The sequence below is a fragment of the Cupressus sempervirens genome, chromosome 9 (genome assembly GCF_028749045.1).
Source record: "Cupressus sempervirens isolate cs-2001-9-10 chromosome 9, ASM2874904v1, whole genome shotgun sequence".
NCBI lineage: Eukaryota > Viridiplantae > Streptophyta > Pinopsida > Cupressales > Cupressaceae > Cupressus > Cupressus sempervirens.
This window is the reverse complement of record NC_143126.1, coordinates 34,446,720-34,518,808: the sequence shown is the minus strand read 5'-3', so window position 1 is coordinate 34,518,808 and position 72,089 is coordinate 34,446,720. Positions and strand designations below refer to the sequence as shown.

Sequence of the window (72,089 nt, the reverse complement as noted above, 5' to 3'; positions counted from 1 at the left end):
GGAATTAAATAAAAGAAAATTAGAAATTAAAATTAATAATAATTATAAAATAATAATAAAGTAATAAATAAATTAATAATAATAAAAGTTATAAAAATTAAAATGAAAGTTATAAAATTTAAATAGAAATTATTTTAAAAGTAAATTGGAGTTACAAGCTTGCATGGGAATTAACATATGTCAACAACATGGGGGTTAGTGCATCAATTAAGCACAAGGTGTCTACAAATCTATGACTCATCAAAAAGGTTAGAAAAGACCCATGCTTAGTTGGTGACACCTTCCAGCTGTTTCAAGAAGCATTCCAAAGGTTTCTTGAGAGCTCTTTATATTCAGGCATTCATAGAAGCTTTTAAAAAAAAAAAGTGGAGAGCAATTGGAGGATTGGAGGACTCAAGAACTTTGAAGAAGGGAGCTTGCTCAACGGGTTTTCTGAGGAAGAGTGAATTAGCATCAAAATCCGAGCAGATTCTTGTGATTTTTCTTATGCTATTTCCGCATCATGCATTCATGTCTTCTTCGTGTCTTCCATATGTCTTCTGAGGAATTTCATATTTTTATTGTATGCATTTTCAATTTGGGCAATTAAATTTATTTGAGAATTTTATAAGCATGGATTTAAAAAAAAGAGAAAATGGGGCTAGGGTTAATTCGTAGCCAAACCCATTAGATTATTCATTGGATAAATTTGAGATCGAAGTTTATAGGAAATTTCTGAAAATTAGAATTTCTAAATAAACCGTGTATATACATGTTTATATTTTTTTCAATCTGCATACACACATACATACATACATACATACATACATACATACATATATATATATATGCAATTATATATATAAACTTGTATACATGATTATATGTTGTAATGTTTTTTTTTTATTCTGCAAGTATATATATATATATATATATATATATATATACAAAAATATATATACATATATATATACATACATATGTATATATAATATATATATTTAATTAAAAAAAAATGAATATCATTAATCGAAAATATTTTTTGAAAAAAACATTGAGTTTTATTTAAAAATCGAATCACATACTCGTGAATGGAAATTGCATAAGCAATTTTTTTTTTTTTTAAAAAGAAATTTAATGTAAATTGAGGCGGGCGGGGAGGATCGAGCCCGTACCCCCACCCCACTATGTATATGTGGTAGAGGCCGGTGGAACTATTGCCGCAGGCTCTGTGACACTATCGCAGGCCTGCACGATACCTCCTCTGTGCAGTGATATAGATATATATGAATTGACTTCCAAGGTTGTGACACAATTTTGCGATTTGCGATTTGCGATTTGTGGTTTGATTATTATATTTTGTTTTATAAAATGTTTTTTTTTTTATATGTATAGATGTGTCTATATATATATATATATATATATATATATAATTATATATGTATATATTATTAATTATAAATGATTATTATAAAGTTCTCAATTAATGGATCCCTTTTTTAATGAGTAAAATATTGCTATTAAGCTTGTCAATTATGAAGAGATATTAACAATTATTTTAATTAAACTTAGTTTTTAATTAAGATTAATTATTATAATATATAATCGAAGTTTTTGATTCATTGATAATGTCAATCTTCAAACAATGTCATATAAATCAATTAGAAAATTGAGTCTGATGGAGAAACTTTTATCTATCAAATGAATACTTGGTTTAGATAAAACGTGAAAATTCTCCACTTGATGCTAATTTGGGAATACGTAAGCTGAGACTTTTGAATTCAAATTTGAAAACTTAGCAAAACCAAAACATGTGTTTACATTGTGTATTCTTTATGCTATTGTTTTGGGTTTTGGGTTGACTAGTGTTGACCAGTATAGGACATCTACCAGAGGTTTGGAAGTTATGTGATTGTCCTGCCATGATGATTTAATCTCGATCTTTATAACCTAACCATGGTTATGTGATGGAATGCACTTTGTATTAGTTGTGAATACTGATTGTTGTGGTTGAGATTCTTATTCATGAGACACTTGACTTAACCATTATTTTTGGTCATTGATCAGTTATCCTTGGTTATTTTCTAATCGCCATGATGGGACTGAAATGTGGATTTATTCTTGATGATGTCATGTTGTGACATGTTTGACTCGACCATTTTTGGAGTCTTCGATCAATGTGTTTGAGATATATTTTGGTTATTGAGAACCATTTGATACTTTTGATTATCAGTGATGCTTCAGTTGCCAATAAAGAGCTGTTGTGGTCATGATTTTCTATGGATGTTTTCTCATGGAGATTTGATGCTTTTATGCATATTTGATGATTTTATTATGGGTTATTTTTGTGATTTTGAGATTTATTATTCCATGAGCATTAGGGTACGATATCTACATGTAGTGACGGGAAGTGGCTTACAATGGGGGCCGGGGCCCTAAGAGTCTACCAGGGTAACTCATTGTAAGTTGGATTAATAAGTGATAACATTCACACCTAATACTAACTGAATGAACCTAAAAAGATAAGATTTTTGGTTCTCACCCATGCCTTGAGTTCTTGTATAGGCTAGGATGGGAGTAGTGAGAATGCATGGGTGCGACCTTGCATTCCATAGTATGCCTTGTCAGTATGAGAGGATACTAGTGGCTGCATGAGATCAATATGGACCCATGGAGTTTAGCTAACTGCTAGGGTAACTTGTACATGATAAATGCGATGACACTTTCCCGCTTGCATAGTAGGTTCCTACATGTCATTGTGTGCCTCTGGGAAGTAGATGTCAGTTTCGTGATTGGAACCTTTGAGTTAGTATACTTTTAGGATTCCTGGACTATAGAGATTTGTGCTATGTGTTATGGATAGCCTGTTTGGGACTTGAGATTATCTCCTCAGCACGGTGGGAGTGGACCACTTAGGTACCACACAGTTAGGTGGTAGTGTATTTTCCACTCTTATCATTTGAGATTCATTGAGACATCGTGGCTGATGCATCTTTCGTGATGGTGGATATGTATCCTTTCATTGATGATTAGCATATGTTAGATGATGTTATCTTATGCTTATATTTGCATGTTAGATTACTTTCTACATATGATGTTGTATATGTTAGGAGTGACATTCCTACTATGTTAATATCGATGATCTCTTCGGTGATTTGGGATGTTATGCACGGAGGGATGGCTACGGCCCATGATGGTCTAATGATGCTATTAATGGTTGGGAGTAACCATGCACTTAGTTAGTTATGTTTGATCTTATGATGAATGTATATGTATTCTATGATGATGTATCATGTGTATCATGTGATTGTCTTTGATGTATCATGGATTAGAATAGGATGATGTACCTTAGTTCACATATGTATATTCTTTTAAGCCTTCATACCCTGTGACATGTATAGTGGATGATTGAGCATTTGGAAATGTAATGTATGAACATTGGACTTATCATTATTATTTCATGTGGATGTTGTACTAGATGGATTCATGTATGTAATTCAATGTTAAGGGATCTTAAAGAATGTAATCTATTATGTATGTTATGTTTACTTTTCAAATGGACATTGCTATTGCTTCCATTATTGTGAATAAGTTATGTATGGTATTTACTTTCATGTAAAAAAAAATTTTAAAAAATGTTACCAAACTCAGTGAAACTCTAGGTTAATTCTTTGGATCCCTTGGCGGGGCATTACATCTTGTATCAAAGCCCGAGTTTCTACATTGGGAGCTCTGAATATTTTGGAACAACTAGAACTGTGAACTATTAAGTATATCTCTTCAACTTGAAACTAGGTGAACTGAAACAGAACTTGAATTGTTACTTGAATATTTTTCATACTTCAACACTTAGTTTTCAAAACTGGAGATTTTACTTAAACCTAAACATAGAATTGAACTTAGTCTATTGAAAACATGTGTCTTTTGATTGTAATAGTACCTTGCTCTGTTATAAGATGGTGTCTGGGACTAGGTCTTCTGTTAGAGGCCGTGGTCATGGTAGAGCTGTCAGTGCCCATGAGTCTACCCATGAGGGATCGGCTCGTGTAGAGAGCAGGGAAGAGGACTCTAATAGGCAGCATGAAGAGAGCCGTAGATAGGACCAAGATGAGTCTGAAGAGGTTGGTTTGAGATAGATGATGCAGACTATTTTAGAACGTCTACCTCCTATTCAAGAACAACCTAAAGTGCATAAGATAGAACAAGAGCATAGACCTAGATCTAGAAGTCCTTGGAAGGATCATCAGAGGTCCATTGTGTCCACTCAGATGAAGGATCTTTCAAGATCCAAGGTCAAGCCTTTCAATGGGAAAGGTTTTCGTTATGTGGCCGAGCAGTGGCTGATTTCCCTCGACAGGAATTTTGCCATGCAGGATTTTGACAACAATGTTAAGGCAAGATTTGCGATCACTAATTTAGAGAATTTTGGGGCCACTCGGTGGACGATTGAGGAGAAGAAGCTGGGAATAGATATGAGCAGTGTCATGTGGGAACTATTCTTAGAGAGTTTCCATGAATGATTCCTACCAGAGGAATGGAAACTACAAAGGGCAGATGAGTTTCATAATCTCAAGCAGTACACTATGTTAGTGATCGAGTATGAGCATAATTTTTATGAGCTTATGCCTTTTTTAGGGTTCAGTGAAAATTCAGCTCAGTTGACACAACACTTTGTTAGGGGTTTGAATAACCGTATAATTGGGGGTGTCAAGGTATTTGAGCCAAAAACTCTCAAGGATGCAGTACATCAAGCAATCCTTGTTGAGAAAAGTGTCAACCTTGGTCAAGGTGGTTTTGTAGAAGCTCTAGCAGCATCAAGATCTAAAGGCAACTTCAATTCAGGTGGTAACAAGAATCCTTTCTTTTCTAAGGGAAAATAGTATCAGTAGCAGTCTCAGCAGACGCAGTAGTAGAAGGGATCAAATTCTCAGGCTGAAGGTGGTGGTAAAGGTTCTAACTTTAAGAACAACCACAATGCTCAACGCAATAAACAGAATCAGTCCAATCAGCCAGCTCAAAGTAGCCAGTCTTTTGTAAGTAGGAACAGTCACCAACAATCTAATGTACCACCTATGGGAAGAGGATCTGGCAGGAATACAAAATGTTTTTCATGTGGTCAGATTGGACATTATGCAGCTTAGTGTCCACAGTGAGCACCTTAGTTTCTAGGACCTAGGCCTACAGCTTCATAACCCATATTTGGTGATGCAGGGAGAGCTCATAGAGTTTTTGTAGCAGTTGATCAGCGTCAGGCAGATCATTAGGGAATAGTGGTTGAGACCATAGGTGCTATTTGAGGTATATCTCTTTCAGTATTGTTTGATTTAGGAGCTAAAGATTCATTTATTTCACCATCTATAGTTTCTAAGTGTAAGCTGGATGCAGGGAAGCAAGATCATGGTTGGCAAGTGGAACTAGCCTCAGGGATTAAGGCCTCTACAGATTCTGTAGTTCATAAGTGTGGGCTTAGCTTAGGGAGCTTTGATATGGCAGTGGATCTTCGAGTCATACCCCTTGGTTCCTATGATGTGGTTTTACGCATGGACTAGCTTGGATCTCATAGAGCCATTATAGATTGTAGGAAAAAGATTATTTTGTGCCAAGATGACCAAGGGAATGATGTGAAGATAGTTGGGATACCGAGGTTTATATCTCTGCGGATGAAGTCTGCTATGCAATTGAAGCAAAGTTTCCGTAAGTGATGTCAGATATTTGCTGTTATGGTAAATGATCTTGATGAGGAGGATCCTGTGAGGAAGACTTTAGATCACCCAATTTTACAGGAGTACACATATGTCTTTCCAAGTGAGATTCTAGGCATGCCTCCAAAGAGGGACATTGATTTTAGCATTGATCTAATTCCTGGAGCGGAGCCTATCTCTAAAGCTCCTTATCATATGACTACTCAGGAACTGGATGAGCTACGTCGTCAGCTAGAGGAACTTCTGGCCAAAGGGAGCATTCGACCTAGTGTATCACCATGGAAAGCTCCAGTGCTCTTTATGAAGAAGAAAGACGATTCTTTATGCCTTTGTATTGACTACAGATAGTTGAATAAGGTGACTATTAAGAACAGGTATCCTTTGCCTAGGATTGATGACTTATTCGATCAGATCAAGGGAGCTACAGTATTCTCCAAGATTGACCTTAAGTTAGGATACCACAAGCTTCGTATTAAGGAAGAAGATATTTACAAGACCGCTTTTCGAACGTGCTATGGGCATTATGAGTTCACAGTGGTACCTTTTGGGTTGACTAATGCTCCATCAGTGTTCATGAGTTTGATGAATGGTGTTTTTCGATAATATCTTGATAGGTTTGTTCTCGTGTTTCTTGATGACATATTGATATTTTCTAAGACTCAGAAGGAGCATGAGGAACACCTGTGGTTGGTATTGTAGTGTTTGAGAGGCAATTAGCTTTATGCCAATGCCGCTAAGTGTGAATTCTTTAAATCAGAGATTCAGTATTTAGGGCATGTTATCTCAGGTGATGGTATTTTAGTGGATCCTGCAAAGATTCAGGTGATAATAGATTGGCCTACCCCGACTAATGTGTCAGAGATTCATAGTTTCATGGGTTTAGCTGGTTATTATCACAGATTTGTCAAGAACTTCTCTAGGATAACACATCATATCACTTGTCTTCAAAGGAAAGATAAGAAGTTTGTGTGGACAGAGAAATGTGAGGAAGCATTTAAGAGGATCAAGGAGCTTTTGACTAGTGCACCGATTTTAGCTGTACCTAAACTAGAAGGTGATTTCATGGTGTGTACAGATGCTTCTCGTGAAGGAATTGGAGTAGTGTTGATGCAGAATGGTCAGGTGATTGCATATGAATCACGCAAGCTCAAGGATCATGAGTTAAATTACCCTATACATGATCTTGAGTTAGCAGCAGTAGTTCATGCTTTGACAAAGTGGAGACATTTCTTGTTGGGGCACAGATTTGAGCTACATAGTGATCGTTGTAGTCTTCAGTACATTTTTACTCAGCCTAATTTGAATGCTTGCCAGAGACGATGGATGAAATTTTTATGTGAGTATGATTTTGAGGTTAAGTACATTTAGGGTAAGGAGAATGTGGTGGCAGATGCTTTGAGTTGCAAGAAACATGTTGTAACATCGATGACTCTTAGTGTGGATTTGAGGAGTCAGATTCTTTAGGCACTTCCTACGGATTCCTAGTATCAGGAAGTGTGCAGAGAGATAGATTCAAGAAGATCTTTGGAAGGTAAGTTTGTAGGTTACGTTTGAGAATTAGATGGTCTTTTGAGACATTTGGGGAGGATTTATGTGCCATTAATGGATGAGCTTCGCACCTTGATTCTGGCAAAAGCCCATTGTACACCTTACTCAGCACATCCAGGTGTCAAGAAGATGCATGCTGATTTGAGACGTTTATTCTTTTGGTCTGGGATGAAGCGAGATATTGCTGATTTTGTGGCTAGGTGTCTTGAGTGTCAAAGAGTCAAGGCAGAATACCAGCACCCGACAGGACTATTGCAGCCTAATCTCATTCCTTCTTGGAAATGGGATATCATCTCCATGGATTTTATAGTAGGATTACCTATGACAGTTCGATGTCATGAAGCTATCATGGTTACCATTGATCAGTTGACTAAGGTGGCACATTTTTCACTGATCAGGTCTTCTTACACAACAACTTCTTTCGTGAATGTCTTCATGCATGACATTGTGAGATTACATGGTATTCCTAGAAAGATCATTTCTGACAGGGATCCTGTATTCACATCTCCATTTTTGACATCGTTGGAACATGATCTTGGAGTGCAGCTAAACTTTAGTTTAGCATATCATCCAGAGACTGATGTTCAAACAGAGAGGGTGAACCAGGTTTTGGAGGATATGTTACGAATGTATGTGATGGATAGGCAGACACATTGGGAGGACTATCTCTACCTAGTGGAGTTTGCTTACAATAATGGGTATCATAGTTCTATTGGCATGGCACCTTTTCAAGCATTATATGGACGTCCTTGTCATACACCATTGACTTGGGACAACCTCGAGGATCGCATTCTATTGGGTCCTAAGATGCTTCGTGATATGGAGCAATAGGTAATGTGTATCCGTGAGCATTTGACTATGGCATAAGATAGGCAGAGGAAGTATGCCAATGCTCATAGGATTGATAAGCAGTTTGCTGTGGGTGATAAGGTTTTCTTGAGAGTGCGACCACAAAAGAGTCTAATCCAGTATAGAAAGGGTTCTAAGCTAGCACCCCGTTTTGTGGGACCATTCAAGATTTTGGAGAGGATTGACCCGGTTGCTTACCGTCTTGCTCTACCACCCAATCTAGCTCGCATTCATGATGTTTTCCATGTTTCAGTGCTTAGGCAGTATATTCCTGATATTGTGGATTTTCTTGGTTGGAATGCATTACAAGTAGAGGATGGGCAGCTGGCTTTGGAGCCGATTCGTATTCTGGAGCAGCGGGAGTTGACCCTTAGGGGTCGAACCATTGAGCAGGTAAGGATCCAATGGGACCGTACTGATGATTCTTTAGCTACTTGGGAGGATGTAGCTAGATTGAGGGAGTTATATCCCTATTTGTTTGTAGGCTTCCAGGAGTAAGCCTAATTCAAGGGGGGTTGGATGTAGTGCCAACCCTCGTTCACATCTTTTCTAGACTTATTGTTGCTATTATTATCAGACTATGTAGACTAGTTTTATGTTGATGGTTTAGTGGTGTTGTTTTGACACTATCAGATACTATGATAGGGATTTAGTTGATATATGATGAGATCATTTAGACTTTACATTTCATGTGTGTATGATGATCATTACATTTTTTTCAGTTATTACTGATGATTAGTTAGATGGTTTATTATCTCATGTGTTTTATTATGGTTACTTACACCATACTTGCATGTGTATGGTGTGCATTTTTTCTTATTGTATGGCATTTCTGATGTGGTTAAGGAAGGGAGTCATAGTCACCTGCTTAGTCGAGATCTACACGATGCACCACTTCCTGCCATTTTTTGTTTAGCTTAGCATTATATATTGTATGTACATGCATGGTTTTTTTGTAGGTTGCAGGTACCGGGTATTGACTTCCCTGAATTGCCAGGATGAGCGTACCCTATTATACTATCTCAATGATAAGAGAAGGGAGATAAATTCTCAAGTCCAAATCCCAAACCTAAAAACCATTTGTCCTAGTGAGTTAGGACAAGTATCAAAGTTGAATACCCATCGAATGTGTCAGATGACATATTTTGTGATTTTTAACCCTTTAGATTTATTTTGTATGATTTGTTCTATGATGGATTTTCATATTTTATCTTGGAGGTCTATGGTGAATTTTCCATTAATTAAGTCTTAACAAATAGATTTGATTAATAAATTATTTATTTGAGAAAATTAATAAAATATCATGATCTTTGATATTTTGATTGTAATTAATTAAATGTGAATTATTGGGAAAAAGGAATTAAATAAAAGAAAACTAGAAATTAAAATTAATAATAATTATAAAATAATAATAAAGTAATAAATAAAATAATAACAATAAAAGTTATAAAAATTAAAATGAAAGTTATAAAATTTAAATAGAAATTATTTAAAAAGTAAATTGGAGTTACAAGCTTGCATGAGAATTAACATGTGTCAACAACACGGTGGTTAGTGCATCAATTAAGCACAAGGTCTCTACAACTCTATGACTCATCAAAAAGGTTGGAAAAGACCCATGCTTAGTTGGTGACACCTTCCAGCTATTTCAAGAAGCATTCCAAAGGTTTCTTGAGAGCTCTTTATATTCAGGCATTCATAAAAGCTTAAAATAAAAAAAAGTGGAGAGCAATTGGAGGATTGGAGGACTCAAGAACTCTGAAGAAGGGAGCTTGCTCTGCGGGTTTTCTGAGGAACACCGAATTAGCATCAAAATCCGAGTAGATTCTTGTAATTTTTCTTATGCTATTTCCATATCATGCATTCCTGTCTTCTTCGTGTCTTCCATATGTCTTCTGAGGAATTTCATATTTTTATTGTATGCATTTTCAATTTGGGCAATTAAATTTATTTGAAAACTTTATATGCATGGATTTTAAAAAAAGAGAAAATAGGGCTAGGGTTAATTCATAGCCAAACCCATTAGATTATTTATTGGATAAATTTGAGATCAAAGTTTATAAGAAATTTCTGAAAATTAGAATTTCTAAATAAACCGTGTATATACATGTTTATATATTTTTTAATTTGCATACACATATACATACATACATACATATATATATATATATATATATATATATATATATATATATATATATATATATATATATATATATATATATATATATATATATATATATATATATATGTATGCAATTATATATAAAAATATGTATACATTATTATATACTGTGATATTTAGTTATTTATTCTGCAAGTATATATATATACACACATATATATATACATATATATACACACACATATATATATACATATATATATATACATACATATGTATATATAATATATACATATATATATATATATACATACATATGTATATATAATATATATATTTAATTTAAAAAAAATGAATATCATTAATTGAAAGTATTTTTTGAAAAAAATGTTGAACTTTATTTAAAAATCGAATCACATACTCCCGAATGGAAATCGCATAAGTGATTTATTTTTAGAAAAAAAAAAAGAAATTTAATGCAAATTGAGGCGGGCGGGGAGGGCCGAGCCCGTACCCCCACCCCACTACGTATATGTGGCAAAGGCCAGTGGCACTGTTGCCGTAGGCTCTATGACAACAGACCCGCACGGTACTTCCTCTGTGCAGTGATATAGATATATATGAATTCACTTCCAAGGTTGTGACACAATTTTGCGATTTGCGATTTATGAATTGTGATTTGATTATTATATTTTATTTTATAAAATGTTATTTTTTTATATGTATAGATGTATATTTATGTATATATATATACAAGTGTGTGTGTATATATATATATATATATATATATAAGTATATATGTATATATTATTAATTATAAATGACTATTATAAAGTTCTCAATTAATGGATCACTTTTTTAATGAGTAAAATATTGCTATTAAGCTTGTCAATTATGAAGAGATATTAACAATTAATTTAATTAAACTTAGTTTTTAATTAAGATTAATTATTAGAATATAAAATCAAAGTTTTTGATTCATTGAGAATGTCAATCTTCAAACAATGTCATATAAATCAATTAGAAAATTGAGTCTGATGGAGAAACTTTTATCTATCAAACGAATACTTGGGTTAGATAAAACGTGAAAATTCTCCACTTGATGTTAATTTGGGAATACGTAAACTGAGACTTTTGAATTCAAATTTGAAAACTTAGCAAAACCAAAAAATGTGTTTACATTGTGTATTCTTTATGCTATTGTTTTGGGTTTTGGGTTGACTAGTGTTGACCAGTATAGGACATCTACTAGAGGCTTGGGGGTTATGTGATTGTAATGCCATGATGATTTAATCTTGATCTTTATAACCCAACCATGGTTATGTCATGGAATGCTCTGTGTATTAGTTGTGAATACTGATTGTTATGGTTGAGATTCTTATTCATGAGACACTTTACTTAACCATTATTTTTGGTCATCGATCAGTTATCTTTGGTTATTTTCTAGTCGCCATGATGGGACTGAAATGTGGATTTATTCTTGATGATGCCATGTTGTGAAATGTTTGACTCAACCATTTTTGGAGTCTTTGATTAGTGTGTTTGAGATATATTTTGGTTATTGAGAACCATTGGATACTTTTGATTATCAGTGATGCTTCAGTTGCCAATAGAGAGCTGTTGTGGTCATGATTTTCTATGGATGTTTGCTCATGGAGATTTGATGCTTTTATGCATATTTGATGATTTTATTATGGGTTATTTTTGTGATTTTGAGATTTATGATTCCATGAGCATAAGGGTAGGATATCTGCATGTAGTGATGGGAAGTGGCTTGCAATGGGGGCCCGAGCCCTAAGAGGCTACCAGGGTAACTCATTGTAAGTTGGATTAATAAGTGATAACATTCACACCTAATACTAACTGAATGAACCTAAAAAGATAAGAGTTTTGGTTCTCGCCCATGCCTTGAGTGCTTGTATAGGCTAGGATGGGAGTAGTGAGAATGCATGGTTGCGACCTTGCATTCCATAGTATGCCTTTTCAATATGAGAGGATACTAGTGGTCGCATGAGATTAGTATGGACCCATGGAGTTTAGCTAATTGCCAAGGTAACTTGTATGTGATAAATGGGATGACACCTTCCCGCTTGCATAGTAGGTTCCTACATGTCATTATGTGCCTCTGGGAAGTACATGTTAGTTTTGTGATTGGAACCTTTGAGTTAGTATACTTTTAGGATTCCTGGACTATAGAGATTTGTGCTATGTTATGGATAGCCTGTTTGGGACTTGAGATTATCTCCTCAGCATGGTGTCAGTGGACCACTTAGGTACCATGCGGTTAGGTGGTAGTGTATTTTCCACTCTTATCATTTGAGATTCATTGAGACATCGTGACTGATCTGTCCTTCGTGATGGTGGATATGTATCCTTTCATTGACGATTAGCATATGTTAGATGATGTTATCTTATGCTTATATTTGCATGTTAGATTACTTTCTAGATTTGATGTTTTATATGTTAGGAGTGACATTCCTACTATGTTAATACCGATGATCTCTTTGGTGATTTGGGATGTTACAAACGGGGGGATGGCTAGGGCCCACAATGGTCTAATGATGCGATTAACGGTTGGGACGAACTGTGCACTTAGTTAGTTATGTTTGATCTTATGATGAATGTATATGTATTCTATGATGATGTATCATGTGTATTATGTGATTTTCTTTGATGTATCATGGATTAGAATAGGATGATGTACCTTATTTCACATATGTATATTCCTTTAAGCCTTCATACCCTATGACATGTACAGTGGATGATTGAGCATTTGGAAATGTAATGTATGAACATTGGACTTATCATTATTATTTCATGTGGATGTTGTACTAGATCGATTCATGTATGCAATTCAACATTAAGGGATCTTAAAGAATGTAATATGTTATGTATGTTATGTTTACTTTTCAGATGGACATTGCTATTGCTTCCGTTATTGTGAATAAGTTATGTATGGTATTTACTTTCATGTAAAAAATAAAAAAAAATGTTACCAAACTCAGTGAAACTCTAGGTTAATTCTTTGGATCCCTTGGTGGGGTGTTACATAACCCATATCTCGCATATGCCAAGGAATTTTCAAATTAAGTGGATTAGGTATATTCTTAGTCATGTGCATAATGGTCAATTATGGTTAGAGTAGCCAGTGTTGATCTCGAAGAAAATGATACATAAGATCATGAGTCTCCCTATGTTGAACAAGGAAAATACTACTAAAACTCTTTGGTCGAGATGAACTTCAAAAGAAAACCCTAGCCGAGTGGGATGGTAGACGTCTAAAGATTAGCACAATAGCTAATGTAGAATTAAGGTTTGGTATTCATGTCATTGCTCACAAGATTTATAGCTCTAGTTGTTTGAAAAATGTGTCATGTGAGTCAATTGATCTAGCATATAAATTTGTAAAGAAGAATCTGAAATTTGATCTATCAAAGTTATTGTTTAAGCAGTTGAACAAGAATATGGATAGTATTAGGACATCAAAGAAATAAATTCGGCTCTTTCTCAACATGTCTTTCCTTTTATGTTCAAAAGTTTTTCCCATCAAAATGTTCAGTTGTATGGAGAAATGACAGTCCAATTTTGTATTAGATTAATGAATTTATTATAGAAATGGGTGAAATTTTTGATAGTATTATGGATCATAAGTTCACCATTATGTTCTATAGTTTTGACTACTACTACTTTGTTTGTACCAATCTTTGTTCTAGTAAATTATTCTATTGTTAGTACTCCATTTTGTGCTTCACCTATCATCACCTCAATTTTTGGTAGCACGTCAGTTTTGGATTCCTTTAGCACACTTGCAAGTATCTCTTCAGTTGGACCCATTCAAGTTTTTTCAGCTAGTCCAACTATCTCTACAATTGTCTCTATTTCTAAATCCAAGGAAGTAATGTCAGAAGTAGAACCAAAGACACCTCTAAAACTTCTTCTTACTAGTAACAAAATTAACGATGATATAGATTTGGACAAAGAAATTGTAATTTCCAAATTGGTTCTAGATACTGCTATAGTTGAAGAAATGAGACTAGGTAGTCAACATTTGAAATAGAAGGCAAGGCAAAAATAGTTAAGAGCTGAAAGAGATAGAGAGTTTAGAATAATTGAGAATGCAAATAATATAATAATAGAGGCTATAGGTGTTGATGTGGATTCATCTCAACACATTTTGCTACAGTTGGAAGAAGCAGTCAATAAGTTCAATGAGGATACTTCTAGTCAAGAAAATTTAATTGAAAATGTAGAGAAAAAGTTTGATAATAAAATGTTTGAGCACATTGCTACTAACAACGGAGTAGAGTATTCAGCAAGGTCTACAAGGAGTAGTAAAGTTATATCTATCACAAGAGGTGATCTATACTTCAAGGATCTAATTAGAAATCAAGCTATAAGTCAGATCTACTATCTCATCCTAATAAATGAATGAGTTTTCTAAATCCTTTAACAGGGTAGACTTAATAGTCTTTCTTCAAATTTATTAACAAAGTGCACACTTCTTTGTATGTTTGTAAAACCTCTAAGAAGGTGGATCTAGCAGTTCAAATTTCTCTTAATAGAAAATATCATTAGAAGTTGTCAATGTAAGCCTTAACAAGTCAACTTTATACTACAATAGTGAAGTTTTGTGGGTATCATCCCCATCCCAGTTTTACTTTATATTTGGAAGGTTTTTGGGTCACCAAATTCTATGTTCATGTGTCATGAATGTTTATCTTTTAGTTTCTTATGCATGCAGTAAAGTACATCAATTAATGGTAAATGATTTACATTGTTAAGTGCTAGATTAATTTAAAGATTTTGCAGTTATTGATTCACCCCTCCCTATCAATAACCTAGCCAGTCTTGATTATTTCCAACAATATATGTGTATGTAAATTGTCTCCAATATATAAATGCATCAAAATATATATAAAGATCCATTGTACTACTAGAGGGACCCCTTGAGATGCATACAAACAGAATGACCCTCTGATCCACTCATCTCCTGTACATCCTCTCACCAAGGCACATCAACCGTGCCCTGCAAATACACACACACACACACACACACACACACACGCACACACACACATGTGTGTGTGTGTGTGTGTGTGTGTGTGTGTGTACATTCAAATTAAATATGATTGCATTTATATATCTAGCTTGAAACATAAAATTAACTTTAAACAAATTATTTAAAACTTGTACCTGAGCACTATCGAGTGCCTCAATAGAATCATCTCTCTCACATACATGATGCTCTAAACCAACACTAGATGTAACCATGTGCTCAGCGACCTATGCTTGCATGATTTATTATAGTTAAAGATTAAATTAAATATCTATCTAATTTGAATTTTTAAATAAATTCATATGTTTAATTTCATGTACACATTTCAATTTAAAAATAAAAATTATATATATGTACCTGGGTCTACAAAGGTGGAGGATGATCAGAAAACTCCATCTTATCATCTATCAAAGCACCTCCTAAAACTTTGACACCTACTAAACCACCCTTAGCACCATGTCCAATTGCTAGCAATGATGAGTGAAGTGGACTATGTAATCAGCTGGGTAATGGTGTAGAATCATGGCTATCAGGTCAAAATAACATCTCCATGTATAATGAAATACCCATGCTTGAACTAGTATCAATCATAGAGAGGCCTCACAACTGCTCACCAAAATCATCAAGGCCCTCAATTGTGATCCTGACATCTCCAATTTATATATCTAAGTCATCTATAGAGTGTCATGATCTTGGTGACAAATTTTGTGAGCTACACATAACTATATTGTCTATTACTAGTGTGGCGGCCTATGTCTGTGGAACTATGAGGCTCTGATGCTGTCTAATAGCATCCATCACTAAGTTGACTAGCATCCCTTGTGTATCAAAAATACAACTAATAATTTGTAACATATCCTTCAAAAAATATAGTGCCAAATCTATATGTGTCTGATGTCCTAAAAGAGTACGAACATCACCTTGTAGAAGTAGCCAAGTACCTCTATATGCATCATAAGAGGAGGTGCTTGAAGTGCTACTAGATGCCTCTAATGATGGTCGACTAGGTGGACAAGGACATCGACTATGAATATAATGACCAATAGAATCATATATGATACTAGCAGTCGTAGATGCAATGTGTCCAATAGTGTTAATTGCTACCCTCTAGGAAGCAATGACAACTCTATCTAGAATAGGTGCATGTGCTAGAGTCACGGGAGGCAGTCTTTGTCCAACAAACTATGTAACATATGGAGGTGGCAGATGATGTGCACTATGATACTAGTCATGATATGTGATCCGACCACGCCCCTATCCACAATAATCTAGAATGTCCAAGTAGTTGATGTTGAGCCCCACACAGAACTCAATGTACAACTATTGTGCAAAATAAAGAGGTATTTGGTTGTTATTAGGATAATGACCATGTGCAACTAAAAATTGAGGATAGATCATGCTAGCAATAATAGGATCTGTAAATTGTGTGACTTAGTAGCCTCTCACCCTACCCTGTGCTCCCTCATATCCTAGAAAGAGATCTCTTTTGATGATGTCTTTGGGGGCCACCCTCTTGATGCCATCAAAATATGCATCTTCTAAAATATCATCCCTAAGCTCCCTAGATATGGAAGCTAATATGTCAGGAGTAAATGAATGGTGAGCTCTAAATCTAGCTATCAAATCCTATAAACTCCTACATATAGTAGAACATATGTCTCTGTAAAGACCATCATCAGAGGATAATATCAACTTCTATACTCTAGCAACCTCCTTCTCTAAAAATACAAATAAACCATCAAAATTGATGCTTGGAGGTGATGCAACAGGAGCCACACTAGGAGCCATGCTAGGACCTACACCACCTGGAGCTACACCAGGGGCCACACTAGGAGCGAAAACATGAACTGCATGATGAGCCCTACCTCCAAGTACACCATGAGCCCCACCATGAGCTATAGAAGAAGCCCCACCATGAGCAACATGATGAGTTGCATAATGAGCTAGAACAAGAACTACATCAGATGTTGCAATAGGAACTGCATTAGGTGCTGCAACAGGTGCCACGATAGGAGCTACAATAGGAACTGCATTAGGTACCACACTAGGAGCCACAATAAGTTGATTGTGCAAAGCCATATGATCTGTATCTAAATATATCAAGAACTAAGTCTACTGTATACACAATTTTTTATTTTTTATTAAAAATTATACATGTAATTGAACATACATCACACATATCTAGAGATAATCTGTAACATTTACATATGATCTAATACAATTTAAATATATGATTGAATGCATATACATACATACATGAGAGTGAGAGTTAGAGTTAGTTATTCAGGGATAATCAAAACTTGCTAATATACAAAATTTAAAAGTTTAAACAATTCAAAATATTGCCGATTTCATGTGATAATCTAAGTAAATTCATTTTGTTGAGACAGATAACATGTGGTGTCAGAAAGGTTGGTCATGAATCCTTCTAAATTTAGTCTAAACATGTGTAATTAATTATAAATTTGAACATAGTGGTCCATAAACCATCAATTGAAATATATATAAAATAAGAACATGATCTAAGGATATTAGATCTTATTTTATCCCCTAGATCAATTATTTGGAGTAGTTAAATTCTAAAATTTATATACAGTTTTCCTATTTTGTAGTTTGATTACTAAAATTGTATAAGAAATATAAAGGGTTCATCTTATTAGATATTTAAGTAATATGTTTTATAATTTTCTAAGAATTGCAATTCAAATCATTGAGTTCTATACATATGAGACCAATTCAAGTTTTCTATTAAAATACATTAAATTATATATTATGACATTGTGTTATTTCTATAAGGAATTAATCATATAGTTTATGAGTCAATCTCATTGACCTATGATGCTTCAAGAGTAGTGATTCACATGAATCCATTTCTCATGAGAATGTCTTCTAAGTTTATCAATATTATAACATGTTTTGAAAAGATTTTCTATATTTCATTTAACAATAATTTATTCAAATAAACTTTCAAACATGAAAATGTGTTAAATTAGCCATATATATTTACTTATTATTAATAAAAAATTAGCTAAGTCTATTGTACACTTAACATACATTATAATATATTATGACATTGTGTTATTTCTACAAGGAAACTATAGAAAATCTAGCTAATTTAACACATTTTTAATTAATAATAAGTAAATAATAAGTTAACTTAGATTTTCTATATTTCATCTAACAATAATTTATTCAAAATAAACTTCCAAACATATAATAAGAAAGTGATAATAAATTTACTTATTATTAATTGAAAATGTGTTAAATTTGCTAGATTTTGTATATTTTCCTTAAATAGAAATAACACAATGTCATATTATATAATAATGTATTTTAATGTGTGTTGTTTTCAAATAATTGGAAATAGTATCATTTGATTAAAGATGTTGTATTATAATTTAGATTTTGAAATAAAAAATTCATGTGCACTCCATTATTTATCATAATAATTTTAACCATATCTCCAAGTTTTCATTGATGTTCAAGTTTAGCTTAGATCTCGAGGAAAAATAGTCAACTTTTGACACCTTTTTTAATCCCTTAATTTCAAGCTTTTATCCAAAATAGGTTTTAAATCATTTACAAGAATCTCAATCTTTTATCATGAGATATGTTGTCCAAGATCTAATATGATGGCTAAATAATTTTTTATTAATGTTTCTACTAATTATGACTAATCTAATCTAATAATCAACACAAATAATAATTGCTTTAATTTTAATTGAATAATAATAGAATACATGAATACTTATCTAAAATATAAAATAAATCTTATAAAAATGGTTATATCAATAAATCTAATTCAATTTAAAAATGAAAAATATTCTATGTAAAATTTAAATTTTATAAATTATATATAAATTTTTAAATATGAGTAAAAGTTATTTTAGACAAAATAAAAATTACATTAATGATTTGATTGGTAAAAAAAACATAATTGTAATGAAATTTTTTTTAAATTATAAATTTATTAATTTCAAAAATTTTAATTATTAAAAAAAAAAATTATTGTTTAGTTGAATTTATTTATTAATTGTCTAGATTACATTTTAAATATAGCTTTATTTTCTTTTATTCATATAACAAGAAATGAAGAAAAAAAATCAGTAGATTTTCATAATAGAATCTTGTAAATATTTATAATATAAAATATAAAATATAACTATTATATTAAAAAACTTAACATTTAAAATTATGTCAAAATTTTATCAAAAAATTAACATTAAAAATCATGTCATACTTTTATCCACTAAAATGAAAGCTATATTATAAAATTATACTTTCTAAGTTGACAATATTGAGAAACATTTTTCTTCATTAAATTAATTTAAGTTAAGAAGCAAATTGAAAAGAAACATTTTTATTTCAATGTAAAAAAAATCATCAATTTATGTTAAATTATTAGTACTTAATGAAATATTTTATGAACATATATATATATATATATATATATATATATATATATATATATATATATATATAAAATTAAAATTTAAGTAAAAACTAACACTTACAAAATTAAAATTAAAATAAAACATAAACACTTCCACGTAGACTTACCATCTGGAAAGGACAGTATGTAGCGTGCATGACATTAGTTCTACGGTGCAAATAAGTTTCACCATAGCCAGTGCCATGACAAATAGGATCGATTTTGATCCTTGAGTTGACAATTGAAACCCAAAATAACAAAAAAAAAAAAAGCCATCGATTTTTTGTGTCATCAGACCCACACATGGAGCCCTGGTACCTTTCAAATTAAATGCGATGAGAAGGTACAGTCCCTTGAGGACACTAAAATACACACTGAAGATTACAAAAACAATTATGCACCGTACACATTGCAAATGTCTATTATAGAGAGAGCATCATAAACTACTGGATTATGATGTGATTCTGTCATTCCATCATATAAAGCCACAAGGCCGTCAAAACCCAAAATGGCATACGACACCAACATTAAAATTCAACATGACCTAAATTCTAAATATGATGTCTGAGGTAGGAGTTCAAGAACATGCGTCAGCCAAAAATTATTTTCTCATAATTCATCGCTCTTTTATTAAATTTATTTTGTCATATTAGATGACATTAATTATTATTATTATTTTTTAATGTTTTAGGTTCGTTTTGTAGCGCAAATACAAGTGGAATAGGCACATGTCAATTTATTCTTTGTTTGGATGCACCAAATCAGAATTGGAATAGGAAAAAAATTAGAATACGTATTCCAATTTTGACCCAAAAATGAGTATTTGTTATTCCACCTAAATAGCTGGAATAGGAATAGGTATTGCTATTCCAATTTTATTTATTTTAGAAAACATAAATTTTCTGGTCTATGAATTCCCATCAAATTTTGATTGAACCAAACAAAAATAGGAATACATACCCCCATTTTCTATTCAAGAATAGGTATTCCAGAATAAGTATTCCTATTCCCATATTTATATTCCCGCAACCAAATGGACCCTTAAATCTACAATTTGATTTTGGAATATTTTGTTTTATGAATTTGCATTTTTTATACAATCGGACATTGGAAACAATCAACCAAACCTTAATTGAACAATAAATAATAAATAATATGAGTTCAGAAGAACCCCTTTGTCCATGCGATTTTGCATTTGTTACATAATATAATTTTGGCAAACTATACATTCATAAAATAAACATAAAGTGCACAATTTTCAATCCCTCCATGAGGATATGTGGTCATAGAATACTTCAAAAAAGAAAACCAACTAAACATAAATGTAAATTATATTTTCTATCATTTAGAGCATTTCAATTATTCATTTATAAAATTATTAAAGTAGGAATTTGAAGTTTTGATTTTCTTGTAGTACTTTCATGCTATTGTTTTTCGAGAGGTTCATTTTTCTTCACAATTCAATTGTGTGTATGTTTGCATGAATATTCTAGATTGATATATTAACATGGTGGTAGTGAACATAAAGAAAATAAAATCATAAATAGCATATAGAAACAAGTTGTAATATTTAGATTTGCAACAAAAATTATTATAATATTTTAAAATAACAAAAATCATTTTTATGGCCCCCCAACGTAGGCTAGATTAAATTAAATTGATCATCTATAGGTATCCTTGATCAAGGTTGGGGTGGCCTTTTAAGAACTTTGGAGGTAAGACGTTGCTTGCAATGTCTGATGGTGTCAAAAAATTGACAGAAAGAGGGTAAAAAAAGTGGTCATTGAAGGTGATGCTCTAAATATTATAAACAATTTCAATCAAACATATGACATTGGATGGAACACAAGGATATCATAAATAAGACACTACATTTTCTTGCCTAGGTGGATGAAGTGACTTTGGCCTATCTCTATTGTGGTGTGTTGGGCAATCATGCAGGATCTTTCCTACGCTAACAATGATGGCAATAAATTCATTGCTAACTAGATTTTGAGATTTTTTCTTTATATTTTTAATGCTAGTGATTTTATTTTTTCTATTTCTACATTTGAGGGTTCCTGTGTTGGTAAGGAGGTGTGCAATTTCATCATTCTTGTGCCTTATTGCTTGAGTTACAAAATGGGTAAGGTTCTGAATCAGACTGAGCCTGATAAATGCAAATAATTACAGACGGATCCCAAGGTCTACAAAATTATGGAAAAAGGGGCAAATGATGACTTATATTGAATTCATGAAGGGTTACAACCATGACATTTCTCAAAAAATTAAGATTTCATGGAAAGAAAGGAAGATCATTGTGGGAAACATGAAGTTTATGAAAACTCTAGACTTGGGGTTATGAGTTTGAGTATGGAGGGCAAGAAAATCCCTCACACCACTAAAATTTCCTTCGAGGAGGCTTTCACACTATTTTTTAACAGAGTAATTGACACGTATATGGAAAATTGTGGTGGTGATCATCATTAAGTTTGTGCCTTGTGAAGGTAGGTACAAACATTTTAATTCTCACCTTTTTCCCTACCTAAGTCATTCCGAGAGAGATGTGAAATTATATTTTTTGTTTTTTATTTTCTCTTTACTTTCTCTATGTATTGAAAATTCTAAAGTCAAGGCTAGCCTTCCCCTCCATCGTGATTTGTAGTTTAGGCTTTCTAAATTCCACAAAGACCCCATTATGCAAAATGCCCCTAATTTGGCTATAGAACTAAACAACCTTGACTTCCCCCCATCTTGTCCAATATTAAACAATTACACAACACCCAAAATAACCCTAGAGACTCCCATGTTTCAAGTACAAGAATTCTTCTTGATCCTAAAGCAAAACATAAGAAATATGATGGTAGTTGATGGAAGTGTTTAGGTCTCTGTTGATTCTACTAAAGGGTCTTTTTGGGAGACGAAATTTGACTTGAGTTTAGATCACTCTCATTATTCCTCCAATATTCCTTTATTTCCACCCTCTTCTAAAACTGACATTGGTTACTCTAGGGACCTTAAAATACCTTGTTCGTGCTCTCCTTCCCTTCTTCAGAGAATGGAGGATGGTGGTGTTTATTTAGAGGTTCTAATAAGCATACTGTGTGTTACAACAAGCTTAAGACTATCATTAGGTCACTATTGTTTCAAGAAAATATTACCCATAATAAATTTTAACAAATTAGAAGCTTTGACAGGAAAAAAAAGAAAAGCAGTAGATGGGAAGATGCACTGTGGGAGTTGAGTAAAGATCTAGGATATAAACTACATTTTTGGGAGTGTGTGTTGGGAGTTTTTAGAAGAACATGACTCAAAGATTTGTTCTATGGTTCCTATCGATCAGGAAAATTTTTAAAATATTAATGTTGTAGGGTTAGTGAAGGATTTTTAGGAGAAATTGGGGGAACAACTCAAGGAATTGATGACTCAACACAACTCTATATACAAAAGGACAAAGTCTCTATAGGGGGTTAATGGAGAGCTAGAAGAAAGGAAGCTTAAAAGAAAGAGGAGGGATGAAGCTCTGAAAAAGGTAGATGTTATGTACAAAAGAAAAAAATAGGTTTCTAGGGAAGAGGATGCTACTCCTTCCTTCCTTGAATACTACTCCTTTCTAAACAGGCTCAAGGAGTTGTGGAGGTAGCCGTGGGTGGTGGGTTGTTGCTGATGTTTTTTTGGTTGGAAGCTTTGGTTGAGTTGCTAGTTTCAATTGCTGTTGGTTTTTTGGTTTGCTGGTTCGTGGTCTCTGGTTTGTTGGTTCATGGTGGTTGCTGGTTGGTTTTTTGGTTGATGGTTGGTTTTTCTAGCTAGTGTTTCCTTAAACTTTATATTATTTTTATATTTAAGGTTTAGACCCTATCCAACTTTAATTGATCAGATCAAAAGTCATTTTTATTTTCTTATGATCTCAACTATCTTATAAAATATTGTAAAATCTGAGTTAAAATATTGATTCATAAATATTCATTATACTATTCAGGACTGATATTTCCCTTGCTATTGTCATAAACTATTGTCCTATTTTGTTCCCCAAATATTAACTAGAACTCCCTTTTAATATTTGTGCATGTCGATGATTGGAATGTGTTGATTCTGGACAATCTACCCCTTTTGCTAGTGTTCTTGATGCCTCTTCTCTCCATTGGTGTTGTAACAAATCTGTTGTTCCTATGCGAGAATCCTCACAGTCTGTGCCAAAGTGGGAGCTCTGCAACAAGTCCATCTAATGATAAAGTATAGTCTGATATGTGTTAAATTGGGAAGCATAGACTACAAGCGTGAATTGTTTCATAAAATATCTCAATAAAATGCCATTTGATGGCATACCATGATTGCAGGATATGCACAAAATAGATTTGTTGAAAAGAGTTTAACAACTTTCAAGTAGATGCAATTTGTAGGTGTATAGACTGACTCCCCAAACTTTGCCAGCATTTCAAAAATAAGAACTTTAAACAAGGAATAGACATCCATAAAATCATTAAGAATAGAGGAACTAAATGAAAAATTTGTGAGAAATATATTAAAAAAATAATTTAATGCTCACAACCCTAACTCAAAAACTTTACTTGGCACTTGAAAAATGTTCGGCACATGAAGGTGCCGAGTGCCAGTTTTGCTCGGCACAGGAAGGTGCCGAGTGATAGATTTCTTGGCACTTGATGTGCCGAGTGATAGGAAACAAGTGCCGAGTAAACTCAGCACACAAAGGAGAAAGCTCAACACCAATGGATGCCGAGTGAGCTCGGCTCACAAAGAAAATGCTCAGCACTTGAAGAGCTCGGCACAAAAATGCAATAAGTGTCGAGTGTTCTGTTTCAACTGAAATATTATAACTTAGAAAAATTCAACGTGAATGCTTTCACCATTAAAACCAGAAAGGCCAAAGCTTTAACCTTTCAAAAAAACTTGTCAAATGCAATGAATAGAAGAGGAAGATAGATTCAAGTATGCTTGCTTGTTTTCTATTCAATCTTTCATTAACCTATTACAAAATCTAGTAGCATTCGGCTTCAACCAGATAACCCTAAAATAACCCTAAATTGATAATACTTCAACTTCAATAAACTTTTAAACTTGCAGCTCTAGTGGCTACATACAATGGTGTCTAGAGCAATCATTGCTTCAACACGACAAATCTAACAATGAAAAACTTACAGAGTGAATAGGGGAAGCATGTGCAACTGTAGGAACAAACTTCTTTCCTTCTTCCTTCTGTGCTCAGCTCTGCAACTTCTCTCTGATCTGCTTGATCTGCTTCAACTCACTGAATGAAATGAAAAACATTTCTTTTTGTCATATCTTTCTCCCTCAATGTCCAAATTGAAAATCTCACCTACCAAAAATAAATGCATGTTGTTCATGGATGCCTGCGGTGACCTAACAGGGTAGATGGGCATGGGGCTCGAGGACAACCTATTGGCTCTTCAACATTTAAGTTTTCCAATACTCCCCCTTTGTCCTGAGCCAAACAAACAAGGATCACAACTGATCCAAATCAACTACACTAAGACTCTCTCTTAAGTGTACAAAAGTTCCAATGCCTAATGGCTTGGTGAAAATATCTGCGAGCTGCTGCTCAGACTTACAAAATTCCATCTTGATATCCCCATTCTCCACCAACTCTCTGATGAAGTGATATCTAATCTCAATATGCCTTCTTCTCACATGGAAGATTGGATTCTTGGACAATGCAATTGATGAGATGTTGTCACAATAAATTGTGGTTCCATCCTCTTGCCTTTCATTCAAATCTGTCAAGATCCTCCTTAACCAAATTGCTTGACATGTTGTTGCATTTGCTGCTATGTATTCAGCCTCTGCTATAGATTGAGCAACAATAGGTTGCTTCTTGGATGGTCATGAAATTGCACCCGATCCCATATGAAACATGTATCTGGAAGTGCTTTTCCTATCATCTAAACTTCCATCCCAATCACTATCAGTATAACCAACCAACTTTAAATTATTTGCTGCAGTATACAATATTCAAAATCCTTGGTACCTTTCACATACCTTAGGATCCTTGTTCCCGCTTGCCAATGGAAATCCTTTGGTGTTTCCATAAATTTGGAAATCAGACTTACTGCATGCACTAGGTCTGGCTGAGTTGTAGTCAAATACATTAGACTTCCAACCATACTCATGTATAATGTTGGATCCACTCTCTTGCTAGAGTCTTCCTTGCTCAACTTCAGACCTACTGTTGTTGGTGTGGGGGCTGCCTTATTGTTCTTCATTTTAAATCTCTCCAAGATCTGCCTTGCATACTTTTCTTGAGAGATGAAGATGCCATCATGCATTTGTTTTACTTCTATGCCTAGAAAGTATTTCAAGAGACCTAAGTCTGTCATTTCAAATTCACTTTTCATGGCCTCTTTAAAATCACTGATTAGAGCCTTATCATTACCAGTAAAAATCAAGTCATCTACATACAAGACAATAATCAATATATTACCATCTACTACCTTGATGTAAAGTGTGGGCTCACCATTGCTTTTGCTAAAGCCATTGCTCATCAAATATGAGTTAATCCTACTATACCATGCCTGTAGAGCTTGCTTGAGCTCATAAAGAGCTATCTTCAATCCATATACTTTGTTCTCTTCACCTGCAACTTCATATCCAGGTGGCTGCTCCACATACACTTCTTCTTTCAATACACCATTTAAGAAGGAAAACTTCACATCCATTTTAAATACCTTCCACTTGTGCTAGGCTACAATTGCTATGACAACATGCATGGTTTCCATTCTTGCAACAGGGGCATATGTCTTATCATAGTCTCTTCCATACTGTTGTTTGTAGCCCTTGACTACCAACCTTGCCTTATGCCTATCAATCTTGCCTTTAGCATTGCATTTGGTCTTGTAGACCCATTTCACTCCAATCACATGCTTCTTGGGAGGAAATTTAGTTAGCTCCCATGTCTCATTTCTTTCTATAGCATCTATTTCCTCATCCATGGCTTTACACCATTTCTTTTCCTTAATAGCTTCTTCAAAATATATTGGACCACTATGAGAAAATAATGCAAAATTAACACTCTCATCATAATCTTCATACCTTTCATCTTGGTATATCTCCCTAAGACTCTTGGTCTTTCTTGGTAATAGGGAGGAGAGTGTGGGATCAGAATCTTCACTGCTACTGCATTGCCGACTAGCTCGGTCTTCACTAGTACTCGGCACTAACACGCAGTCATGCCTTTTCTTTTATTTGCTCCTTCTTGCTGTTCATCAGCATCTTCTTCACTCATAATTGGCACTTTACTTGAAGTGCTCGGTGACTCATCAATTGAACCATACCAAGATTGATTTTCAAGAAATTTCACATCTTTTGAAAGAGTCATTTTGTTGTTCAATGGGTCATACAATCTGTATGCCTTAGATTCTGGGCTGTACCCTATGAAAATACATTTTACACCTTTGTCATCCAATTTCTACCTTTTCTCTTTAGGCACATGTGCATATGCAACACATCCAAACACCCTTAGGTGTTCAACTGTCCATCTTACTCGTGACCATGCTTCCATTGGAATTTTGTCACGGACTGCCTTTGTAGGAGACCTATTAATTAGGTAAACTATTGTTGTCACTACCTCTCCCCAAAATTCAGTGGATAGACTTTTCTCCTTCATCATGCTCTTTGCTATTTCAACAATGGTCCTGTTCTTTCTTTCAGCCACCCCATTCTGCTATGGTGTGTAGCTAGCTGTGAGCTCTTTCTTTATGCCATGCTTCCTGCAAAAATTTACAAAAGAATTGGATGTATACCCCCCTCCTCTATCTGACCTAAGGACCTTGATATAATGTCCACATTCTCTTTCAGCCTAGGCTTTAAATTCTACAAATTTATCAAATGCTTAAAATTTATTCTTTAAGAAATACACGCATGTCCTATGACTGAAATCATCAATAAATGTCATGAAATAAGTACTCCCCACAATGGAAGTAACTTGCATAGGACCGAATAGGTCATTATGCACTAATTCTAATGGATATCTAGCCCTCCTAGAATTTTTAGAATTAAAGGGAAGCCTATGTTGCTTACCCAAAATACAAGCCTCACACTTGTCACATGAATTTCCTATACGTGGAAAACCTTCTACCATTCTTTTATTTGACAACAAATTTAAACTAGAATATCCAAGATGACCATACCTGAGGTGCCATAGCCATGAGGGGTCTTCAATCACACTCCTTAGAGTTGATTGTGTGGGAGGTGTAGCACTGACTTGAGATGAGAAACATGTCTCAATCCTCAAGGGAAACATTCTGTTCTTTGTCATTTGAACTGCTACAAGTAAGTTCTTGCTCCCATCCTTTTCATGAATGACACACCTATCATTTTCCATCAGCACTTTGTATCCATTTTGAATGAGCTGATCAATACTCATCAAATTGTGCTTCATACCGGGGGCGAAATACACATTTTGTATTTCCTTCTTCTCACCTTTCTTGGTGCGGACCATAATAGATCCTTTGCCCACAACTGGTAGGGTTCCATTGTTACCCATCTTAATTTCTAATTTGAAACTCTTGTCAATGAATGAAAACAAGGTTTCATTGCCACTCATGTGGATGCTACATCCACTGTCAAGGTACCAAACCTCAGGGCTTCCTTCTTCACCAACATTACACATGATGAAGGCAACAACATTGGGTCCACTTCCCATGTTCACATCAGCCACATTTGCTTGTCCTGACTGATCATTCTGCTTCTTTTAGCATTCATTTGCATAATGCCCATATTTATGACAATAGTAGCATTCTACATTACTCTTATTTGAGTTGTAATTTTTCTTACCTCCTCTTGAAATCTTTTGTGAGCTACTTGCTCCATCTTCTCTTCTTGAGCTTTTTGCTGCAGCGTTTCTTTGTCCTCCATTACCTCGACCTCTGCCTCTGAAGTTCCTACCTGAACCATTTCTTCCTCTCCCCCTTCCTCTTGAATTTCTCTGAGCTTTGAATGCCTGCTCTTGGGGAGATGAAGAAGTAGATTTGTTGATCCTATGCTCATGGGTTTGAAGAGAACCCATCAACTCATCCATTGTCAAAACAGTGAGGTCTTTTGCCTGTTCTATGGTCATGACCAAATTGTCATATTTATGAGGTAAACTCCTCAATATCTTTTCCACTATCCTTTTCTCTTAATAGTCTTCTCTATTTAACTTCAGTTGGTTAATCACATTGGAGGTTCTTGAACTGAAGTCTGCAACTGATTCATTTTCTTTCATCTGAAGGTTCTCAAACTCCCTCCTTATCTTCTATAGCTTTACTGTACGGACTTTATCAGTCCCCTTCAAGTTCGTCTCAAGGATATCTCATGCTTCCTTTGCATAATTTGCTGCTGCAATCTTTGGGAATATTGTCTCTGTCATTGCTGCTTCAATCAAACTTAATGCCTTAGCATCCTTCCTCCTTGACTCCTTCAAATGATTCTTTTGTGCATTTGTGAGGGCAGCATACTGAGTTGGATCAGTCACATCATTGAATCCATTGACCACAAACTCTCACAAATCATTTGCAACCATAATGGTTTTCATCTTTTTTGCCCATGTATCATAATTTTGTCCATTAAAGGATGGTGGTTGCTGCCATATCTTTCCTGCATCTCCTACCATGTCAAATATCCCAAGAAAATAAATGCCCTAACTCACTATGGATGTGGGGCCTCGAAGCTCTGATACCATGTGAGAAATATATTAAAAAAATAATTTAATACTCACAACCCTAACTCAAAAACTTTACTTGTCACTGGAAAAATGCTTGGCACTTGCTTAGCACAGGAAAGTGTCGAGTGATATATTGCTCGGCACTTGATGTGCCGAGTGACAGGGAACAGGTGCCAAGTAAACTCGGGACACAAAGGAGAAAGCTCAACACCAATGGATGCCGAGTGAGCTCGGCTCACAAAGAAAATGCTTAGCACCTGAAGAGCTCGGTACAAAAATGCAATAGGTGCCGAGTGTTCTTTTTCAACTAAAATATTATAACTTAGAGAAATTTAATGTGAATGCTTTCACCATTAAAATCAAAAAGGCCAAAGCTTTAACCTTTCAAACAAACTTGTCAAATGCAATGAATAGAAGAGGAAGATAGATTCAAGTATGGTTGTTTGCTTTCTATTCAATCTTTCATTAACCTATTACAAAATCTGGAAGCATTCGGCTTCAACCAGAAAACCCTAAAATAACCCTAAATTGATAATACTTCAAACTTCAATAAACTTTTAAACTTGCAGCTCAAATGGCTGCATACAATGGTGCCTGGAGCAATCACTGCTTCAACAGGTTGAATCTAACAATGAAAAACTTACAGAGTGAATAGGGGAAGCACGTGCAACTGCAGGCACAAACTTATTTCCTTCTACCTTCTCTGCTTAGCTCTGCAACTTTTCTCTGATCTGCTTGATCTGCTTGAACTCACTGAATGAAATGAAAAACATTTGTTTTTGTCATATCTTTCCCCCTCAAAGTCCAAATTCAAAATCTTACCTACCAAAAATAAATGCTTGCCATTCATGGATGCCTGCGGTGACCTGACAAGGTAGATGGGCGTGGGGCTCGAGGACAACCTGTTGGCTCTTCAACGTTTAAGTTTTCCAACAAAATTAACAACATGAAATTTGTTCCCTATGTCTATTTCTTAGTTTAGGTGCAGTTCTAAGCATGTTCCAATACTATAATCAGAAACAATCAAGGCCTGCCAAATGGGTATAGAGATATAATTATGTAGAAAATGAAAAATTTCATAGAGGTTTTAATTATGATCTCGCTGTTTAGTAATGATCTCCAACTTCTAAGGGAAAACAAAGAAAATTAAAGCTCTACACAAAAACATAGTCATATATAAAGATATCAAAATACCAGATTTACTTAAATATTTATTTAATACACGAGTTCCTTAGGATAAGAAGCATTTGACGCAACATAGGAAAACTGACAATTGAGGATTGCTATGACATCATTAATACTAATTTCAATTTTTGCCACTGGTGAAGTCACACTTCCCATAGCGGTTCACATAAGAGCATGGAATCAACCTCCTCACAAATTGTGGGAATGGAATCAACCTCATCACAAATGGCGGGAATGCAGACAACCTTCTCATGTGCAAAACGCATATCTAGGAGCTCCGCTTGCGTGCGTGCCAGCTGGGATTCCAGGTCAGCAATCCGCTTCTGTAATTGGTGGATTTCTCTAGTACACCCATAAATAGGGTCCTCCATTCGAGCTCTTGCTTCATAAACCAAACTATTCACTACCTCTGCTCTTTGCTCTTCTTTAACATCCTATAACAAATACCACATTAAAACCATGAATTTCATTTGAACTGTTCTCCCAATTGGTATGCATATTAATTAGAAAAAAGTTTTTTTCCTATGATAGGTGACTCAAACAAACCTAACATATAATTAACAAAAACGGACCAAAAACTGACTAAAACAATGTGAAAGTATTGCCTGAATTTCCAAAACATAAAACTATTATTTTTCACATCATGGACCTAAATCTCATGGTTGTGAATCTTAGAATTTGGCAGGGCTACGTTACTTTGAGCATTTTAACAATATTATTGAATCCGTACACTCTCTGAACGGTCGCAAACGTTTGAAGGTCGTCTGGAGGAAAATGAGGAGCGAGCAGACATTCATTGGAGCATTTCTTGCGTTGTGATCGACAAGCTGCGCACGCCGAAGGGGCCATCTTCCCTTTCGCAGTGCCCCAATCTTTGTCTTCCAAATATTTTATAGAGCACTCAACAAGGAGATTGGTTTTCTTTTTTGTTTTTTCTCTTTTTCTTTTTCTTTTGAAAGGTTATCAAATCATTTTAGAGCTATTAATGTTTTATCGGTTAAAATTTATTTTTGTGAAGGAGTCTTTGTCGGTAAAATTAAACAGTTCTTTGTGTCTATGTAAAACTCTGATATCACAAGGAATGATATTTAGTGCATCACATCTTGGTAGAAGATTTTTAATTGAACAAGGATAACTTAAGATTCGTGATCTATTATGAAAGGATCTTTCATAAGAAAACAGAAAAATTGTTTTGGATCATTCCTTACTTCAGAGTGGTCTTTGTATAATTCAATATTTGTTTGTTTGCAACATTTTTCACAAGATAGAAGTTGTGTTGGGGTCCATTTTCTTGATATAGAAGTTTGTGTTGTATGGTTATACATTAACTTAATTAGAAAATAATATATAATATTTTTGATTGATATATTTGTTTTATTATAGAACATTTTCATAATATTGATTATATAATTGTTTTATTAGCTGTCATGTGTGCTTTCTAGAACTCTTGTCTGACATGTAAATCTATATTGTACATAACTAGAATTTATATTAATGTAAATTATTAAATTAATTTATAGAATTCTAATTTTACTATATCTATTATTTATTTATTTTTTGCCTTAAAAGTGTCCTTATATTTGATTTATTTTAAGATAAATAATTTAATATTAAATACAATAAATAACTTATACTAATAAATTCTGCAATCTAAAAGAGAAATTGGATGCTTCCAACAATAAAATTCCAAAAATGGAGAACAGACTTCAGAATTTAGAAACGTATTGATATCCTAGTATTTAAACAAAATGCTTTGCTCTTTGGATCGAAATTTAGCAAATTTCTTGATCAGCAATGTAGTTTTGTTGTTAGGCATGTTCGTGACTTTACTAGGTAATAAAAAATCTTTGATTTCAATGACTGGTGGATACATGTACTCCAAAGACAATCCGTGAATGATTATATATTAGTTCTTGTATGGTAGTGATATATTAGCTTTTTGGTTAACTGTTTTTGTTGTTTTTAAAGTTCGATATAAACATCAAATTTTTTTCCAATACGTTGATTAGTTGGTAATAATTTTTTTTAGTAATTCTTTTCAAATTTTGATTGGAGAAAGAAATAATGTAAACAATAAAATATCAAATATGGTGTAAGAAAGAAACAAATTTTGTTCTTATTTTTTTATTTTTTTAAGAGCCATACATTTCTAAGAGTAAATACTGTTGTTAATTAACATTATCAGATTTCCACAATCTATTTGAAATATGTGCATTATATTTTGGATTTGATTGTGTAACTTCTTTTACCATCAACCTTTCATATTGCACTTTGTGATCCATCATAATTTATATTCTTGCATTTTCTAATTCTTATGATGGATCATGGACTGTGATCCAAAATGTTGATGCTAAAAAAGCTTACATAGTAGAATCCAAAAATGAACATTTGTGTGATGCAAATTGTTATGGGATACATAATTCTCCAACCATATGAAGGTACCATGAACAAGGTTAGATCTTATCTAAACATAGCAACCAAACTTCCACATACAAAGTTTATAATTTGTACAAACTATGCACAATTGACTAGTTATAATATCCTGAAAACTAGTGTAGCCTAAATGCTATAACATGTTTGGTTATTTCCATGACATCAACCAACACATTTATCCTAACTTTATAACCCAACCCATCATATGGAAAAATAAAAAATAAAAAGTTAAAACAAATAAGGCCTTCCATGCATTTATTTCAAGTCAAGATGGCTTCCTAAATTTTCCACTGACATGTAACACTTCTAAGGTTCTTATTTGCATAGATTAATATTGGAAAACCTTTGAGATCTTCATGCCTCAAAATAATTCTTAAAGAAGGCTTTGCATCTTCGAAGTTCATCTAGCAAGTTGTATCAATGCCATATATTTAAGCATGTGTCAACTAGTAGTATTTTCCACATTGTGCATAAACCATTATGTCCTTTACTGTCCCAAAATACATTTGTTGGATATGAAGCCTTTGCACACTCAATTATAACCTCCAAAGTTGAAAAAAATTGATCAGGTCAAAGTGCTTCTAAAACTTAAAGCATAGTTTTCATTTTTCTATTAAGGCATAAAATAAAATAAAATAGTTTTCATTTGTCAAGTATTGGAAAGCAATAAAATAATTTAATAAGGTTTTTAATTCAAATTTAGAGTCCTAATGACTATATCTTAGACTAGGAGGGAAAACATATTTTGAATGTTTTAAACCTTTTTAATGGTTCCAACTTAAGGAATACCATTTCAAAAGTTTTAGTACATCCTATATAGTCTGGTAAACACATAGGATTAGGGGATTGAAGGCATTGTACAGATTTGGCAATTGGAATGCAAGAAAACTCCATTTTTTAGTATCTTTGCATTGGTTCTTTGGATTGCTTTTGTTTCTTAGTTATATTTTTATGTTTTAAGTCTATTGGCATGGTATTTTATCCATCCCTAGTGCATTAACACAAATAAGAATCCATTTGAAAGTGTTGATTTCAAGCAACTTTTGCAACAATTTGTGCAAGTTTGGGCACTTAGAGAGCAATTGGTCGTTCAATGCATGTAGGAATCTCATTCCCTTGGAATGAACCTACATTCTAGTGGAAATAATCATTCTAACAACTATTGGGGAGGAGTTTGCATGGTTGGAGGCCTATAATGGGTTTTTGGTAGCTGTAGATGAATGAAATGCATGCCGAAGGTATAGTAGCACGAGATCTATCAATTGGAGGGCACTATTTTATGGTAGATATGGTTTAAAAATTATATATACATTATGAATCAACCTTCATTTGATTGAGATTGGCTTGGGAACTCGTACATTGAGAAAACCCTATGTTTGAGGGTTTGCAAGAGGCCAAATTGGGATTTTTTATTTACAGAGGTTAGGGAGTTAGATTTTCTTTATTTTCCTTCTACTGGGTTTATTTTATAGTACTTTTCAAAGTCTAAAGCTTTGGAAGTATGAGAGGCATGTACTTTCTTGTAAAATCACCATATTTTATGCCTAAAAAGGGTGCCTAGTTTGGGGTTTTAATTGTTGGTCCATAACAACCTATACTAAGTTTTAGATATGTTAAATAAGGATGAAATGGGTATGTGAATACCTATTTTATTTGAGAAGTCCTTTGGAAAATTTGGGATAAAACCTAAAATCTTTTTCTCAATTATGCCTACTAGACAATTTTGAGGAATTTGAGTGCTAGGATTGGGTTCAAGGTTTGAAATCACTTGAAACCTATTGAATCCATTTAAGATAAGTGAAATAAATCCACCATTTCTATTGGGAGAGTGTAGGATTTGTAGAGAGGATAATTTCTCTTTTGTGGGCTTGAGGAACCTTGCATTTCCCTTGCCAATTTTCACATTGTGAACTTGGTTGGGCCACATCAAACTTGTGAATAATCCTAGGGTGAAGGAAGAGAGATTTTATTGGGGTCACTAGTGTATTGGGTCCTTTGAAGCCTTTGAGGATTCCTTACTTTTGGAGCATTCCTAGTGGGTCTTGGTACATGAGAAGATCTCAAAAGTAGAAAATGAGGGGATCCCTTAGAGGGTCATTGATGTAGAAATTTCCAATATTTTGAATGAAAAAATGGAAGAGAATAGATGGATAAGAGCAACCCTTGAACAAGAAGAAAGGGAAAAACTTGAGAAGGACAAGTAGATGAAATCCTTGATTGGTAGATTAACCATATTGGAAAATAGAGGAAAAGTTAGATTAAAAGAGGAAGATGACTTTAAAGAACAAGGAGAAGAATATGTCCCTTTGACGGAAGAAGTATAGCTAGATCTTGGGGAGGAGAGGACGACTAGGTTTGTTAAATCCATAAGGAGTGGAGATAAAAAGGAAGATTAGAATTACCTTTTGTTGTAGGTAAGATGGAATATGAAGAACTTATTGACTAGTTTAGTGCTATGGAGAACTACTTTGAGTTTTAGAACATAGAGGACAGAGTTAAAGTAAGGATTGCTAGGACTAGACTCAAAGGGCATGCCTTACTTTGGTGGGATTGTATATAGGATGAGCAGTGGAAGAATAGTAGAACCAAGATTACTTCTTCTTATACTATGATGAAAAAAATGAAGGCATAATTTTTTCCTAGTGACTACAATATATAGATGTACAAGAAAATGATAAGTCTTAGGAAAAGAGACTTGGACATACGAGGGTACACTAAAGAATTCCATAACTTGGATATCAGAGTGGGTCATGAAGAGGATGTAGTAGAGAAAATTGAAAGATACTTGGGGGGCTTAGATTCAACATCCATGATGAATTAAGTCTTACAACTCCTAGATCTATTGAGAAATGTTACAAGTTAGCCATAAGGGCTAAAGAGAAGTTAAAGAGAAAGAGAATAATAGTAGTGGTAGAGGAAATGCATACAAAGGTAGCTAAGGCAAATATATTAATGAGAAGGAACAATCTAGTGAGGATAAACATAAGAATGTTGATACAAGACAAAGAGGAAGTGGTAGATTTGGTTGTGGTAGAGGCAGTGGTGCATTTAAAAGTAAGTGTTTTAATTGTTGAGGCATTATGCAACAATCATATATGTGTCCTAACAAGGAAGCTGATCACAAGGAGGCACATAAGAGATTTCACTCGATACAAGGAGGGGAAGAAGAATGGGAAGACAAAATGAAGGCTATAGAAATTGAACCAAACATCGAAGAAGAATCCTTCATGGTGAGAAGAATGCAACAATAAAAGAAGGTTCCAATATCCATCTTTAAGATAAATTATGAAAGTCATAGTAAGATTCATAAAATGACCATTGATTCTGGATCATTTGAAAATTTGTTTTCTTATTATATGGTAAAAAAACTAAAATTGCTAAGGTTTCCCATTGCGAGACTATATAAGGCTTCATGAATAAGTGACGAGTAAAACATTGTTGTTAGGGTAAAATCATTTGTTGATTTTTCAACAGGATCATATATTGATAGAGTTCTTTGTGATGTGATTCCTATGACATGGTGTCATATTATTCTTGGAATTTGATGGCAAGCCTTAGGGATATTATACATTATGGATTGGAAAATGTGTATCTTGTGCATAAGGATGGTTAAAAATTTTTCCTTAACCCTTTGCCAAGTGATAATGATGATGGAGGAAAGATTGTATCTGTTGGTGAGAAGAATTATATCACCTTAGAAGATCAAACAACAGATGGTGTTGATCTAGAACAAAATACTTTCTTGGTAATGGTGAAGAGTTATGATGTTGATCATGAAGGTTCTAATTTACATAAAATGGTGTGTAAAATGATGATATTAGTTGGTTTTGTTTGGTGTCCTATGGTGACAATCAACAAGGATGATGGTGGTATGTCCATGAAGGGCAGAGATAAGGGTCTTTTAGATCCTCAAATAAGAGAGGCATGGAAGATTGAGAGGGAAAATGACAAATTTCCTAAATCTTATATTTTTGTTTATTTGAACATTGGAACAAGTGGAGGATTTTTGAAGAAGAGTTGTAGACATCCATTGTTGTCGCAAGAGTCTTTTTCAAGGTGGGGTGTATGGTGCAAAAGCACCTTGGTTGTAAGAAAAGAAAAAGCACCGATGGCATCCCTAAAGGTGGATTAGAATGTATTGAAGCCAATAATGGCTATATGTAACGAACAATTTAATGTAAACATGAAAAGTCCTAAATATCCTGATAAGGGATTTAGGAACAAAAAAGATGTAAGTGTGGCCAATATTGTTGATAAGGGATCTATATTGTTTAGAGGAATCAAATAGGTACTAGGAGGGTTTTAGAACAAATCCTAAGTAGTGGAAAGCAATAAGGTTAGCAATAAAACAAGTTAATAAGGTTTTAAATTCAAATTTAGAGTCCTAACAACTATATCCTAAATTAGGAGGGAAAACATATTTTAAATATTTTAAACCTTGTTAATAGTTTCCAACCAAAAAAATATTCTTTGGGAAGTTGTAGTACATACTATATAGCCTGGTAAATGTATAGGATTAGGGGATTGAAGGCATTTTATAGATTCCATGAGCATTGTATGGATTTGGCAATTGGAATGCGATAAATATCCATTTTTTACCATCTATGCATTGGTTCTTTGGATTTATTTAGTTTCCTAATGTTTCTATAATTTTTTAAGTCTATTTACATGGTATTTGATCCATTCATGGTGCATTAGGACAAATAAGAATCCATTTTACTAAAAGCAATGATTCCAAGCTATTTTTGTAACAATCTGTGCAAGTTTGAGTACCTAGAGAAAAATTCATCATTCCATGCATGTAGGAATCTGATTCCCATGGAATGAACATGTTTTCTAATCTGAATAATCATTCTAAAAATTATTGAAGAGTTTGTGTTGTTGGAGGCCTCTAACAGGTTTTTGGTGGTTGTAGGTGCATGAAATGCATGCATAAGGTATAGAAGTAGGAGACCTATCCATTGTAGGGAGCTATTTTATGGTAGAAATGGTATAGAAATTTTATACGCAAGGTGAATCAACCTTCATTCGAATGAAATTGGCTTGGGAAGTCATACATTGAGAAAGCCCTAGGTTTAAGGGTTTGTAAGAGGCCAAATTGGGGATTTCTTATTTGCAGATGTTGGGGAGTCAAATTGACTTTAGTTTACTTTTATTGGGTTAATTTTAGAGGACCTTTAAAAGTATTAATCATTGGAAGTACAATAAACATGTACTTTCTTTGTAAAATCACCCTATTTTATGCCAAAAATGGGTGTCTAGGTTGGTGATCTAGTTGTTGGTCCAAAACAAGCTATAATGAGCTTGAGATATGTTAAAGAAGACTGAAATGGGTATCAAAAAAATATTTTATTTGATAAATCCTTTGGAAATGTTTGGATAAAACCTAACATCTTTCTCATTGGAGACCTAGTTGCGAGGAATTAGGCCTACTAGGAAAATTCAAGGAATTTGAGTGCTAGGATTGAGTTGATGTTCTAAAATAATTTGAAACCTCTTGAATCCATCTTACATAGGTAAGATACATCCACCATAGCCATTGGGATGTTGTATGTGTTGTAGAGAGGATAGTTTTTTTTTTGTGGGTTTGGGGAACCTTAGCTTTCCCTTGCACATTTTCATATTGTGAACTTGGTTGGGCCACATTAGAGTTTTCCATTGCATCAAGATCACTCCTATACAATGAAAGAAGAGAAAATATTTTGAAAGTAACATCAACTCAAAAAAATAGAAGAAGAAAGGAATCCATAAGAAGAGAATTAAAAAGGATTTTGAAGGGAGCCACACCTAGCCGAATAAGGGGTCCAACACTTACAATGTTAAATTTTGAAAAAAAGAGAGGTTTAAGTGGGAATCTTGAATCATCAACTAGAGAATATCCCTTTCTTCCAAGAAATTAGGGACAATGAAGAGGAATGAAGGACACCAACACAAGAAACATGTAATGCCTACCCAAAGTTCACTTTTTTTATTGTATTGTCAGATTCTTCCAGGCTTGTTTTATGTTTATGTTTATGATTATCAGTACTTGGTTACCATATTAGATTAAATTTTTAACAAAATTAGTGAAACTTTAGGTCAATTTCTTTTGGGTTCCCTAGCAGGGTGTTACATCTGGTATCAAAGCCCAAGTTTCTACATTGGGAGCTCTAGGTTTCTTGGAATGCCACTTGTTGTTAACTAGTTAAACTAAAACAAAACTCAAATAGTATTATGTATCTTTTACAACTTGGAGACTGGAAACTTCAGAATTGATTTCTTGAAACATAGAAAAAGGAATATTTTGAATAACTTCTGAGTTGGATTTCTGACATATTTTCTTATAATTGCAAGAAGGAAGCTTATAAGACCTTGCAACAAAAAAGAGGAGAAATCCTCTCTAAAAATGAGTGAGAGGGAGTGTACATCCAATAGAGTGCCTCCAACCAAAAATACACAAGCCACCAATTGATTGAAAGAGGAATAGTACCCACAACCATCAAACTCTTCTTATAAACAATCCACTTCCAACGAATGTTCATCCACCTTAGTAGGAGTTCCAACCTCAAAATGAAACTTGAGAAAAGAGAAAAATTGAAAGAATACAACATATGCCTCGAAGAAATTAGGTAAAATTTCACCTACAAAGAGAAAGACTCTCCCTTAATAAGAGTCTTGTAGGGAGATAAACAACTAAAGATTAGATGATAAGAAGTAGATATAGGATGACACTACAAGGAACACCACTAGAAAAGAACAAAAAAAGGACCCATGAATCATTAGTAGGATTACCCAGAAGTAGCCTAAGGCAAGACAATGCCTAAGAAAAAGGGAAAAACCAAATGAAAATAATAAGTACCCAAATATCCCAAAAACTAGATCTGAACAAAAAAATTCCCAAAGGAAGAGGACTTATTATAGAAGAGATTACTGGAAAACCTAAAAGGAAGCAAGGTAGCAAAAAACCTCAACAACCAAAACTAGACTAGCCTAAAATAAATAACTAAAGAATCATTCCTAGGGGCTAAGCAAGGCTCCCAAATAAGGGCATAAATAATACCCGAACACAAAAACTACAAGGCAACAAGGAACAGGCCCCACACTACCAACCAACAATCACAAGGAACCCCTATACAACTGAAGAAACCTAGAGCATGCACCTAGAGGGCTAGTCAAAAGACAATTGCCCACACAACTAGAAAGCCAACACAACTTGATTTGCATATTCACCGACATTGTCATCATCCTATATAAATTCCTCCAATGCCTCTCCACTGCTTGTTGATTGCACTCATTTTTTAATGACATGGCTTGTTGATATCTTGTTGATGTTAACTAGTGATTAGCTTTAGTTATTAGATAGACTCTCTAGTTGTGAAACTCCTATGAGTTAATTACTTTTAGAAACATACCTAGTGAGATTGGAAGTATTTTAGATTGTTTGTCCAAACAAGCCTCCAATAAAATGTAAGCTTGGAATATATTTGGTAGGGAAAATTATCTGCTCATGTGTCCCATAGGTTAGATCAGCTTGCACAAGTTGACAAGGTTCCATAGTAATCTTTCTACCAAGCTTGTTGCCCCTATTTTCTCTATATTTCTTATGTTTGTATAATTTTTTAACCCTCTTTTAATTTAAATAGTTCAAAAACTATAATAATTAATTTTTTGAGTTTCCAATTAATTATACCAAACAATTATGATAAAGAAAGTCTATTTTGATGTCTTACTAGATAAATGGAGCCAACAAATTAGTTATTTTTCATTCATATGATTCTACATAGCCAATACCTTAGGGGTTAGATAATTTACTTACATTTAATATATAAATTAAGACTCACAAAAATAGTGTACTGTAATTTCAAATTTAATCATTATATACAAATAATTTTACTTACCAAATACATTTTAGCCATGCATAGACATTACCATGTTTTCGTGTATCATAAGTCCCTTGGACTACACTTCAACACCTTTTAATCTCATTAGAAGTGAAAATGTATAGTTGAATGAGAGCATTGAAATACATTGTAAATTTTTCTAGAACTAATCTAACCCTAGCACATTGGAAACGTCCATCACATGAAATGTAAAACAATTAGGAGACCACCCATGAGGGAAAAGTGGGTAAATAGTTCATTAAGGAAAGCTTAGTTAAGTTTTTTGGAATTAACCTACACCTTGAGCCTTGGAAATATCAACCACGTAAAGAAGGGCACAAATTGTTGGACTATAATGTGTACCCCATAAGGAAAGGATGAATCATACAATGTCTACCTCTAAAATAGACTCATGAGCATAAGCGATGTTTTTCAAAATAATTGTAAGACAAACATGAGGAAAAAGGAGGATAAAAATATTATTATTTTATAAGGTTTTGCAATTTATATAAAATAATTATTATTATTTATGATTTATGATTGGTAAATTCTTTGTGTAAATATTTAAAAATCACATCCATTATGTGAATAAAAGAAAATAAAGATGTACATAAACATATATTAATATATAAAAATATAAATCTATAAACTTTGTTAAAAGATATAGTCAAAATATAAATGTTCTTTCAAACATTGTTTATAGTAAAATAGTATCATTGAAGCTATCACTATAATAATAGAAATCTCAATTTTCTTTTTTCATCAACTTAACATTTCTCATAGTGATGCATGTGTACACCTTATATTATGCAAGCTTAGGGTTATGTTCAAGGCATATATGTGGACCTTGTCTTATGTATACATAATTATTGCATTGATCAGATAATGATTAGATTTATTGAGTTGGATTTAGAGTTATTTTGGTGGTTGTTAGTAACAACTCTTTATTTCCTAGGTGAACTTTGGAGATTGTTTTTGTGAGTTTCAATCCATGGGAGTTATCTTATGTGATATTGAATCAAAATCATTGGTTAGTGCGTCAACCTATGTTTAAGGTCATGTATTTTTAATTTATCTTATGATTTAGTTATGGTTATAAAACTGGGGCCTATGCTAAATGTTTATTTAGTTTAATCTATGAGTTCTACTTGTCGCTTGTATTTTTATTTAATATAATATACTAGGCCAACTTATGGGTTGGTTTCTATAAGTAGATGCTCTTGTCATGGCTAGATTTATCAGTTAAGCAAGGACTAGCTAGAAGCTTCTTGAGGACTGATAACTAGGAGGTTTATATTTGCAAATGAGAATTGAGTTAAATTCTTCTTTGTAATGGCCATAATTGAGAAGTCCTTATAGTTTGACATGATGGATATAGATCTTATGGCTATATTAGGACAATATATATATTTGGACATGAATCTGTATGTTATTGTTACATTTCCATTATGTAGTTACATGCTTGGGGGTAGATCACCTCCAATATGGGTTCACCCAACCTTGCACTACATTAGATGATATACATGAAGAATTTGATCTTATGCAAGTTGTGTGGTGGATTATTGTCATCGTAGCCTTAGGTCTCTTTGTTATGGGCTGACATGATGTGGTTTTACCTCCCAACTATAGAGGACTCATAGATGGATTATTTTTAGTTTTGAAATCATGATATGGGAAATAAGCTTTCTTTGTATCAATAGATCTCTGAAGTGAGGCATATTTTGAAGATGGAAAATAAATCACCGAGTAGAAGGAAGTAGGAGTCTTACAATTAGATTGTTGATGTAAGACAATTTTACTTTGAGAGGAGCTTAATTACTAAGCTGGAATAGTTTTTGCATAAGCTAGATTGGAAGATTTAAGCAATGATGGAGTCTTATTTGAGTTGGCATCTACCAATCAGGAAAATAATTGCATAGTTACTTTGAAGGATTTCTAAGAGAAAAAGACAATTTACTAATGTGGAAGAGGTAAATATTGACTTTGTTAGAGTTGATGAGGTATCTTTTGGTTTTGATAAGAATATGGATGGATCTAACATGGAAATTATAAAAAAAATTATTGGTAGCAATGAAATCATTGCCAATGAGATTTGCATTTGTGGTAATTAGGATTTACATATGGATCTGGATTTGTATATGGTTGTTGATATGAATTTATATATTGGTGTTGAGATGATGGAAGATGTACATATTTCTATTGATGTGGTTGATTTAGATTTCCATATTTTTGCTAATGTCAATATAGTTTTAATTTACATGTTGTGGCTTATATAGTTGGGGATTTTATTTCAATTGATATACATGTTGGTGATATTGATTTTTCTTCTAGTGTGGAGTTGGATTTACATGTGGTTGAGGATCTAATTTTTAATTATGTGGATTGGTTAATATGGATGAGGATTTACATGTTGCTACTATTATGGAATTGATCTTACATGTTGCTAATTTGGTTTTGGATTTTTATTATGTTACTATCATGGATTTCATGTTTGAGGATGTTATTATTGCTAGTTGAGATCAAGTGAAAAAATTGTTTGTGAAGCATTATGTTTTTTAATTTGTTCTTGTGAGTGAGCTTATTGAATGGTTAGTTGTGATACAGAAGATTTTGAGGATGAATTAGAGATGTTGGATTTTTAGATTTTTTCTCTTGCCCTTAATGGATTGGAAACCTTTGGTGAAGATGAGGTTGGGTGCAAATATTTATTTTGGCATCAAAGTGTGGGACACACTTTTCTATTTACTATGGGAGTTTGATGTAGGAGCATCGAGCTTGGTTTTTGTCAATCCTATGTTCTATGAATTCATGGTTATGTTCAAGGCATATATTTCGACCTTGTCCTATGTGTGCATAATTATTGGATTGATCATATTGGAGTTAGAGCTTTTTTAGTGGTTGTTGGTAACATGTTATTTATTTCCTAGGTGGATTTTGGATATTATTTTCATGAGCTTTGATCTGTGGAGTTATTTTATGTAATCTTGGATCTACATTGTTGGTTAGTTTGTGGACCTATCTCTAAGTTCATATAGGTTCATTTTATCTGATGCGTTAGTTATGGTTGTAAACTTGGAGACTTGTGTAGAGTTAATATTCAAGAAAAGGGTGTTATAATCTGCTAGGCCAACTTATGGCTTGGTTTTTTATACATAAATTGTCTTATGATGTCTATAGTTAATATATAATAATGAATTAGCTAGGAACATCTTGACGGATGGTAGCTAGGAGGTGGATATTTACATACAAAAATTAAGTTGTATTCTTGTTTGTAATGAGCATAACTAGGAAGGCCTTACAACTCATCATGTTGTATGTAAATCTTATGATTATATCATGAGAGTATATGTTGTTTTGGATATGAATCTCTATGTTATTTTTATATTTCCATTGTGTGGTTAATTTCTAGGTGCTAGTCCACCTTCAAGAGGGGCATATCTGGCCTTGTAGTGCATCACATAGTCATTCCCATAACAACAGGGAATCAACCTTGTCAAAAACACTTGATAAGGTAAAAATATGATATCACAAGGGATGAGATTTGATTGGATATTTTATATTTCTTTAATAGTCTTAACCTAAATTTAGCCTAAACTTCATGTTATTTTATGTATAGATGAAAATATTTCATCATAATAATTTTTTGCGTATTTTTTTTTGGATTTGATGTTACTTACATCACAATATTTCTATATTTATTTTTTTCTTAAATAATTTCATATTTTATATTTTTTATAATATTAAAGTTACATATTCACAAAAAATTGGTTGGGGATACAATGATCACCATGTGAGAGTTTACAAAGAAAATATTGAAAGATAACAATTACTCATCAAAGTAGGAATTATTATGTTGTTGCTTATTTTTTTTTCTATAATTAATTAGAAGATCTAAAGTTCACTTTAGCCAAATTGAGTAAGTGAGACTTTTTCTTGCATTGCATTTAAAGTTCCAAATTCATCTTTATACAGGGGTTCGTTAGTTCATTTTAATTTTGGAGTATGTTATAAATGTAATCATGACACTACATCCTTTTTCATAGAGCCAACTAGGGATAATTATGTATTATGGGAAGAAGGAATCAACATACATTATAGATGGTATAATATCTTTTGTCATATTTATGGATTGATTCCTAAGCCAAAGCCATATTAGAAGAGAGAAACTTGGATGATTGAAAATGAAAATATTAGATGCGTGTTAGGTTTAAGTCTCATTAATTATGATAAAGCCTACTCTAAGATCAATTATATTGAAACTCCTAACCTAGTTTGGAAGATTATTTGGGAACATTTTGTAGATCCATATATTCCTTCAATACTAGCTGATCTAATTATATATTTTCTCATTCTACTTAATGATGTAGATAATATGGCCTTTGATAATGATAATTTAGATTTTATTACATAACTTATAAAAGATGAGTGTTATTAAAATACAAATCCTTTAGTTTCATCCACTACTCCTCCAAATGAGATCACATCTCCCACCTATTTTTCTCTGATAATACTTGGATTCACATAGCTATGGGTTCAAGTCATTGAGTGGAGAAAGAGAGTCATTTTCTTTCAGTGATAGATTCTTGGAATGACTGCTTGATAGATATTTTAGGTTTGTTTGTTGAGTCTACATTGTTTATTTGGGAGACTATAATGATGATATTCATTTTTTCTTTATTAAGGATGATTTTTCTTTAGTAGTTGCAAGGGAACACTCTAAGCCTCATCATTCTTCACTTCACCACCCTATTGAGTTTTACATGATTGCAGATCTTTCATACAATATTTGTAGGAGGTCTATTTCTCCTCAAAAAAAACATTTCAATACTTTTTTACTTGTATTTGCACTTATTTTTATGATGCAATACCTTTATGTTTGGAGTTTGATACACATTCATACATAAATCAATTGTTATTGGTTCCTTGCATACCATCTTCTTTTGTTGGGCTTGATCTTTATTAGTTTGTGGTATCTTCATAAAACAAGGACATGGCAATGCATCATTAGACTTTAGAAGCATCATATTTCATTTGGATTGTCCCTTCTTCTTCTTATGCATAATGGAAAGCCTTCTTGTACTTGTAATTGGTTTGTCTTCTTCCTAATGAGAGAAATATTATTTGAAGACATTGGACCACCTTTTGTCTTCATGGACTCATCATACTTGTACGAGTTTATGTACTATGGGTATGATACCATTGTTAAGAGGGAGATTGATGAAAATAGATTGATATAAGTATGATAAATGTGTGTCAATCATTATTTTGTCATTGATGTCAAACTTTCTACTTTTTGGTAAGGAAATTACTTACATGATTTAAGTGTTATCACTTATTTTATTGATGAAGAGGATTTAATCAAAAGACATAACAATAGCACCTAGAGGAAAGGTTGAATTATGATATGAAAATGAGTACAAGAATCAATTAAGATGGTAATATCAAAGTGTATTAATAATCTACTTAAGGTTGCAAAGGTTGGTTACACTAAGCAAGTTCAGAAGAAAAAGTTAAAAAAAGCTTGTTTGCCAAGCTTGACTGAATAGATAGTAGGTGCCAAGAAAAGTTAGTGCAAGTTGAGTAGAAATTAAATTGGAGCTAAGTAAAAGTATATTCTAGTGTATTATGAGAAAAATAGTAGATGCCAAGTAAAGTTTAGTTGATGTTGAGCACCAGCAAACTTTAGTTCATGATGAGTGATTTAATAAAGGATGTCAAGCAACACAGTTTGTGTTGAGCATCTGAAGCAAGGTAATGCCAAATGGAAACATTATTAGAAAGATCATGAATTAGATGGAGAAAAACTAAAAAGTTTGTTTTCTTAGATTGTGTGAACTATGTGGAAGATAAGATTGATGAGCCAGTGGCATAGAATTCATGGTAAATAGTTTTGAGGCAAACCCAAAGAGGATTGTAGAAAAAGTTTATAGAAATGATATAGAATGAGGGGTAGATTCATTGAATCCTACCTAATCTATCCTAACCCTAAATTGGACAATGGAGAATGAATGAAAAAAGATCTTAAAATTCTCTATTTATAGGGATGGTTGGTCAGAGGAAAGGGTTTTCATGTTTTGTAACCTAAGGAGGACAACGAGTCTACAATATTGCTTCATTCAGTGATCTAATTGAGAGTCTACATTGGCATGTTAAGCAAGAAGTCTTAATGGGATTGATGCTTGAAGGGTGAACAAGCTATTAAAGTTGAAGTGTGTGAAAACCATGTAGGAAAAAGGACCAAAACAAAGATTTGTAATCTACAAATGGAGGTGTAAGTTGTGATTAGATCAAGCCTAATTATTGCTCTCTAATAATTGTATTAGTTTACAGTAAATCCTTTCAATTAAGGTTGAACTAATAGTCATTTGTAAATCCTTAATTTGGTGACATTCCAAGTGAATGGTCTCAATTCTTCTAACAAGGCTCACTCCTAATAGGTTGATTGAAATCCTTTAACAGGGTCACATTTAATAGTGTACATTGTAACCTTTAACAGGGTTGGCCTTTTGTAGGTCATCACTTCAGAAGAGCGAGAACAAGTAGCATATTAGTAGTGGATTTTTCCCAAATTGGATTTTCACATATATCATTGTGTCAAGTGTGTTACTAAATCTTATGTTTCATATTTACATTTTTGCAAAGTGATTTGACAACTTAACTTACACGTTTTAAGTGATGGCATTATCTTCTGGATGCATGCATGATGATAATGTTTTATGGGTTCACTAAGTTGTTTGATCTTTGATAATTTATTCACCATCCCTCTTAGTTATTCTAAAGAATTTCAATAATTGTTATCAGAGTCATCTGCTTAAGAGGACTAGTTTGAAGGTACAAGAAGCACAAAGATCATGATGTCAAAAAGAGATGTACCCAAGCTTAATAGAGATAACTATCTTGCATGGAAAAGTTTGATGAAGCTACACCTTGGAGGACTTGGAGATCATGTACAATCTATTATTACTACTAAGCATGTTGATTTTGTTGGAGTCGTAACTACTGAGGATCCTAAAAAGAAGAAAGAACAAAAATAGTAAATGTTGGAGATTGCCTTTGTCCTAAGCCATGCTGAATTTGATGATATTAAAAGTCTTGAAAATGCAAAGAAAATGTGGGATGCTTTACACACCATATATGGAGGAGACAAGAATGTTCTAAGAGCCAAATCTAAGAGTCTTAGAGGTAAGTTTGATGATATGAGAGTGCAAGGAGGTGAAAATATTGCTCAATATTGCTCAAGGATAAAATATGTTGTTAATGTAATAAGAGGATCTACTGGTACAATAGATCATTATATTGTACTAAGCAAAGTTTTAAGAACATTACTGCCTATATATGCTATTAGAGTTTCTATAATGCAAGAACTGAGATGTATACTAGGGAATATTTTATCTCTTGAAGGTTTGGTAGGTAGAATCACTACTAAGCTATCTAACTTTGATAATAACAAACCAAAAATATTGAATCTAGTTTAAAAGCTAAGCTATCATTGAAAGAACTTTATGTGAAGAAGAAAATGACAAAATATGTGTCTAGTGACAGTGATACAAATGAGGTAGATGTAGATCAACTTGAAGCACTATTGGGAAGGAGATTTCACACAGGTAAAGGCAAGTTTAAAGGTAAATTACCTATCATTTTTTTCAATAGCATTGAGGTTGGTCATATTGCTACTAGATGTCCAAAGAAGAATAACTAGAAAGGTGGTGACAAGTACAAAAGTAGAAGAGATGAAGACAACAAAGAATGCAAAGACAAAGGCAAGAAGTTTTGCTACATTGCTGAAGAGGAAAGAAAAGATGAATTTGATGAACATGATGATGAAGTGGTGTATATTGCAATAAAGGATGACTCTAATGAAGATGTGGTAACTACACTTTGTTCTTGTGTGAACAAGAATGACAGATGGATCATTGATAGTGGGTGTTCATATCACATGATTGGAGATAAAACTAAGTTCATTACCTTGAATTGTTATGATGGAAATATTGCAAGATTTGGTAATGATGCACCATGTTCAATAAAAGGAAAAGGTTCTATCAAACTCACAGAAAAGATTTTATGTGACAATGCTTACTATGTTGAAAGACTTAACTATAATTTGCTGAGTATGTCACAACTTAATAATTTAGGATGTAAGGTTGAGTTTGAAAACAAAATTGCTAAGATATATGATAACTGATTGGAAAGGGTGATCAAACTAGGAGTAATATATTCTACCTTGATATAGAGGATGCTACCAATCTAATTGTGAAATTTGGTGATGTGTGACTATGGGACAAGAGGTTATGTCATGTTAATTTTGATAACTTGGTCAGTATCAATAACATGAGAGAAGTTAGAGGTTTGCCTAAGTTGAAAAAGCCTAATAATATAATGTGCAAACAATGTTAGTTAGGAAAAATGACAATTTCAAGTTTTAAGTGTAAAACTCATACTTCTAAAGGAATACTAGAGATTGTTTATACTAACTTGTGTCATGGACCAATTGATTTGCAAAGCTACAAAGGAGATAAGTACATTATGCTGCTTGTTGATGATTCTTCTAGAATGATGTCATTTATGTTTCTAAAATAGAAATTTGATGCTTTCCAAATGTTTAAGTGGTACTTATCAAGAGTTGAGAAGGAAATAGGTAAAAGTTTGAAAATTTTGAGATCTAACAGAGGAGGAGAATTCACATTGATCAAATGATTTTGAGATGTTCTATAATGATAGAGGAAGTAAAAGACAAACATTTGCCCCTAGAACCCCTCCACAAAATGGAATTGCTGAAGGAAGGAATAGGTCCACAATGGACTATGCTAGGACACTCATGATGGAGAAAATTATTGCTTTAAAATACTAGAGAGAAGCTTTATGTATAGCTATCTATACCTTGAACTGTGTACAAGTCAAGAAAGCTACTCATTCAATAGCTTTTGAAATATGGTATGGATACTCACCCAATGCAAAATATTTTAAGGTATTTGGAAGCAAATGCTTTATTCTGAAAGATTTTAGGAATGTTGAACTAGATGAAAAAAGTGAAGAAGGTATATTTCTATGTTATTCCACAAGAAGTAAAGCTTATACATGTTTAAATACTAGCACTAACAAAGTTGTGCAAAGTTAAAATATAAAATTTGATGACTATACAAAATTACATGAGGCTTAACCTACGAAAGAACCAAAAAAATATAAATTAGTTACATATACTTTTATGAAGTTATGACTGTTGAAGAAGATGCTTCAAATCAAGTTACTAATTGGAAATAAGTTTCAAAGACTACTGAGTCACATACTATGAATGATTCAGGAACTAAGCTACATTTAGATGCTAAGTTATACAATAAAGTTGACGCTCATTTTGATTCTAAGATTAGTGTACATAAGAGAGATGCCAAACTACCTAATGTAGATGTATGTAGTGACTCTAAATTTGGAATACCAAATGAAGAAACCAGAGCTGAACCAAAGTTGTTTAAATATGTCAAGAGACATCATCTTGTTAAACAAATCATTTTAGATAAAGATGCTAGTACAATAACAAAGATTAAATTGAGAAATGATACATTTTTTTTGAGCATGAAAGAACCCAAAATAGTGCAAGATGCCTTAGAAGATGTGGACTAAAGTAAAGCCATGGAAGAAGAGATTGAACAAATTGAGAAAAAAAAAACATGGACTCTAGTTCTTGGACTAGAAGATGAAGATGTGATTGGCACCAAGGGTGTATATAGAAACAAGCTAGATAAAAATAGTTAATTCATAAGGAAAAAGGAAAGATTAGTTTGCAAAGGATATGCACAAAAAGAATGAATTGACTATGGAGAAATTTTTTTCCCTCTTGCTAGATTGGAAGGAGTAAGAACTCTACTGGCTTATTCTATATACAAAGGTTTCAAAGTTTATTAAATAGATGTTAAATCTACATTTCTTAATGGCATATTAGAGGAAGAAGTTTATATAGAAAAGTGAGAAGGATTTATTTATGTAAATAATGAGAACATGGTATGTACATTGCACAAAGCTTTATATGGTTTGAAGCAAGCACCAAGAGCATGGTATGAGACTTCATAATTATCATGTGAAGATTGATTTGAAAGGACTGATGATAACAACAATCTATAAATGAAGACAGAGAAAGGAAAATGTATTTTCTTTATCTAAAATTTTTTGTTGATGATATCATATTTTGAGGATAAGATGCTCTATGTAAGGTTTTTGCAAATGAAATGAAGAAAGAAATTAAGATGTCTATGTTGGAATTATAGATGGAGTAACTGAGAAGGGGGGTGAATCAGTTACCACAAAAATAAATTCACAAATCTTTTAGATGTCAAACAAGTTACTGCTATCACTCGGTAGATTAACTTGTTACTAATCTTTAAGCATTCACAATTATTAACATGCATGCAAAACTAAATAACATAAACACAAGAGACACCAAATTTAACGTGGAAACCCAATATGTGAAAAACCATCAAGTAACTAGCTACCAATTTTCACTCTTCTAAAGTGATCCCTGTTAAGAGCCAACCATATTAAAGGTTACAAAACACACTATTCGGTGTGACCCTTTTAAAGGATTTAATCACCCTTCTAGGAGTGGCCTTGCTAGAAGTCTTTATAAAAATTCAATTGAAAATACCACCTTGTTAGAGGATTTACAAAATGGCTATTAAACCAACTCTATTAGGAGATTAGGAAATATTGTTACAATGGTGATAAAGTAACAATAAGTGACCTAAATGAGGTGCAAGTAAACTTTGTTGATATAGATGTCTTCTTTGCTTCAATAGATCCTTGTTGATCAAATACAACTCTACTTCTCCTCAAGGATATCTGATTCTTCTTCAAGATTCACTTACCCTACCTCTTCAAACAATAAACTCATTGCATACTTGTTACTTTTCCATAGCTTGACCTTTTATTTATACATTAAAAATTATCAAGTCATCTCAATTACAAGTTACATTGACCAATAAACCATACATCAATAGGCTAAAAATATTACATTAAAAAAGTAAACTTTATTTCCCAAAATAATAAAATCTTTCATTGGCTGACCCTACTCGATAAACACTGCTCCAAAAGTAATTTTTTGAGCTAACCATCTCAAATTAGTTAATACTGCAAATTCTGTGAAATCCTTTGGCTGTCAAGTGAACTTGGTAAGAATTGGATCTGCTTTACTGACCATGAGAGCTCGGTAAGAGCTGTTCTCTACCATATTTTTGTTTGATGACTAAGAAATCTCAATGGACACTAAATTTCCTTTGCTAACCTTGAAATCTTGGTAACAACTATCTGCACAAGGTAAAGTCTAAGAATGATCGATAGATGTTGTAAACCTTCTTTGCTAACCATCTGAGTTTGGTAGACTCTATATTTTGCCTTGCTGACCAACTAAGCTTGGTAGAATCTAATTGATAACTGATATGACATTTGTGTAACATCAAAGACAATAGATAATTGAACAATTGTATCCAACAATCTCCCTCTTTGGTATTGATGGCAACACAACATATCATAGTACAATGAAATTTGAAAACAAGTCTTTTCTGACAGAATGCTTCTCCCTTTTATATTTCATTTCAAAAAACTCCTCAAATACAAAATTTCCCCTCTTTCATAGTAATCTCTCCCTCTTGCATAAACTCACTTTTTCTTGCAAAGTTTAGAAAGATATGATATAAACTCTCTCTCTTTGATAGCACATGCCAAAGATAACATGACTCAAATGAATTCTGATGTACCTTAAGTATTGATTCATATGCAATGTCTTTATTACTTTGCTACATCAATTGATAGATCTTCAATTCTGTTCCTATTGATGCATTAGTAAAACTATATTTTAGTGAGCTTCAGATAGGGGAATCACCCCTAACTTATCGCTTAGATACAAGAATGAATCCTTAGGTAAAGGCTTTGTGAATATGTCAGCAATATGTTCCTTTGTATGGATATATTCCAATTTAGTCTCCTTATCCTCCACCAAATCTCTGACAAAGTGATACTTTATAGCAATATGCTTGATTTTTGAATGCATCACTGAATTTTTGGATATATTAATTGCACTTGTATTGTCACAAAACATGACAACTAGTTCTTTAATCTCTACCTTCATGCCTTCCAATAATTTTTTAAACCAAACAATAATTGAATAGCTTACTGCTGTTACAACATATTCTCCCTCTTCTGTGGACTAGGATGTACAATTTTACTTTTTACTTGTCCAAGAAACCAACCTCTTTCCAAGAAAGAAAACTCCTCCACTTGTATTCTTTTGTAATCAATATTTCCTACCCAATCTACATTAGTAAACACTTTTAAATCTAGATTTCCTCCAAGTTTATACCATAATCCATAATCTTTAGTGTCTTTCAAATATCTCATGATCCTTTTGATTGCCATCATTGATTTTCTCTTGGTTTTGCTAAAAATATTGCTACAATTCCTACTACAAGGGCAATGTCTAGTCTTGTATGCACTACATACTACAACTTTCCAATCATAGATCTATACAATGTCTGATCCATTTCCTTTGATTCATCATCCATGGTAAGTTTCAATCTAGTACACATTGGAGTCCCAACTGGTTTGCAGTCTTCCATACCAAACTTTTTCTGTATCTCTTTCATGTATTTTGATTGACTGATGTAAATACCATTCTTATTTTTCTAAATTTGAAGACCAAAAAAGAATTTGATCTCACCAAATATTGACATTTCAAATTCCTTGTTCATATGTTCTGAAAATTCTTTACAAAGATCATCATTTCCTATGAACAAAGTATCAACTAAAAATATTTCTATCAAAACAATCTTATTATATGGTCCTTCCTTGATATACAAGCTACTATTATCATTAGTTCTTTGAAAACCAATCTGAATGAGATAGTTATGTAATCTCTCATACCATGCTCCTTATGTAATTTGTAGACCATGTCCTTCTTGTCTGGATCAACAAAACCTTCAGGCTATTCAATGTAAACCTCTTCATCCAATATACCATTGAGAAATTCTAACTTAACATCCATTTGATAAAATTTGAATCCTTTGTATGCAGCATATGCAAGTAAGCTTCTGACACCTTCCAATCTTGCAACAGAAGCAAAAGTTTCTCCATAGTCTATACCTTCTTCTTGAGAGTATCCTTTGCATACTAATCTAGCTTTACTTCTTAACACCTTACCATCTTCATTTAGCTTATTTCTAAATACCCACTTAGTTTCAATCACATTTTTGTCTTTAGGCCTAGGTACAAGAGTCCATGTTTTTTCTTTTTCTCTATCTGGTCTATTTCTTCATTCATAGCCTCAATATAGCTTTCATTTTTTAATGTATCTTTGACACTTCTAAATTCAAATTCAACAAGTAAACAAGTGCAATTCAACTTACTTCTTGTCATAGTTCCTTTAGATTTATCTCCAATGATTTGATCTGGTGCATGATGCCTCTTGACATACTTGGCTAGCACAGGCTTCTTACCTTTTGAATGACTTGCATTGTTATCTTTTTATGTTTTAGCTTTTGTTTCTAGTTGCTCGAGCTTGATAACTATTGATTCAGTAGCTTCTATTTGCAACTCGGGTCCTTGCAACTCCGTAGGCATTAGCTCAGTTTGAACTTCCTACAACTCGATTTGAACTTCCTACAACTTGGTTACAGAAGACACTGGAGTAGAAGATTTCTGATTGATAGGTGTACCTGGCACTATATTAGGTTCAATGAAAACAAATCTCCTGTAGTCTTCTAGCTCCCTTTTTCTTTCTTCTTTAGTTCTTTCTACAAACTCATCAACTTTCACATGTGCACTTTCTATGATTTTGTGAGTAGAAAAATTCAAACATTTATATGCTTTACTCTTGCAAGAATATCCCAAAAAATATTTTTTCATCACACTTGGCATCAAATTTACCTTTTCTAGATTCTTTCAAAATGTAACATTTCCTTCCAAATACTTTTAGGTAACTTACATTAGGTTTGTAGCCATACCATAACTCATAGGGGGTTTTGAATGAGTCCTTCTACACTTGTACTCGGCTCAAGGTATGAACTACAATGCTAATAGGTTCCTTCCAGTGTTTGATAGCAATGCTCTTTTCAATCATTAAAGTTCTTGTATAGTCCATGATAGATCTATTCCTTCTTTCAGCTATTCCATTTTGTTTAGGAGTTCTAGGTGTTGAAACCTACCTTTTGATTCCCCTTTCAATGCAAAAGTTATTGAACTCATGCGAAATGAATTCACCACCTTTTTTTGACCTCAAGCATTTTACTATTTTGCCTATTTCTTTCTCTACTCTAGCCAAATACCATTTAAACTTTTCAAATGCTTTTGATTTCTCTCTTAGGTACATGACATTCATCATTCTTGAGTAATCATCAACAAAAATAATGAAGAACTTTTCACCAGTATGACTTTCAGTTCCAATAGATTCACACAAATTAATATGCATAATTTCTAAAACTTCTTCAGACTAATAGTTCTTTCTTTTAAAGTTAGTCTTTCCCATCTTGCTAATTTGACAATTCTTACATAGACCAACCTCAAGTTTCGTTATGTTGGGAATGCCTCTTACTTTCTTGAATTTACTTATTTTTACCAAGTTATCAAAGTTCATATGACACAACCTCCTATGCCATAACCAACTTTCTTCAACTTGAGCAATAAAACATGAATATTCACCAAGTTCAAGATAAAACAAGTTACCTTTTGTTTGAGTGCCTAATCCAATTAGCTTTCCTTTGCCATCTAGTAGTCTTGCTTTTCCATGCATGAATTCCACTTTGAATCCATTATTGAGTAGTTTTACCACACTCAATAGATTGTGTTTTAGTCCTTCTATCCAATATGCATTATCACATAAAAGTTTTTTGGTTAGTGAGATTCTTCTTTTTCCTTTTATGCAACAAGATTCATTATTACCAAACCTCACACTGCCACCATCATAGTCTTCAAAATGTTCAAACTTAGTTTTATCACTAGTCATGTGATGAGAACAACCACTATCTATAATCCATGTATCATTTTTACTCACATGAGAAATGAGTTGCATTTCTTCATCATTATCAAATTTATGCTTTACAAAAATGTAAACAATTTCTTCTTCTTCTTCATCATCAAAATCATTAGAATCCTTAGCCATGAAACATGTTTTATTACCTTTTTCCTTGAATGATTGAAGTCTTTCTTGCCATTACACTTGTGACCTTTCTTCTCATTCTTGTTCTGCTTATTTGGGCACCTAGCAGCAATATGTCCAATTTCTTCACAAGAAAAATATATTAGAGGAACCTTACCTTTGTATTTTCCTTTGCCTCTTGAATATTTCCTTGCTATCAGAGCTTCAACCACCTCAAGATCACTATCATAACTCTGTTCTGATTCTTCTTCACTATCTAATTGAGGATCCTTTATCTTCTTGCCTTTCTCCTTAAGTGAAATCTTGGCTTCAAATGCTGATTCAATGTTCTTGACAGTTGGAACATAATTATCATAGTTATCTAGCTCGAATGTAGTAAATCTTCGAACTATGGCCTCTAAATTTATCTTATGATTTGTCTCACATCTTCTTTCTTGAATTGTAGAAACTTTGACTGCATAAATGAGAAGTAGTGTTTTAAGAACTTTACTTATAACTATTTCCTCCTTGATATCTCCTCCAGATCCTTTCATTGCACTGACACTTGCATTAACTCTTTCAACATATTTTTCTATGTTTTCATCCTCTCTTATCCTCATATGATCAAATTGACCTCTTAAATTTTCTACTTTTGGCTCTTCTCACATTATGATATCCTCCAAAGATTTCCTTTAGCTTGTTCCACATTGAAAAAGTAGTTTTGCAATCCTTGATATCATCAAATTGTTCATAACTTAGGGCATATGCAATATCTATCATCATGTTGTTGTGAGTCTTCTTTTCATCAATATCATTGACATATAATGTGCCAGTAGGTTCTACATATGCTTCATCTAGATATTTAAATCTTGTATCTCCAATGGAAGCTAGATGAAGTCTCATTAATCCCTGCCATGCTGAGAAGTTGTACCTGTTAAGTTTTGAATTTCCCTCTTGTAAGACATCCTAATCTTTAGCTTATATCCTTGAAATCTTTTCCTGCAAGAACACAAAGCTCTGATAACAATTGTTGGAATTATAGATGGAGTAACTAAGAGGGGAGGTGAATCAGTTACCACAAAAATAAATCCACAGATCCCTTAGATGTCAAATATATTACTTACTACTATCACTTGGTAGATTAACTTGTTACTAATCTTTAAGCATTCACAATCATTAACATGCATGCAAAAGTAAATAAGATGAACACAAGAGACACTAGATTTAATATGGAAATCCAATATGGGAAAAACCACCAAGTAACTAGCTACCAATTTTCACTCTTCTAAAGTGAGCTTTTTTAGGAGCCAACCTTGTTAAAGTTTACAAAACACACCATTTGGTGTGACCCTATTAGAGGATTTAATCACCCTGCTAGAAGTGGCCTTGCTAGAGGTATTTAGAACAATTCAACCGAACTATCCACCTTGTTAGAAGATTTACAAAATGGCTATTAAACTAACTCTATTAAGAGATTTAGGAAATATTGTTACAATGGTGAGAAAGTAACACTAAGTGACCTAAATGAGATGCAACTGAATTTTTTTGATATAGATCTCTGCTTTGCTTCAATAGATCCTTGTTGATCAAATATAACTCTACTTCTCCTCAAGGATATCTAATCCTTCTTCAAAATTTTCTTACACTACCTCTTTACACAATCAGCTCATTGCATACTCATTAATTTTCAATTATAATCCACAATTTCACCTTTTATTTATACATTACAAATTGTCAAGTCGGCTCAATTACAAGTTACATTTACCAATAAACCATACATCAATCGGCTATAAATATTACATTAAAAAAATAAACTTTATTTCCCAAAATAATAAAATCCTTCATTGGTCGACCCTACTCGGTAAACACTACTTTAGAAATAATTTCCTAAGCTAACCATCTCAACTTAGTTAATACTACAAATTCTGTGTAATCCTTTCACTATCAAGTGAACTCGATAAGAACTGGATCTCCTTCGCTGACCATGAAAGTTTGGTAAGAATTATTCTCTGCCATATTTTCCTTTAATAACTAAGTAAGCTCGGTAGACACTAAATTTCCTTTGCTAACCTTGAAATTTTGGTAACAACTGCCTGCACAAGGTAAAGTTTAAGAATGCATAGATGCTATAAATATTCTTTGCTAACCTTCTGAGCTTGATAGACTCAATCTTTTACCTTGTTGACCAACTGAGCTTGGTAGACCTTGACTAATAACTAATATGACATTTGTGTAACATCAAAGACAACATACAATTGAATAATTGTATCCAATAGTCTATGTTTAGAGAGATCAAGTTCTTGATGGGTTTGTAAGTACACCAGATGAAATATGGAATATACATAACTCAGTCAAAGTATGTCAAGGAGCTACTGAAAACTTTTAAAATTGAGGATTCCAAGCCAATAAGTATACCTATGGAGATAGGACATAAATTGTCAAAATATGATTATTCAACTCTAGTGAATCAAACATTATACAAGTCTATGATTGGAAAATTATAATATGTAGTACATAGCAGACCTAATATTGTATTATCTATAGAGATAGTTGCAAGATTGTTTGCTAATCCTAGGGAGAATCATTTGATGCCTATACATAGAATAATGAGATATCTAAAAGGAGAAAAGGAATATAGTCTATACTACAAGAAAAATGAAAATTTTAAATTAAGAGCCTATACTAATATTCATTGGGTTGGAAACATTGATGATGGAACAAAAGCTAGTGAAGGCACATTTTTCTTAGACAAAAGCTAGTTAAATGGAATAGCAGGAAACACAATTGTACTTCACAATCTACTATTGAAACTAAATGTGTTGTTTCTACTATAAATTTTACCAACATTGTATGGGTCAAACTATTCAAAATATAAATGGAAAATGTATACTTCTGGGGGGGAGGGGGTGTGAATTAGAAGTACTAATCTCTAACCATTAAAACTTTTAACTTTAAAACAATACATGCATAATCATTTTGAAATAACATGTAAAGAAAATGCATCCATATAAACACTTGACACCAGATATGATTACCCATAAACCCTCCAATGAGAAGGAAAAATTGGGGTGTGAATGGCACCCACAATTCTTCATTACTGCAACAATAAAGTTTAGCTATTAAGGTTACATAATTTGACCATTCTCATGATCTACCCTATTAAAGGCTTACAAAGGATTATTAGATCCTACCCTATTAAAGGATTTTAACAGCTTGTTAAAAGTGTGTCTTGCTAAAGTACTTTAGAATACTCACTTGGAATGTCACCCTATTAAAGGATTTCACTATGACTATTAAGTCTACCTTAGTATAAAGGATTTCATCCTGTTGATATAGTTGTTAGAAAGTTCAATAGAATGTTTGATCTAACTACTTACAATCTGGTATTGCTGATTTTAGATCTCAATTTAGTCTATGTTGATCCTTTCTAATCTAATATGAAATTTATCTATTCTCAATCCTTTTTTCTACAAACTAATTCTGCAATTTAGTCCTTCTAAGTCACCTTGAAACTGATCAATTCACTCCTTTCATATCCTTCAAATCTTCACTAGCATTACCTTCTTACATACACATTCACTTATCTTCTCTATTATACTAAATTATGGGACTTTGTCTCTCTTTTAAAAGACTTTTGTGGCTTAGGGTTAGGTATGAATCTACGATTGAGATTCATCCATTTTCCCCACTCAATTTCTTCCATTATTTTGATTGGTTGCATGTTGATTGCATAGGGAATTCAAATAGATTTGATCTTATCTTCTAAGCTTCAAAATATATCCATAAGTTGGCTCAAAAATGGTTTACATAATTTTTTGTGCCATCACAAATAACTAGGTCCATTTTGTGTTACTTGGCACTTGATAATACTGAAGCTCAACACTTACTATAATTTTTTCTAGCTCAACATTTGAACTTGCTCGGTATGAACTATTCACTTAGCACTTGAACTTACTCGACACATGAGTGACTCAGCACTCATTACAACTCGACATCTATACATATTCTACTTGACATGTGTTACTAGCTCTGCATGAACTTAGTAAATTTCTTAAGTGTGTTTACACTCAATTGTCAAAACCAATATGAGATCAACAATGTTTCGCTTTGACATGAGTGGACAAAACACTTAACTATACATGATGAATCTAATCTCTTTGAGTATAATATACATCTAGTTCGACATATATACAAAAATTCAAAATTATTCAAAATTTTGTAATGTACTATATACATCAAAATTTTGTAACTCCCCCTGAGTTAATGTGTCTTTTCTTTTTCCAAAATATCTCTAAGTAGATTTTCCTCTTTCTGATACTTCTTTGTCTTCAATCATTCTAATACTCTTTATCTGATATGCTTTATCTGATATACCCTATTTCTAATTTTCTACTATTTATTCCCCCTTTGTTTTATCTTCTCTATTTTCTTTATCTCCCCTTTCACATGTCCTTGCATATTTGTCTCCTCCTAGCTTTTATCTCCATCTTTTATCTCCCCCTTTAAATATTTCTCCCCTTTTTGACACTTACGTCAAAGGGTATATACACTAAGTGTATATTTGTCCAAAAATTTCTTATTTACTCCCATTACAATCTTTAGAGCAACATGTCAGTTGTCTATTGCAACATCTAATGATTTGATTTGGATAGTGGTCGCTACTGCAAGGTGAACTAAGCCATCCAAAGTTGAAAGATTAGGATATTTATTTAGCACTACTTCTACATAGGCTAGTTCTTTCGAGATTATTTCCATGTGAGGGTCGGGGAGCCTTTAATGTGAACTAGCTTGGCTCTTGTGTCAGCATCTTCTGCTATTAATACAACTAGCTCTTTTTGTGTGTGAAGCATTGTATTTTGATGCTTCTCACTCTGAGTTGGATTTTGAGGTAGTTGCATGTCTGATATCTTTAGGCTTCTTTCTAGACTCAGTAGACTCAGTATCCTCTAGCTCATTTCTTATGTCAAGAGTGTGGGGTCACACAATTTTGTGTATAGTGAGAATATATTCTCAAGTACCTTCTTCACTTTTTCAATCATTGAGGACAATTCCACCTATGATAGTGTTATTCCACTAGATATCCTCTCATTAACTTTACCTTGAAACTTCTTTTCAAACCATTACATGACTTTTACATTGGTTTCTTGGTCTTCATTTGTCACCTATTCAATAATTTTTGACAATTGTTCCAATATAGGCCTTGTTTCATTAGGTTTTTGCAAGCTAAAGGCATCTAAAAATATGTCTTTGATCTCATGTAGTACTTTAATTTTCTTATAATCTTTCTTGAGTATTTCTCAGTTCTTCTTCCTTTCCAATGCCTCTTGCATGATAGTAATGTATTCTAAGTTCATGGTTGCATAGACATATTTTGGTATAACTATTTCTTCATCTAATGTTGGGTCTTCATAGTGAAGTATGCTTGCAACCTTTTTTGAGCTCAAGCCTAGTGCAAAAAGTTGAATTGGCATTGCATCAGTGCTCGGCTCCTAAAGGACTTTGGTAGGAGTACCAATTGTTGGTAAATTAACCAATGTTTGTATGGCTTCCTACTCCTTTTCCTTGGGTATGTCCTTGTCTTCTTCTGATCTTCCTTGATCAATCAAATTTATTTGTCCTACACCTTGAGTTTTTGTATCAAGCACATATACCTCTATCTATCATGCTTGATTATTTGTGGGCTGCTCTATGGTTTTAGTCTGTTATTCAATCATAACAACTTTGACTATGGTGTTAACCTTTCTTGATGTATCCTTTGATGTCTATACTAGAGGTTGACCAATAGTAGATGTAGGGATGATAGAAGGTGGTTCTTGTGTGTTCTCCTTATCCCTAGTCATGTCAGCTATTGCTTTCTAGAGCTCATCCACATTGACCAACACTAGATTATCAAACAATTTAACTTGTAGTGTGGATTGGTCAAAGATTTTCTTTAGATTCTCTATAGTGAGTGGGTTGATGTTTTGAGTGATTTATTTGGAACATCTTTAATTTTTATTGTGATTGTAGGTGTGTTTGTGTCATGTGGAGGACTCAGTGGTAGCAACTATGTGTCTTACACGCTTTGTTCTATTAAGTCTACCTTAGTATAAAGGATTTCATCCTGTTGATATAGTTGTTAGAAAGTTCAATAGAATGTTTGATCTAACTACTTACAATCTGGTATTGCTGATTTTAGATCTCAATTTAGTCTATGTTGATCCTTTCTAATCTAATATGAAATTTATCTATTCTCAATCCTTTTTTCTACAAACTAATTCTGCAATTTAGTCCTTCTAAGTCACCTTGAAACTGATCAATTCACTCCTTTCATATCCTTCAAATCTTCACTAGCATTACCTTCTTACATACACATTCACTTATCTTCTCTATTATACTAAATTATGGGACTTTGTCTCTCTTTTAAAAGACTTTTGTGGCTTAGGGTTAGGTATGAATCTACGATTGAGATTCATCCATTTTCCCCACTCAATTTCTTCCATTATTTTGATTGGTTGCATGTTGATTGCATAGGGAATTCAAATAGATTTGATCTTATCTTCTAAGCTTCAAAATATATCCATAAGTTGGCTCAAAAATGGTTTACATAATTTTTTGTGCCATCACAAATAACTAGGTCCATTTTGTGTTACTTGGCACTTGATAATACTGAAGCTCAACACTTACTATAATTTTTTCTAGCTCAACATTTGAACTTGCTCGGTATGAACTATTCACTTAGCACTTGAACTTACTCGACACATGAGTGACTCAGCACTCATTACAACTCGACATCTATACATATTCTACTTGACATGTGTTACTAGCTCTGCATGAACTTAGTAAATTTCTTAAGTGTGTTTACACTCAATTGTCAAAACCAATATGAGATCAACAATGTTTCGCTTTGACATGAGTGGACAAAACACTTAACTATACATGATGAATCTAATCTCTTTGAGTATAATATACATCTAGTTCGACATATATACAAAAATTCAAAATTATTCAAAATTTTGTAATGTACTATATACATCAAAATTTTGTAACTCCCCCTGAGTTAATGTGTCTTTTCTTTTTCCAAAATATCTCTAAGTAGATTTTCCTCTTTCTGATACTTCTTTGTCTTCAATCATTCTAATACTCTTTATCTGATATGCTTTATCTGATATACCCTATTTCTAATTTTCTACTATTTATTCCCCCTTTGTTTTATCTTCTCTATTTTCTTTATCTCCCCTTTCACATGTCCTTGCATATTTGTCTCCTCCTAGCTTTTATCTCCATCTTTTATCTCCCCCTTTAAATATTTCTCCCCTTTTTGACACTTACGTCAAAGGGTATATACACTAAGTGTATATTTGTCCAAAAATTTCTTATTTACTCCCATTACAATCTTTAGAGCAACATGTCAGTTGTCTATTGCAACATCTAATGATTTGATTTGGATAGTGGTCGCTACTGCAAGGTGAACTAAGCCATCCAAAGTTGAAAGATTAGGATATTTATTTAGCACTACTTCTACATAGGCTAGTTCTTTCGAGATTATTTCCATGTGAGGGTCGGGGAGCCTTTAATGTGAACTAGCTTGGCTCTTGTGTCAGCATCTTCTGCTATTAATACAACTAGCTCTTTTTGTGTGTGAAGCATTGTATTTTGATGCTTCTCACTCTGAGTTGGATTTTGAGGTAGTTGCATGTCTGATATCTTTAGGCTTCTTTCTAGACTCAGTAGACTCAGTATCCTCTAGCTCATTTCTTATGTCAAGAGTGTGGGGTCACACAATTTTGTGTATAGTGAGAATATATTCTCAAGTACCTTCTTCACTTTTTCAATCATTGAGGACAATTCCACCTATGATAGTGTTATTCCACTAGATATCCTCTCATTAACTTTACCTTGAAACTTCTTTTCAAACCATTACATGACTTTTACATTGGTTTCTTGGTCTTCATTTGTCACCTATTCAATAATTTTTGACAATTGTTCCAATATAGGCCTTGTTTCATTAGGTTTTTGCAAGCTAAAGGCATCTAAAAAGATGTCTTTGATCTCATGTAGTACTTTAATTTTCTTATAATCTTTCTTGAGTATTTCTCAGTTCTTCTTCCTTTCCAATGCCTCTTGCATGATAGTAATGTATTCTAAGTTCATGGTTGCATAGACATATTTTGGTATAACTATTTCTTCATCTAATGTTGGGTCTTCATAGTGAAGTATGCTTGCAACCTTTTTTGAGCTCAAGCCTAGTGCAAAAAGTTGAATTGGCATTGCATCAGTGCTCGGCTCCTAAAGGACTTTGGTAGGAGTACCAATTGTTGGTAAATTAACCAATGTTTGTATGGCTTCCTACTCCTTTTCCTTGGGTATGTCCTTGTCTTCTTCTGATCTTCCTTGATCAATCAAATTTATTTGTCCTACACCTTGAGTTTTTGTATCAAGCACATATACCTCTATCTATCATGCTTGATTATTTGTGGGCTGCTCTATGGTTTTAGTCTGTTATTCAATCATAACAACTTTGACTATGGTGTTAACCTTTCTTGATGTATCCTTTGATGTCTATACTAGAGGTTGACCAATAGTAGATGTAGGGATGATAGAAGGTGGTTCTTGTGTGTTCTCCTTATCCCTAGTCATGTCAGCTATTGCTTTCTAGAGCTCATCCACATTGACCAACACTAGATTATCAAACAATTTAACTTGTAGTGTGGATTGGTCAAAGATTTTCTTTAGATTCTCTATAGTGAGTGGGTTGATGTTTTGAGTGATTTATTTGGAACATCTTTAATTTTTATTGTGATTGTAGGTGTGTTTGTGTCATGTGGAGGACTCAGTGGTAGCAACTATGTGTCTTACACGCTTTGTTCTATTTGATGCTCCTTAGCTATTGTCATTTCATACTTTTTGTGTTGTGCCTCCTTCACTATGTTATCTCCCTTTACTTTTTCAGTTTTTTCTTCCTTATCATTATCCTCATCTTCTCCATTAATCCTTCTCTCAAAGGGATGCTCTTCTCCTTCCTTGATAGTATTAAAGCCATATATCAAATTCCACATTTGAGTGGATTTATTTACAACATCTTCAATCTTATTTTGGAGGATGCTAAATGCCCTATACTTGGGTGCAAATTTGCTACCATGTTTCTTGTTTGTCTTTGTGATTTTCCCCTTTGATAATTCTAGCATCACTTGTGCCAATGTAGATTCTCTTATTTCCTTCTCTGTATTTAGGCAATAGTGTCATTTATTCTCAATAATTGAATACAACTCTTTTGGCATTGTGTTGTAAAATTCAAGTGGGGTATTCTTGAATTATGCCATTATGGCATACACTGATTCTTCAACCTTGTTTTGATCTTTCTACTCAATTTATTAAATTCAATATTTTTCAAACTAGTTAAGTCTACATTATCCCTAATATTATCACAAATGTTTTCAACATCAGACTTGGGAGCATGACTTAGCACTCTCAACTGGCTTGTGTCTTCTAACTAGGTCCCTTCATCATCAAATTCTGGTTGTGCCACATATTTTCTCCTTAGTTTCTTCTGCATAGGACCTTTTTGTTCAATAGCCTTTTTCTTTTCCTTTACTTGCTCCTTGGAATTTTGAGTGGTGGTCCTTGTGCTGGCTATTGTAGATAGAGCAGTAGGCTTTGTAGATTTGGTTTTACAATTTTCTTTCCCTTTGGCTGAACTCCAAGCTATGTCTTAGCCTTTCTCTTCTTCGATTCTTGTTTGGTTGGTGCTTACTTAGCTTGTTCCTCCTCAACACCTTCTTCTTCTTCATCTTCACCCATCCCTTAGGTTAGGAAAAGAGGTTCTTATCCTTGCTCTTGTTCTTCGTCTTCTTCTTCATCATTATCATCTTCATCATTTCCTTTAGCTCCTTCACACAATTTAGTTTTCAGTTTCCTCACCATTTTATCTTTATTTTTTAGAGTTGAGGTTGTTTTCAACTCCATCTCAACCTTAGATTTGACAACATCATATTTACCAAAGATTTTTAGTTGTCTTATCAACTTCTTCTACAAGTAGTGTAGTGATGGTAGCTAAAGCTTCATCAATGTTGATCTCATAACCCAAAGGCCTTAGCCATATGACTCTAGGTACTATAGCCTGGATAAAGGTGTAGTCAATATCTACTAGAAATAAAATGTAATTGTAGTATTTTTCCACTAGGGAAATAGGAATTCTTAGCCTCTATTTCATGGATTTCTTGAAATCTTCAAAATAACTAGACATTACTGACTCAAAATTGTCTCCCATTTTCTCAATGTACTCATCTATTTACACAACCACAGACCTATTGGTCTTCCATCCTACTCTACCAAAAAATGGAAATTCATTTTGAACATAAAAGAATATGCATACCAAAATTGAATCAAATTTGTATTGAACAGTTTTAGTCTTCCTTATTTCTCCTAGGTTCTCCATTATTTGTTACAACTATAGCTCTGTAAGATCATAAGCATGATCTTTCTTTAGAATCTTGTATCCTAAATCAACTACTATACATGGAACTCTATTCAGTTAGCTTTACTAATAGAATTTGTGTAATATGATCCTCACTGTAAATTCAAGAAGTGCATCTTTGATAGTATCGATTGTCATTCCTCACTTGTTCCACTTTTCCCCTGTATTTTTCTCTATCACCTCTTTAGGGTTGCTCCTTAGGGTCTTGGGCTGATCTAGGGTTGAGTATCCTATAATGCTATGTACATTCCTCTTTGATAGTTTGATAGGTCCTACTTCTAGCCACAGGAATCCATCATGGTTTCTACTTAAGACAATTCTTATCCATTCCATTTTGAAGATAGTGGGAAAATCTAGTGCATGACTTAGTCCCTTTCTTTCTACAATTTTGAACTCTTCCCCCAACACTCCATTTTCACATAATTTATCATATGCTTGATGTATTTCCATGTCTCCAGTTCCTCTAACCATTTAGTTATAACACTTCCTCATGTCTTGTAACATTATGACCTTGGGTGCAATGATTCATAACGTGCTTGCTGGGTCATTTTTGTATGCAACCTCTAGCATGGCTCTACACTTTGGTTGCTTTACTTAATTACTTACTATTTGAACTTCAAATGGTTCCTTATTCTTTGGATTCTTAGAACTAGAGGCCATATTTGCAAACTAGGGTTTCAACAAAATGAAACTGCATAACGCGATATGTGAAGAATACTTTGGAATCAATGAAATGATGCTTAATCATTGCTAGAATCTTTGAAAATTATTCAATCCTACTCATTCTTAGTTGAAAATCACTTCTTTGCTCTTTTTCATTCTTTCTTTATGTTTGTAATGATAAAAAATGAGTGAAAATCTACCTTATACCCTTTCAAAACATCACATTTAATGCATGGTACAAATACAACTATAAATTCGGCTCCAATGCAATTTCATTGTCAATCAACATCCATTGATTTTACCATCACTCAATAGCTATAAGAATTACCTTTAGTTTGCTTCTATAGAGATCTTATTTTCTTAGCAACTACTACTAACTCAGCTTCAACTAGCTTTGGCTAAAAGCTCAACACGTACTAGAATTTACTTGACAATTGAAGAGGATTTCCCACACTTGGAAATAAGATGAAAACTTAAAGATTTAACATTGGTTTTTCCTTGTTGAATTTCATCTTTATTCATGCTAACTTATCCTTTTTAGCACTAACTTATCTTAGAACTAATTTATGATGAGGCATCTTAAATATTAGCCCTACATACCTCATTTTGCTTGGTTTGATGAGATGTGATCACTTGACCTTTTAGGTGAAGTGATCCTTTCGTTTGATGTGCTAAATCCATCTTTCTTTATCCATGTTTTATTCATCTCTCCTCTGATGTACTCAACATCTACCTTGCCTTTTCCTTTGTTGAACTCTGAATTAGGTGCCTTTGTCCTTGTTCGCCAATGCCTATTGATATGACCTATCTTCAAACAACTGAAGCATGTACTTTGACTCAACCATCTATTGTAGCTACTATTGAAGTTTGTTCTTATGTAATTCTCATGGATGTGTCCATACTCTTGATAATAAAGATAGCTATGTCTTTTATTGTAATCCCAACTATATGAATTTGCATAGCTTCTTCCCCTTGTTGACTTGTTTGATGACCATGTGGACTTGGATCTGCATTCAAAGGCTCCTTGTCCAAAATTTTGACAATTGTAGCAATGTCCTTCAAATTTTTGTGCATGCATGGTTTTGGTTCTACATTCATGTGCCTAATGACCTTGTTTGTTACACTTATGATAATGAATCATGTTCTTAGGCTTAGCATTCTTTCTCTTGCAAACATTAATTGTATGTCCTTTCTTTCCACACTGATGACAAGTAGGTTTAGAATTCTTATGTTTGTTGTTTCTTTCCTCAACAGCTTTGGATTATTCTCTTTCTTCAATGCTTGTGTAGCCCAATCCTGATGTGTCTTTATTGGATCGAGGGGACTTCAGTAGTTTCTCAAGGTACTTGATGGCTTCATTTGGCTTGTTGAAACTTTCAACAAATTCCTTTTCTCTTTTAAAGTCATTCTAGAGTTGTTCATTCTGCAACTTCAATGTAGTTATCTCAATGTCCTTGATGTTCAACTTATGATGGGCATTAATCATTTGGCTCAATGTTTCCAAATTCATGTTTGAGATCTTGGATAGCTCTACTGACTTATCTTCTAGTCTATTTGCCAAAACTCTTTTGTCTTCTTCAATCATGACTTTTTCTTCTATAGCTTTCTTCTTTTTCTTAGTAACCTCACATAGAAATATAGCCTATGATTCTTGCTCCAACATGTGATTTCTAATCTCCTCAGCTTGCGCTCTACTCTTGTCCATGAGACCTGAAATTGCTACATCATATTCATAATAGTTACCATCTAGAAATAACTTTGTGGTGTCAATTTCTTTATACTGTGTGTCAATTTCTGCTATAATAATCTCTTTCCTTCTCTCTAGTGAACTTCTGAAGGCATCTCTAGCTTCATTAGTTGTTTTAGTAAGAGATGTATCTCATTGTCCTGATTCTCAATAGTCTTTCCCAACTTTTAAACCTCCATCTCAAGATCTTTTCTCCAAGGTTTAAGGCTTCTCGTGATGAGAACTCAGCTCTGATACCAATTATTGGAAACACAAATGGGAAATGTATATCTTGAGGAGAGGGGGTGGAGTGAATCAGTAGTACTAATCTCTAACCAATAAAAATGTTAACTTTAAAATAATGCATACATAGTCATTTTGAGATAACATGTAAAGTAAATGCATCCACATAAACACTTGACACTAGATATGATTACCTATAAACACTCTAATGAGAAGGTAAAACTAGGGTGTGGATGACACCCATAATTCTTCACTACTACAGAAATAATGTTTACCTATTAAGGTTATATAATTTGACCACTCTCATGATCTACCCTATGAAAGGCCTACCTTGTTAAAGGCTTACAAAAGATTGTTAGATCCCACCCTATTAAAATAATTTAACACTCTGTTAAAAGTGTGTCTGGCTAAAGCACTTTAGAACACTCACTTGGGATGTAACCATATTAAGGGATTTCACTATGACCGTTAAGTCAACCTTAGTATAAAGGATTTCATCCTGCTATTAAAATTGTTAGAAAGTACAATAGAATGTTTGATCATGACTACTTACAATCTGGTATTGCTGATTTCAAATCTCAATTCAGTCCATCTTGATCCATTTTGATCTGATATGAAATTTTTGTATGAACTCGATCCTCTATTCTGCAAATTGATTCTACAATTTTGTCCTTCTTCTATGTCACCTTGAAACTAATGAATTCACTCCTTTAATTTCCTTCAAATATTCACTAGCATTACCTTCTTGCACACACATTCACTTATAGTCTCTCTCATAATATATTATGGATCTTTTTCTCCCTTTAAAAAGACTTTTTTCGCTTAGGGTTAGGTATGAATCTATGATTGAGATTCATACATTTTTCCCACTCAATTCCTTCCATTTTTTAGATTGGTTGTAGGTTGATCACGCAGGGAACCCAAATAGATTTGATCTTATCTTCTAAGCTTTGAAATTTATCCATAAGTCAGCTCAAAAATAGTTTACATATTTGTTTGTGCCATCACAAACAACTAGGTCCATTCTATGTTACTCGACACTTGATAATACTAATTCTCGACACTTACTATAATTTTGTTTGGCTTGACACCTAAACCTTCTTGACATGAATTATTCACTCAACTTTTAAACTTGTTCACCACATGAGTAACTTGACACTCATTGCAACTCGACATCTATACATATTATACTCAACATGTGTTACTTGCTTGGCATGAACTTAGTAAATATCTTAAGTGTGTTGATACTCAATTTTCAAAACCAATCTAAGATCAACACTAACAACTACTCAAAGGTATGAAGGAAGAGATCATTGAACAATAGATACTTTATTGTGATAACATAAGTGTTATAAATATATCAAAGAATCCTATGATACATACAAAGACTAAGCACATTGCAATCCAGTATCATTACTTAAGAGAATTAGCTCAAGATGAAGAGGTGAAGATGGAATATGTTAACACAAAAGAGAAATTTTTTGATATCTTCACAAGAGCATTACCTGAGGATGCTCATGAGCATCTAAGAGGTAAACTAGGGGTGATACCCCTACCAAAGGCTATCTAAGAAAAATCAAAAAAAGTGCCTTGCATTAAACTAACTCATTGACATATGTTATACATTGATGCTATGGATCTTACTTTAGGAACTACCTAAAGTAATCAAAGAGCTAAAACTAAAATACACTCACAAGCAAGGTGACTAAAGAGAAACCAAAGAACATCTACATATTAATATGAGTAGTCTTTGGCATTCTTGTCAAAGAGAGAGATAGTAACTGATTAGAAGAGAAGGATGAAATACAAGAGATTGGGAGATTTAAGTAAGATACATATTGAACAAAGAGGTAGAAATCCTAACACACAACATGAGGGAGAAATGATGATTGCTAAGAAATAAAGTGCATCTGTTGATGACATCTACCTAGTAAGAGGAAGATAATGTAGAGGGAGATATAAGAATTGATTCAAAGGGTCATAAGGATGAATTGATTGACTCTTGATTAGAACAAAACATAATTTTGTAACATATTCAAAAGATTAAAGTTTCTGATAAAGGGAGAGATTTCAATACAAGCAATTTTTTTCTCTTTTGATATTCTACTGGTCCTACTATTTTAACCATGTTAGTTTGGTTGATCAGTTTGGTTTGCCATCAATGCCAAAGACGGAGATTATTAGGAGGGAGATTAATGGAAACATATTTATACAAGTATGATAAATGTGTCTCAATCATTATTTTGTCACTAATGTCAAACCTGCTACTTGTTGGTGTAACTACTTACATGATTTAAGTACTATCACTTATTTGATTGATGAAGAGGATTTGATCAAAAGATGTAACAATAGCACCTAAAGGAAAAGTTGATTTATGGTATGAAAAGGAGTACAAGAATAAGCTAATATAGTGATATCATAGTGCATTGATAATCTACTTAAAGTTGCAAAGGTTGGTTACACCATGCAAGTTCATAAGAACAAGTTAAACAAAGTTTGTCTACCAAGCTTGATAGAATGGATAGAAGGTGCCAAGAAAAGTTATTGTAGCCTAAGTAGAAAATTTGTTGGAGGTGAGTAAAAGTCTATTCTAGTTTATGCTAAGAAAAAACAGTGAATGCCGAGAAAAGTTTAGTTGATGCTGAGTACTAGTAAACTTTAGTTTGTGCCAAGTGATTTTATGAAGGATGTCGAGCAATGTAGTTTATGTTGAGCATCAGAAACATGTTAATGCTAACTACCAACATTATTAGAAAGATCATGAATTTGATGGATCTTAGCTAACAAGTTTGTTTTCTTGGATTTCATGAACCAGGTGGAAGATAATATTGATGAGTTGGTGGCACAAAATTCATGGTAAAATTTTTTGAGGCAAATTCAAAGAAGATTGAAGGAGAAGTTTCTAGAAATGATATAGAATGAGGGGTACATTCATTGAATCCTACCTAATCTATCCTAACCCTAAATTTGATGATGGAGAATGAATGAAAAAGGATCTTAGTTATCTATTTATAGGGATGGCTAGTCAAAAGAAAGGGTTTTCATGTGTGAGAACCTAAGGAAGAA

At 33.3% G+C, this 72,089-nt stretch overlaps 1 protein-coding gene across 3 annotated transcripts; it reads right to left on the bottom strand.

Moving 5' to 3' along the window:
• Positions 1 to 30,519: 30,519 nt before the first annotated feature.
• Positions 30,520 to 31,482, bottom strand: LOC149537482 (LOB domain-containing protein 1-like). 3 transcript variants are annotated; one of them, XM_089800990.1, is made up of 3 exons: positions 31,228 to 31,482; positions 30,747 to 30,965; positions 30,520 to 30,716 (listed from the first exon to the last, which is right to left on the bottom strand). In XM_089800990.1, the coding sequence occupies exons 1-3, from the start codon at positions 31,378 to 31,380 to the stop codon at positions 30,675 to 30,677; spliced, it is 414 nt and encodes a 137-aa protein (XP_089657116.1). In that variant the 5' UTR covers positions 31,381 to 31,482; the 3' UTR covers positions 30,520 to 30,674. The 3 variants fall into 3 exon arrangements, with proteins under 3 accessions (XP_089657116.1, XP_089657115.1, XP_089657117.1); XM_089800989.1 differs by having other exon boundaries at positions 30,520 to 30,965; positions 31,228 to 31,479; XM_089800991.1 differs by having other exon boundaries at positions 30,520 to 30,965; positions 31,262 to 31,392.
• Between the last annotated feature and the right edge of the window lie 40,607 nt (positions 31,483 to 72,089).

What these genes read in the sequence shown, in the direction of transcription:
- LOC149537482 (XM_089800989.1), bottom strand. Translation starts at nt 31,380, where the DNA reads ATGGCCCCTTCGGCGTGCGCAGCTTGTCGATCACAACGCAAGAAATGC. An exon ending in ATATTGTTAAAATGCTCAAA is followed by an intron (nt 30,966 to 31,227) that starts GTAACGTAGCCC and finishes TATTTGTTATAG; the next exon opens with GATGTTAAAGAAGAGCAAAG.